Source organism: Suricata suricatta, chromosome 2 (assembly GCF_006229205.1).
Source record: "Suricata suricatta isolate VVHF042 chromosome 2, meerkat_22Aug2017_6uvM2_HiC, whole genome shotgun sequence".
In the NCBI taxonomy this organism is placed as follows: domain Eukaryota; kingdom Metazoa; phylum Chordata; class Mammalia; order Carnivora; family Herpestidae; genus Suricata; species Suricata suricatta.
The window spans coordinates 52746796-52818884 of record NC_043701.1 but is presented as its reverse complement, the minus strand read 5'-3'; the positions used below and the strand labels follow the sequence as shown (position 1 = coordinate 52818884).

The 72089-nt window shown below is 36.4% G+C and overlaps 2 long non-coding RNA genes and 1 other non-coding gene across 6 annotated transcripts in view; 2 read left to right on the top strand and 1 right to left on the bottom strand.

Annotated features, from left to right (window-relative positions):
- Window positions 1–28181: 28181 nt before the first annotated feature.
- On the bottom strand, window positions 28182–28326 carry LOC115286072. Its single transcript, XR_003905836.1, has one exon. It is a non-coding gene; the product is annotated as a U4 spliceosomal RNA (small nuclear RNA).
- Window positions 28327–29271: 945 nt separating this feature from the next.
- On the top strand, window positions 29272–56800 carry LOC115306181. Of its 4 annotated transcripts, XR_003915225.1 has the most exons (6): window positions 29272–29426; window positions 42693–42839; window positions 47676–47718; window positions 48994–49081; window positions 50956–51178; window positions 56584–56800. It is a non-coding gene; the product is annotated as an uncharacterized LOC115306181 (long non-coding RNA). The 4 variants fall into 4 exon arrangements; XR_003915223.1 differs by lacking the exon at window positions 47676–47718 and having other exon boundaries at window positions 29272–29422; XR_003915222.1 differs by lacking the exon at window positions 47676–47718.
- A 7839-nt stretch (window positions 56801–64639) lies between these two features.
- Window positions 64640–72089, top strand: part of LOC115306174 — a 50933-nt gene continuing 43483 nt past the window's right edge. The window contains exons 1-2 of the long non-coding RNA XR_003915221.1: window positions 64640–64748; window positions 70964–71044. This is a non-coding gene — a long non-coding RNA (uncharacterized LOC115306174). The remainder of the gene's footprint in view (window positions 64749–70963; window positions 71045–72089) is intronic.

Sequence of the window (72089 nt, the reverse complement as noted above, 5' to 3'; positions counted from 1 at the left end):
TTGTAATTCATTTCTGGTTTTATATCATTGTGGTTGAAAAAGATACGTGAAATGATTTCAGTCTCTTTCAATTTTTTGAGACCTGTTTTCTGACCTATCATGTGATCTATCCTGGATAATGTTCCATGCACATTTGAGAAAAAATATGTATTCTGCTACTTTCTGCTACTTTAATATTCTGTATATATCTATTAAGTACATTTGGTCTAATGTGTCCATTAAGGCCAATATTCAGTTATTTGTTTTTATAAATTTTATTTAAATTTCAGTTAACATACAGAGTAACATTTGTTTCAGGTATACAATATTGTGATTCAACACTTCCATACAATACCCGGTGCTCATCACAAGTGCACTCCTTTATCCCCAACACCTATTCAACCCATCCACCCACCCACCTTCTTTCTGGTACTCATCAGTTTTTCTATATAGTTAAGAGTCTGTTTATTGGTTTCTCTCTCTCTCTCTCTCTCAATGTCAATCTGGATGTTTTAGCCATTGATACAAATGGTGTGTTAAAGTGCCTTAAAATTATTGTATTGCTGTCAATTTACCCTGTTAGGTCTGTCAATATTTTGCTTTATATATTTTGGTGGTCCTTTATACATACTGGTGGTCAAATATGTATATTGGGTGCATATGTATTTATAAATGCTACATTTTCTTGCTGGACTGACCTCTATATCATTATGTAATGCCATTTCATATCTTTTATTATAGTCTTTGTTTTAAAGTCTATTTTATCTGATGTGAGAATAGCTACAGCAGCTTTCTTTTTGTTTTTATTTACATGAATGTCTTTTCCATCCTTTCACTTACGTCTGTGTGTATCCTTACTTCTGAAGTCTCTTTTATTCATAATCTGGATGAGTCTTATATATATATTTTTTATCCATTCAGACACTGTATGTATTTGATTGGGAAATTTAGGCCATTTGCATTTAAAGTAATTATTGATGGGTATGTTTTTGTTGATGTATTTTAATTCTTTTCCAGATGATTTGTACTTCTTCTCTGTTCCTTTCTTCTTCTGTTTTTAAAGACATAACTTTCTTTAGATGTTTTTAATTTTTTTAGTGTATATTCAGATTCCTTTCTAATTTTTCTTTGTATAATTACTATAAGTTTTTGCTTTGTGGTTACTATGAGGTTCACATATGCCATTCTATGCCAATATGGTGCTCCTTAGTGCTGGCATTTACAAAGCAGAATGAAATTGGAAAAACGGTGCTTCCAGAACTTGAATCTACAGAGAGAGTCCCAACAGAGAGTCCCAACTGCCTTCATCTCCAGCAGTTGATTTAAGATCAGGAAGTGAATCTCCTTCACATGTAGTCTAGGTGCTGCTGTTTCAATGGGTCCTCGAAAAGTGAGTCTGTGTGGGAGCCTTTAAAAGAACGTTCTTTGCTCCTTGTTGCTCTTTGGTTCTCTTAAACCTAATACTCATAGGTTTTACATTTTGGGGATTCAACTCTGTGCAAACCTAAGGATTGGGGTGGCTGATGTAAGACACAACCCCCTCTCTCCTCAGGAAAAAGTCCTGCTTTTTTGAGATTCTACCTGACTGCAAATTGCTTCACCAGGTTGAGATTTCTGGAAAGAGTGTGTCTCTGCATTCCCCACCTATCTCAATGCAGTCCTTTCATGCTTTGCCGTGCAGGTGCTATCCATATCGTTTGTAGGACTTTTCTCAGAGGAAATTATTCCATACGTAGCTGTAAATTCCCTGTGTTCACAGGAGGACGTGTGTTCAGCATCTTCCTATGCCACCATCTGAGCCTTAGATTCTCCATTTCCCTATTACAGACATTAATTAATTTCATAGCACACTCTGCTTAAAGATTTGTGGCAACCCTGTATCAAGAAAGCCTACCAGCAACATTTTCCCAACATTTGCATTTGCTCACTTTATGTCTCTGAGTGACATTTTGGTAATTTTTACAATAATTCAAACTTTTTCATAACTCTTGTCATGTTGATATGCAATCAATGATTATGACTTTCTGGAAACTCAGATGATGGTTCACAATAAAGCTAACTTTAGCAATAAAAGTTAGTACTGGCAAATAAAGTATTTTTTATTTAAAGTAGGCATTATTTTACACATAATGCTACCACATATTTAAAAGATCACAGGATAATGAAAAATAACTTTTATATGCATTAGAAAACAAAAAAAAATAACTCACTTTATTGCAATATTTGCTTTATTGCAGCACTTTGAAACTCTATCTGCAATACCAGTAAGGAAAACCTGTGTGTTCTTCAGAGCAAAGAAAACCTCGGATTATGCATTGCTCTAATGTGGAACAGGCGTGGGCATTTTTGAAAAATATTGGCTATTAATTATGGGCTCTCTCCATTAAGTGTGTGTGATATTTTCTCATGATTAATCCCAGGGTATCTATTATTGGCAGAATTTTTTTTCCTATGCATCTTATTGGCAGTTACACAAAGTATAGTTGTCCAGTTACTGGTAATGTGAACTTTAATCATTTTGTTAAGGTAATGTCTTTCCAGTTTCTCAGTTGTAAACATACCATTGTTTTTCCCTTGTAAGTCCTAATTCGCTTTTGGAGCGAATACTTTGAAACTATAAATAGTCTTTTATTCACTGATTTTTTTTTATCCATTGATAACTCTTGACTAATTGTTATTTATATATTTTACTGCTTAAGACAATATAAAATTGCAAAAGTACATTTATTAGGAGAGTCGTGTTTTGGTGCAAGGATAGGTGAATAAACCGATTAAACTGAATCCAGAATCCTGAAATAGGTCCACGTATATGGAGTTACCGAATTCATGACAAGGATCATACTGTGTTTCAGTGGAAAAAGCATGACCTTTATTAAATACCTTTGGATCAATGGGATATTCACATAAGAGCAAATAAGTATTTCTTATTTCATGCTATATACAAATACCGATAGCTCTAAATGTGAAAATAAAACAAGAAAGCATTAATAAGAAAAGATTAGTGTATTTTCCTTGCATTAAGATTGTAACAATTTCTTTCAAAAAAACTAAAATAAGGAAAAATAGGCAAATCAGATTTTGTGAATTAAATCTTCCTGTTCACTGTTATTAAAACAAAGCTAAATATTTAAGTACACATTCAAAGAAAGGACTATTCAAGTTTATATGAAAAATACAAATTGAAGAATGAAAGACAATCCAACAAACCAAAGGTAAAAGCAATCTGAGCACTTCCTTGACAAAAGAGGGTAAGCAAATAACCAAAAACATTGGAAAGGTGATCAGCTCATTAAACATCACAGGGTTACTAATTAAGAGCACATAGGGATACCACTGCCCCCACTGGAACGGCTAAATGGAGGACACTGGCCACACCATGAATTGGCTGGTGAGGCAGCTAGAAGTCTTATAATACCGCTGACAGTGTAAAGTGGTACAAATCCTTTGGAAAAATATGTGACAGTTTCTACTAAAGCTGAGAATATGTATCTTAGGTACATACCTAACAGAACCACTACAAAAATGTACAAAAGTATTTGCAGCTGCTCTATTCATATTGGCTGAAAACTGGGGGAAAATTCAAATGTGCAACACATAGAATGTATAATGTGTGGAACATGCATAGAGCAGACATTTTGTATCAATAAGAATATCCAAATCTACTGCTAGAGGAGACAAAATAAATGAGTCTCACAAACATCATGGTGAGCAAAATATTTTAGTCACACATCTAGATTCCTTTACATCATGTTTTTACATATGTGTAAAGTTCAAAAATAGGTGATCTGATTCATGAAAACAAAAATGAGAAAGGCTGGGGCAGCTCGTGACTGAAAACAGGTACAAGGATATGTTCTTGGGTGCTGCTAATTTCTATCCCAGTATCTGGTTACATGTGAATATTCACCTTTGAAAAATTCATAGAGAAAAACACATCATTTGTATTCTGTTTGGCATTTATTTTGTACTTTGACAGAATAATATTTTAACATTTTAAACAATTGCTCAAGATTTTTTCATAGCTCTCCAAGAAGAATAGTGCAGGCTTCTAGCGTGATTATACACTTTAAAGAGTATTTATCAAAGTCACAGACTGGTATTTTGTTTTTAAAGAATCTCCTTACTTTTCTCAGTCTCTCCTCTCAAATATTTTCTTGTACTCTAGATAGTGTTTTGGGAACGGATTATTGTCTTTCCCTTTTATGCCACCTACCTGAATCCCATCTCTTCCACACTCAGATCAGGAACTGTATACTAATTTTTCTAACCTTTTCTAAAATGAGAATTTGTTGTTAACAATTCTGTTTTCCTTTCCTTCCTTCCAAACCCGGCACCATTTTGCTCCTATCTCTCTTTAATAATAATCTTTGTGTATTGTTTTGTCCAGTTTTACAAAAGTCCCCACTCCAAAGTAAGCTATATTGACCCTGCTTATTTGCCGGCATATTAATGACCAGAATTGCAATCGATAGTCCCTACTCTGGTCCTGATGAACGTGGCTGCCGTATTTGAACTACGCAGCTTCAGGGGACATATTGAGAGAAAAGATCCTCATTAAAGAAAATGAATTATTTTAAATTATTTTTAATTATTTTGACATAGTAGACTTTCTGGAATTCACTTTAAAATTACTAAAAGCCTTATTCAGGGAGATAGCATAGTGAAATCCTAGCCATTAGAGCACTATTGTATTGATTTTTCTAGAGGTCTTAGAGGTTGCTAAGGTTCATGATATGTGGAATTTAGAACATTTATCTCCTCTCATAATTATGATTTTAGACTTCTTTCCTCATATTCATACTTTTTGGCCTTTTATCTATCTAGCCATCAGAAGGGAGAAAAAAGCTTTGAAAGGAATAAAGAAAATGAATAATACAGATTTATCTGGCTCACACAGCAATTTTCTTTCTTAGCCAGTTTTTAAGCTAGCTCCTTGGCAAGCCATTTATGATTTTTCTTCACACTAACACTCCTCTGCCAATTTGTGTGGGGATGTTTGAATACATTGCATCATTCCTATGATCTTCTAAAGTTTATTCTGCATACCCATTAGAGATTTGATTGTTGTTGAGAACCTCAGTGTTACTGAGAACTTGAGCAAAAGGAGTAAAGCATAAAATGCTTTATAATGTGAAGAAAATAGGTCAATTGTATAAAATTTCAAAACTACAGATATGAATAAAGGAAAAAAGAAAATATATATTTCTGTCACTCCTGATAACCTATTTCAACATAATATTTTCATATTTTTATACAAAGGATGTATGCATATTTTATAAAAATCAGATTTCAGAATGGTGTTTTTATTAGCATTGAAATGTTAAAATTTCTGTCTATTAATACATTATTATCAAATAAATTAAATGTTCAGGTCACTATTTTCCAGAGTATTTGGGGACACAAGAAGAAAAGTAAATAATCATATACCAAGCCTTTGTCCAGAATTGAGTATTTATGCTACTTAGCCATGAACCAACTTTCATCTCTAAAATGTATCTTTGATTCTGATGCTTTTACTGGGCACAGGGTTGACTGAACCAAAAGTTTTTGGCTCTATGCCCTTTGATGCTTAGAGCATTTATTGACTTTTTTAAATAGTGTTTTTGTTTTTCATTTTGAATGCTTTTCTTATACAAAGAATACTGAATTCATAAAAATAACCAGGTTGCTGATGAGGAGTTAAGTAATCTAGGTTTATCCTTTTACCACTCTATGGCAGTCATTCTATATATTTTGTAAATTCAAATCCAAAATATTGTCTTAGATTACAGTAGAAAGTATCTTTGAACACTACACAAAATTAGGGTGCCAAATTGAAAAGAAAAGAACTAAGAACAATTCCAAACTTTGGCCCTAACTCTGACAATAAAGACCCAGATTTTTATGAGACTGATGTGCTACCTACTGTGCTAACGAGGCACCTAAGACCCAGATTTTTAAAATTAAAGTTTATTTATTTATTTTTGAAAGAAAGAGAAGGATAGAGCACACTAACAGAAGAGGGGCAGAGAAAGAGGGAGAGAGAAAGAGAGAAAGAGAGAGAGAGAGAGAGAGAGAGAGAGAATCCCAAACAGGCTCTGCTCTGTCAACACAGAGCTCAACACAGGGCTTTGATCCCATGAATCGTGAGATCATGAAATCATGAAACCGTGAGCTGAAATCAAGAGATGGCTACTCAACTTACTGAGCCACCTGGGTGCCAAAAACCCAGATTTAACGTTAAGGGGAAAAGGTGATATCTTGTTAAGATTTTGATTTGCCTTTTTCTGGGGTTAGTGATGTTGAATATCTTTTCATGTGTCTATTGGCCATCTGTATGTCTTCTTTGGAAAAATGCCTACTTAGGTCCTCTGTCTATTGTTTAATAAAATGGATTCTTTGATTTTTGTTATTGCTTGTTTTGCTTTGTTTTGTTTTTGGTATTGAGTTGTATAAGTTCTTTATATATTTTGGATAGTAATTCCTTAATGGGTATATCATTTGCAATATCTTCTCCCACTTTGTAGGCTGCCTTTTCATTTTATTGACGGTTTCCTTTGCTGCACGTACAGATGGGCAACAGACACATGAAATGATGTTCAGCCTCACTAATCATAATAGAAATGCAAATCAAAGTACAAAGAGATATCACCTGGTATCAGAATGGCTACAATTAAAAAGATAAGAAATAAATGATAATGTGGATGTGGAGAAAAAGGAACCTTTGTGCACTGTTGGTGGGAAGTAAGTTAATACAACTGGGGATGAGAATTTGGAGTTTCCTCAAAAACTAAAAAATGGAAATAACATATGATCCAATAATTCCATGACTGAGTATTCACTCACAGAAAACAAACCAACAAAAAACTAATTTGAAAGGATACATGCATCTCTGTTTATTGTGGCATTATTTACAACAGCCAAGATATGGAAACGACCCCAGTATGCTTTGATAGACAGGTGGGTTAAGCTGTGGTATATATACAAAATGGAATATTAGTCAGCCATAAAAAGAATGAGATGTTGCCATTTTTGACATCATGGATGGACTTGCAGTGTACTAATGCTAAGTGAAATAAGTCAGAAAAAAGACAAATATTATATGATTTTTCTTATATGTGGAATCTAACAGCAAATAAACAATCAAACAAACAAAAAGCTGAAACAGATCCACAAATACAGAGAATATACTGATGATTGCCAGAGGTGAAGGCTGTGGGAAGATGGGCAAAATAGATAAAGGGGAGTAGGAGATACAGACTTCAGGTTATAGAATGAATTGATCACAGGGATGAAAGAAAGATACAACACAAGGAATATAGTTTATGGTATTATGATAGCATTGTATGGTGACAGATAGTAGCTACATATCTGGTGGCCACATCATAACATATAAACATGTTGAAACTAATGTAACATTATATGTATTAACCATACATCAATAAAAATAATCCTAAATAAAATAAAATATTAAAATGTAAAAGAAAAAATATTACTTAAAGGAAATAAAACATTTCATATATTACATTGGCTTGTTTTCCAGGAATCTAATATTGGAAGCTCAGCATTGTGAAAGTATTTTTTGGGCTTTATCTCTCATTTTCAAATCTCAAATATGAGGTAAGCTTTTTTGTTCCTTGCAAATACAATGCTTCTATTATTTTTATATATACTCCCAAGCCTTGCCTATAAATCATTATAATCTAATCATCAAAATCTGAGACTCACAGGAATTTTCTTTGTTTTAATTCCAGTTTTTATTTCCCTGGATTTCTCATTGTGTGTGGAAGATTAGAAGAATGGGGATATAAATGATCAACCCTTAAGTCATTGTATCCTACTCAATTAGTTGTTGTCTTAGCTTAATTACCATAGAAAATAGTGCTCAAGGGAAAGAGTAAAAGCTATTGCTTTATCTAGAAGGTACAGCCCCCAGAGTATGGGATTCAGGGAAAAGAAATGCAAGGTGTTATATTAACAATATGGCCATCACTTTGCAATGAGAAACGGCCTGCTGCTCATCTAGCACATTCCCTCAACTAGGCAGACTTCTCTCGATGGACTATGCAGAGAGATCACGCCCAAGAAAAGACTTGTTTGAAGGATGGAGGAGAAGAGACGAATCTTCTTGGCAGCCTCACTCTCAATTTTTTTTTTTTTTACTGGCCAATATGTGTCCTGTTGGGGTTATTTTTTTCTGCTTTTGCAGAGTGACACATTTGCACTACCTGAGAGCTTCTCAAAAAACCAGAGTCTCTCTCAACTCCCCACGTAGTCACTGAAATATTGAAGTGACACATGGAAGTCAGACCCTGAGCACATACAGCTGGTCCCTTGCTGAGGCATGGCTGCACCGGGGCTTCTCAGGCCAGGAGGCTGGTCCAAGCCCTGTGGGCGTCTGAGCCAAGCTGGTGGGCTGGGACAGTGGCAGGGAAGACAGAGCTGAATTTTGAGAGATGGAAGCACCAGGAGAATCTAAGGACTCACAATTGATGTTTCAACTGAAGCAGGAATAACTGAAGTGTTTACTGAATGTAAATTTAGTATTTCATGGGCTTTACATATTTCTAGTATCACTGTATAATATTTCCAGTCATTGTGAAATTAGTAGAGTTGAACGGGGTGGTAAGCTGGACCATTTCTATTAGTTTTACTACTTGGCGATTACTCTTTTGATTGAAAAACATGTTTTACTTTTGCAAATACAAGTTAATAAAATCTCATCAATAAATACTGTTTAGATGCAAATGTTTCTCTTATGCAGTAGATTTCTAAGCCATACAAACTTCTCAAGACTGAAATGATACTGTCAATATCTTCCTTTGTAAATTAATTTATTACATTAGATTAGAGGCTGTCAAAATGGCTAACTCACATGACTTTTCAACTCAGTATTTCTTTAACTTTGTCTTAAATTAAATTTCTTTTAATATTATCTGTCAAGCGTAATCAACTAGGAAATTATCTTGTCAGAAAGCCTCATGCCTCACATCTTCTCTGGGAATTATAGGTTTCTGCATTTTTTTGTTACTGTTGTTGTTATTTAGTACCAATTAAATAACATTTAGTTGATAAATTAAACTTAGTAATGTACTTTCAAAGGTAATTCTATATGAGAAAGATATCCTTTCACTTCAGAAAAGAAAATGAAAACAACAGTGTTTACAAATAATACATCAAAATACATTTACCAAAGTCAAAGTACAAAATGTATCCACCAAAAAGTCAAAATCCAACAGCAACAATGACAAAATATTTCTGAGGAAATTTTATTCCTACCAACTTGATCTGATTGGAAAGTATGTGAGGGTCTCCTATGGAGTCCATAAGATATTTTTAAAAAATAACCAAACATAAAATGTCATTATATTCTAGAGCAGAAATTACTACTCATCACATATGATAAAAAATGGATATAAAAAATGGATATTAAAAATGGTCCAGGCAAGCATGCCATTATATAGAATGTTTATTGATCATTTTAAAACAATCTTTGAGTAAAGAGGAACCACAAAAATCTTTCTTTTTCTTATGCAGAGGTACTAAATAATATATTACAGTACATAAGGCACAAGTATTCAGTTCTCAGAGGAAGAGTCTAAATTAATAAGCAAGAAAGAGAAAGAGAATAAATCAATTTAATGGCCCAATTCAAAGAGATAGAACAACAAAATATACCCAAGAGAAGTAAAAATAAGCAATAAAGAAAATGAACCGAAATAAATAAGAAAACAGATGAAAACGATATAACTAATAACAATTCAAGAGCAATTTCATTGAGGGAAATAACTAAAGAGTTATTCTGTCAGCTAACTTAATCAAGAAAAAGAGGAAAGGGAATAGTAAACATACAAAATAACAAATTAAATGTGGAAACAGCCAAAAGTCCAAAGGGAGGCAATAGGAATATTATAGACTACTTTGTTTATTTCTAGGTTAATAATTTGAAACATAAAATGAATCATTTCCTAGCTTATAAATTATCAAGTCTGGCCTTTGACTAAAAATCTAAATGATTCAATTGTCATATTATACATAAAATAATTTATTTAAAATTATCCATAAATAGCAATTTGCTCAGATAATTTCAAAAAATATTGAAAAAACAGGTTATTCTAACATTTTAAAAATTTAGAATGTAGGAAAAGTTTCCAAAATGTTTCTCTACTACTATAAACTGGACACCAGCTCAAAGATATTGCTAAAAAATACACAAAAACTACAAAAACTATACTTTATGTGCAAATCCTCAATAAAATATTAGTAAATAAAATGATGTGGCATATTAAAATAATAATACTTCATATTATCTTGTTTTATTTTTAATCAAGTTTTTTTTGGAGGTTTCATGTTTCTATTCAAGTTTCTTTACTTATTATGTGAATAGGAGAGAGAATTCCAGGTAAGCTCTGTGCTGTCACCCCCAATGAGGGGCTCGATCTCACGAACCTCGTGATCTGAGATCATGACCGAGATTAAGAATCAGAAGCTTAACTAATTGAGACACCCAAGCGCCCCTGGGTGTTTTTATTCATCTATGGATATATTTACATAATGTCCTCTAGATATATTAATATATTATCATTAATGTATTTGTGTAGAAATTTTCACTGATAGAAAAAAACACACTTTGCATAGTGATAAAAACATAAACACAGGTACCAGTGAAACCAGGTTTAAATCCTATTCCTGATACTTCTTAGCTGGCCAATTCCAGATAAGCAGAAGTTTCCTCCCTGAGTAATAGTGGGATAAATGATACAATGTTTAGGAGCCAATGGCACCTCTAACATGGCAACTACAGTTATTGTCATCATATCGTGAAGGAATCTAGTAATAGAAATTCACTTCATTATAATTTCACATTGCATATATTTTACATTACTTTGTTATTTGGGAACATTGAAGAACTTATAAAATTTGAAAGATAACTAGTTTCTAGGGAATAGTGTAACAAGTAGGAGAATGGGCTACCATGACCATTGCTATACGCTGCATGTTTGGATAAACTCAAGCAGACACTCAAAACTTGTTTGTAGACCTGAACTACTTCATGTGGGTTATAACAATATGACCTCAAAGTTCCCTTTTAGTCCTAAGAGCCCCACATTGTAAGGGAAATATGCAGAATAGCAAAAATGGAAGTTTATGGGGCTCCTGGGTGTCTCAGTCAGTTAAGCATCCGACTTTGGCTCAGGTCATGATCTCACCCTTCCTGAGTTCAAGCCCCACATCAGGCTCTCTGCTGTCAGTGCAGAGCCTGCTTCAATCCGCTGTCTCCCTCTCTCTATGCCGCTCTTGCAACCCCTCTCAAAAATATATAAACATTGAAAAAATTAAGTCTTTTTTTAATGGAAGTTTACTTTAGTATTGACTTAACAGTTAAAACTTTTGTCTCTACTTTCCATTTACATGTTGATTTAAAAATAACCATGCATTCATCAAGTGATTTTTCCCTAATTTGTAGCATGAAGAAATTCAACTGAATAAATACTTAATGATTTTTTTATCTTGTATGAAGCACTGTAAAGTTTTCTCTTTATGTTTTTATTTATTTCTGAGAGACAGAGAGAGACAGTGCGAGCTCAGAAGGGTCAGAGAGAGAGGGAGATACAGCATCTGAAGCAGTCTCCAAGCTCTGAGCTAGCTGTCAGCACAGAGCCCAATGCGGGGCTCTAACCCAGGAACTGTGAGATCATGACCTGAGCTAAGCCGGACACTTAAACGACTGAGCCACCCAGGTGCCCCTAAAGTTTTCTCTTAAAGGAACTAATATGCAGACTGCTTTGCAGGTTAAAAATTCTACTGCAGAATTATATATGCAAAGTTATTGCCATATTTTATATAATGATTTATTTTTATTGAACTATTCCCCAACTGGCACTCACTTTTCCCCTCTGTGAATTTTAACCTTAATGACTAAATGAGAAATAATGTAACCTTGCCATTCACTGATTTGAAGTTTCTTCATGACCAAACCAGCTCTAAAATACGGTCTATGGTAAAAGAAAAAATTAATAGAAATAAAAAGATAATTCCATTCTTTCTTCAGGATTTGAAGTGAATATTAGAGAGCAGAATCACACACAGAGAAAACCTAAAAGCTATTTAAAGGAGCACAGCATCCCAATGGCATTTCTGCCACTTGAACTTTAGGCAGAAAACAATATGTAGCATTCTTCTGAATGAGACTGGCTTCACCCCTCAGTTCTCAATAAAGCCTGTGCCCTGTGGCAATGATGACAGTCAGTGCTTATCACCATGCTTTGTCTGGGTTCACTGTTGACTTGCATCATGCATAATGCAATGGTGAGCCAGAATTTGGAACCAATAAGGCAAACCAGCTCACCAAAGCTCAAGATGCTAAACTAGCCACATACTGCATAATTCTCCTGGTTACCTAATAAAAGCATCTTTGTGAATTTGTTTAAAAAGATGTAAAGAACAGAATATTGAGACATTGAGATGCAAATTAGGGTAACTCTGGCATAGAATCAAATGTGAAACATATTAAAATGTTTTTAAAGTTGGAAATCCTTCAGTGTATTCTGAATTAAGCACGTTTGAAATTGTAGAAACATAACCACAGATTGTGTTGTTGAAATTTAGAAAAAAAATGAGGGCTTTTGGATGGGCCATTTCTGAGGTTGCCTTTGATTAATAGTTAAATTATAGACAGTGTAAAATATGTTGTTTTATGCTTCACAGGTGCAGCGCCTATCAGCGTGCCCAATTCACAAATGTTCCATTGAAACTATTGATTTGAATTTCCACCTACATACTTGGTTTAGAAGGGCCATGTGTATAATTAAGGGTCTTTATCTTTCAGGTTTGCAAAAATGTTTTCCAGGTTAAAGATCTGGTGACTTATGAATTAGAATTATATTTGGCTTCAAAGGACACAAAGCCCAAAATAACAGTGGTCTAAGTAAGATGCTAGTTTACTTTTCATGTATATAACACAAATCCTCTCTCAGCCAGAGGTCAGAGCAGGGAAGTATAACTGTTCGAAAGCAGGAAAGGGTTTTATTCAGGGGATTTGGTTCATGTCTTTAGAAGGGCAGAAGGCAGGGACAACGGTGTGTCCCTTTCTTGATTTCGGCTCAGGTCATGATCTCACAGTTCATGAGATGGAGCTCCGTGTTGGGCTCGATCTCACAGTTCATGAGATGGAGCCCGTGTTGGGCTCTCCACTGACAGTGCAGAGCCTGCTTGGGATTGTCTCTCCCCCTCTCTCTGCCCCTGCCCCCACTCATGCTCTCTCGCTCTCTCTCTTAACAATAAATAAATAAAATGAGGGCAGAAGGCACTGTTAACAAGACGGGAAGAATTGAGACATGGCCCATAAAGAGATCTCCCACTTCTGATGTCCCCTGATGGCCACACTGAATCCCCTGCAGTCTCAGAACACACTGGACCTGGGGTACAGTCACCCAAAGCTATGGTCCAGGGGTTGAGAAGTCAGAGTAAGAAACTGGCCTCACTTGCAGTTGCTTCTGGCTCTAGATGAACAATGGAACCGGTTGCAGGAATACAGGGCCCTGCTATCCTGTTGTGTCAGGTGGGAGCCACTGCAGAAAGACCTGGGCCTCACTTCCAAACTCCAAGGGAGTTGCCTTTGAGTTTCGGAACTGAATTCACACCCAGACTCTCTGTAAGGGGTTCTGCAAAATAGAGTATTTAGCTTTACAAACTTTCTAAACAGAAGGCAGGGGTGAGATGGAGGTTGAGAAAGCCAATCTAGGAAAAGTCTGCCAAGTCGGAAACTGGGGAATCAAACTGACGTGGGGTTCCTCAAATTCATCAGGGGCTCACACTCCCCTCCAGCTTTCTGCTCTGTGATCCCAGCGACCATGCCCTGGTTCTTCTGGACAGTCTTAGGGACTAGGGTTGGAGCCATTACATGTACCTGCTTGGCGGCAGGTGAAGGAAGGTGCACCGGGCGTAAGCCAGCTGTACTTTTCACTGGCTGTACCTTAGCAGACAACCACACCTAGCGGAGTGGGAAGTAGAACATGTAGAAAATGGAGTCTATATTACAGGCTGCTATAGGCGCCCACAATGAGCATTGGGTTTCCATTTCAAACAAAAAATGGATCAATCATGTTGCACGTAGTAATGACTTTGAGAAGGGACCTAACATTTTATCCATCCTCTGCCAAATGCTGGGTTCTTGACACTGCATTTGCTGTGTGATTTAATTCTCACAATTATATCAGGTTGGTATTTTAACACCTCTTTGTGAATGGTGAAATTTTCGTAGGGCAGATTAAAGTTTCACGTTGGTTCAAAAAAATCTACCTCAGTATTGAGGCATGTACAAATTTTTAAATGAAAAAGCAGTCCGATTTGGATATAGAACAGAAAATCACAAGGATATGGTCTTTGATAGAAGACAAAAACCAAAGATTTACTGTTCTTTGTCTTTATCTTGCCCTGCTGGACTTGCAATATCATTCCAGGTAGATCTGGATTTACTAACATCATGTATAGTTAATGGAGCCAATAGGTTGTGAGGACAAGCTTCAGTTTGTAGAAGCTTTCTTTAGAAACCTTCCACCAGCATCCCCTTTCTTTAAAATGGAAAATTGATTATTTTCACGTTTATGTGAATTGTTTTAAAATTACAGCTTCAAGACAAATACTTCAGTTCTGTCTTTGAGGTTGATTGCTAAATAAATCTTATTTAGAAATTGTGAAGCTATGACTTATTCCCACCCATTTAAACATAGTGTTATTGAATCTAGTTGAGAGTGTTTATGGAATAATACTAGTATGTGCTTTTTTTTGGCAGCTGGTTTCTTTTTTCCAAGTTTATATTTGTGAGTTTTGTACATGTTGTTGAGCATAGAAAATATTTTTTTCATTGCTATAGAATAATAATATTCCATTGTTAAATCTGTCACACTTTATTCATTTTAATATTAATATACACTAGGTACTTTCAAATTTAGAGCTATTATAAAAGTGATATTATGGCTATTTATATGGCTTTAAAAAATAAATATATACTTTCTGTTGGCTCATACAGTATACTTATATCACTGTTAGAAATATTATTAATAACTTCCACTCCAGCTATTTAATTTTGTGCTCTCATCAGCAGTGTTTGGGGATTCTAATTTCTTCTCATGCTCACAAATATTGGTATTTAAAATTTTTCTTTTGATCTATGTTTTGTATTCACCATTATTTTCAATATATAGTTTTTGCCAAAGCAAATGATTTCCATTTTACATACACACACATACACACACGCACACACACAGAAAGATTGGCCAGTCAAAAGTATAACAATGAGAGAAACAAAGGAGCTAATTAAACTAATCAGAATAAAAGTCCTGACACAATGACAGACGTGTAATTTTAGACCCCAACGTAACAAAAAAGGTTTAGTTAAGGTCATTAAGATTTCAGGCATCAAAGATTTCAAGCAGGGTTACTTTGAACCAAAAGAAACTTCAAGTGATCTGTGATAACCATACTATTTTTTAACTACCTAATATATTTTATTTTTTCAAGTTAGAGCTGGTTGTTTTGAATATCGTGGTAATGTTTTAAGAATGTTATAAATGTTGGGGCACCTGGATGGCTCAGTTGGTTGAATGTCCAGCTCTTTATTTTGGCTTAGGTCATGATCCCAAGGTCGTGGGATAGAGCCCTGCATCAGGTTCTGCACTGGGTATGGAGCTTGCTTAAAATTCTTTCTCTCTCCCTCTGCCTTTTTCTCCTACTTGTGCTCTCTCTCTCTCTCTCAAAAAAATGTTATAACTATTCAGGGATATCCACTGCTCCTTTTCTGCTCAATAGTCCTTATTCTGTGAATATCCATAAATGTTGTGAATGCTGTGGGTAAAAAAAATTCATAGATTTTACCTATCCCATGGACTGTTCTCTTGGTTGAACATAGCCAATCTTGTCGAAAAGGCATCTTCCTGGTGAAACGGTGTTTCTCCTGAGTAACTAAATTACCTACAACCCTGACAGTTAACAAATATGAAATATAAAGCCAGAAGTCCACTATGGCTAACATAAGAAGTCACACAATACCTAGTCTTTGAAAAAGATAATTTTAGGCTGATGAGTTTCTGATTCTTTTACTCACTAACAAGTATTTATCTTATTTTAAACATTTCCAAGTTTTCATTCTTCACTATGTTTTTTTCCCCACTCTTCTATGTTTGAGCCAATTGTTAAATCTAATTTTGTTGTTAGGTTTAACCTGAGGTCTTCTCTCGTAACCCATTTTTAAGTGTACAGTGCATTTTTATTGATTATAGGTACTTTGTTGTACAGTACTTTTTAGAGCTTACTCATTATGCTTGGCTGGTTTTATGCTCAATGAATAGTAACCCCCTATTGTCCCCCCTCCCAGCTCCTGGAAACCACCATTGCAATCTTTGATTTCATGAACTTGACTCCTTTAGATACTTCATACGAGTGGAATTAGGCAGTATTTGTCAGTCTAGGACTGGCTTTGTTTACATAGCATCATGTGCTCAAGGATCATATTACATATTGCACAGTGTCTTTTTTTATGTCTGAAAATATTTCGTTGTATGTGTATGCCATTTTTTTCTTTACCATTTCTTCTGTCAACAGACATCTGGTTATTTCTACAGTTTGGCTATTATGAATAGTGCTTCCATGAACATGAGAGTGCCAATAATTTATATTGCTGCTAGGGAAAACAATACAGGGGTTTCATTAATCTTTTCCACTCTGCGAATACCTTTAAGTTGCTGCCAAATACGATGGTGTCTGGCTCCCATGCTATATAAAACTCGAAATGAGTAACCTCTCTTTACTCTTATATGAGGTCTTCCTTTTTTCCACAGATTGTAGTCATACTTAATAAAGAGCATCATGAAATAATACCTTAATTCCTGCAAAGTAGGAATAGAATTCCCTCTGATATCATTGTTCCTTCCCACTCCCCGCCCTGCCATTGATGCAGCAACCGATTAAGAATGCCCTTATGGTGTTTACAGATGCCTCAGGAAAAACTCACAAGGCTTCTTGCTTTTGGAAAGCTGGAAGAAACTGGGAACACATTTTATATACTGGACCGGGCTCTATCCAATATTTAGAACTGCAAGCCATATTATTCAGTATAGAAACCTTTTCCCAATCCTTAAACCTTGTCTACAACTCTCAGTATGTGTAAGATTAATGGGAAATTTTCCTTTACATATTCTTCGCCTTCCACCAGACCCTGCCTTCTCTATTCTTCTTCAGAGCATCCAATCTCTCGTACTTCTCCACTCTCCTTTCATGTTTGATCTCATACTTCACTTCCGGGACCTATTATTGAAGATAATGCTCTAGTGATCAAATCATTTCTCGAGAATATTATTCTCTTTGAAACCAGAGCTTCCCATCATCTTTACCATCAAAACTGGCGAGCTTTAGGCAAACAGTTTAACCTTACTACAGATGAGGCCAAATTACCGCTGTTGCTCAGACTGTCAATTGTTGCCCCATTTCCTTCCCAGAAGGAACAAACCCCTGGGGTCTCAAACCTAATAAAATTTGGCAAACTGATGTTTACTTTGCATTTGGTAAACTCAAGTATATACATGTAGCTGTAGATACCCAATCAGGTGTTATCTTCACCTCAGCTCATACAAAAGAAAACACTAAAGCAGCTATTCAAAGATAGCTTTCAAAGTCTTTGGTAACCAAAAAGGTTAAAGTTTGGCTTGCATGATAATGTGGGATTGAATTAATTGAATACATAGTGAGATAAGAAGCTAAAGCATTAATTATTAGATGTAGGTTTATGCTTTTGACTTACTGGGAAAAGGGACTATTTGGGTCTTACAAGCATCCTTCATACTTTATTGAGATTTTACTATGGGATATCAAAGATGTCACAGGCATTCCTTATAATCCTCAGGGCCAAGCAATTCTAGAACGAGCACATAATACGCTCAAAAACCGGTTAAAAAAACAAAAATGGTGGAATTATCCCTGGTTATCTACATCACAATAGCAACTGTGTAAGGACAAAGTCTGACCTAACAGACTCCATGACAGAGGTCCCCCTCTAAGCTAGAAGGTCTAAAGTTCAGTTTCTCCAGAACTATTAGGCAGTTACACGTTGCCTAGAGCAGGAGACCACCTTGCAGTATCCAATCAGGAAAGGCCAGCTACCTCTCACCACATTCCTAAGGGTGAGGCCTACAGATAGGAACTTTAGATAGGACCCTGTTACCTAATGTTAAAGTTAACCCGATAGTCACCAAACAAGACCCTAAACTCGCTCTGTAATTGGTTAATTTCAAAGATACCCTAAATGTTGTGATTGGGACCCGCCAAAAGTAACAAACGCTCTAAACAAAATGTATGGTTAAATGTGCTGCCAATATTGTTATTTGGTAATGATTGGGTCACTGTACCTATGTCACAATTTCTTGTAACTCCTCCTTCCCAAACTCCGTAAAAACCCTACTCAGCCCTTGTTCGGGGCTCTCAGTACAGATCCACTGTGCTGGCAAAGTCTGTGAGCCCGAACTTAGGCTCGGCCAGCCTAAGCCATAATAATAAATGCCCTTTGCTTTAACATGCGTGACTCGGTCTCCCTGGTGGTTTCTGGTTTGGGGGATGATATTGAAATCTTGGGCATTACAACTGCTTCTCGATCACACTATGATCACTCTTAATTTTTTCTTGACTCTCAAGGACTAACTGCAGCTGAGTACATTCTTCAAAATCAGATAAACCCATTCATCCTATAGTGCTATACAAAACCCCAGAAGGTGGACCCACATGGATTGGACCCACTAAACTCTTCACCTGGGGTAGAGGATATGCTTGTGTTCTTTCAGATTCCAGATCTCTGTGGGTTTTCTTTCAGTTGGTGAAGCCGTATTATGACATGATGGACATATCTACCAATCAATCAGGACTTCCAGAGAATGACTCTGAATGGGTGACCACTACCTCCCTTTCTCCAGACGGAAGATTCCTCATTCTGATGCCACTCCACAAATGCCAAGTCCTTACCCCTGATATAACACAGGGAAACCTCAAACACCTATCTAACCAGGCCAGCGTCCTCTTACAGCCCAATGGTATTGCATATACCCTCAATTTGCATCTGACGGCTGTGAGCTCCGTCACTGGTATTCATTAACCAGGCAAAGGCGATTCATAGCCCTGGTAATCCTGAGGACCCCAGCCACAGTAAGCGTGATAGCCTCTGCTGCCGTTGCTGGAATTAGCCTTCACTACGTTATCAACCTGCACACATACTTAACCAGTTACTGCCAACACTACAAAGAGCTAATAAGCCAAACTTCTATAGGCAAATATTGGCACACCTCAAAGCTCTTGAGGCTGCAGAGGAATTTATTGGAAAAAGACAGGTTGCTTTGATTCTCCACTCTAAACTTCCCTGCACACCTAACTACCAACATTTTTGCATGACTGGCATTTCTTATAATGACTCCCAATCTTGAGATGCTGTCATCCAGGCACACCTTCATAGTATTTTTCTTCCAACCTCTCTAATGATATAGAAAATTTAGATGTAACATTGATTGCAACAACAACTACAATATGCAGTGGACCAACACAGAAATGAATAGGCTGATTCCTGGGCAATATGGCATGATGTGATTCCTTATTCCCAAAGAGCCATCACCTGTCTTAAGTTTTGGAAAGTGGAGTACTTTTATATATCTCTGGCTATGCCTTTGCAGAATCACTCTCCAAACCACTCAACAGCAAAGATGGATTAGGAGCTCATCATGATAGTTCTCCCATGTAAACTTAAGAAGACTAAAAAAATAAAAGGGGGAACTGTGGGGAAATAGGTTTAAGAATTCCTTATGCTCGGGCGCCTGGGTAACTCAGTCGGTTGAGAGTCCTACTTCAGCTAAGGTTGTGATCTCACAGTTTGTGAGTTTGAGCCCTGTGTTGGGCTATGTGCTAAAAGCTTGCTGAGAAACTGGAGCCTACTTCAAAATCTGTGTTTCCTCTCTCTGCCCTTCCCCTGCTTGCTCTCTGTCTCTGTCTCTCAAAAATAAGTAAATGTAAAAAAAAATTCTTTATACTTACATAAATGGGTTAGAAAAAAGCTTAGTGTGGAAAGCCACTGCCATTGGGTGAAAGTGCCTAAAGTTAGCTAGTGAGATGTTATAATAAGATCCAAAGTGACTTGTTATATCACTTGCAAGAAATTACTTTTAATCTGGCAGTAATATACTATCATACCTTGATCAAAAACTCCACTTGCCCCCCCAGATCCTTTGCTTCTTACACACCCAAGTTAATGATTGCTATCTGATTGTTTTCTTCATGTTCATGACATGTGTAAGCTTTAAAAATTTTTTTTAATGTTTATTTATTTTTAAGAGAGAAAGTGAGAGAGAGAGAGAGAATGAACAGGGGAGGGGCAGAGAGGGAGAGAGAGAAGTAGACACAGAATCTGAAGCAAGAAAGCTCCAGGCTCTGAACTGTCAGCACAGAGTCCGATGCGGGGCTCAAACCCACTAACCATGAGATCATGACCTGAGCTAAACACAGATACTTAACCAAATGAGTCACCCAGGTATCCCACCATGTGTTTACAATCTTGAGTGTTCAATAAATAAGGAGAGGAAACCCCTGCCCAGGGCTCTTTTCTCTTCTCAGACATTAGCCTCTCTCATATTTAATTCTGTGTCCACTCTCTTGCTAGAAAAGAGAGAACTCCAGACTCATAGTCTGAGACAGTACACATTAAATAAATACAATTTTAAGTTGTCAATGATACCACAATAATTTTGGAAAACTATTTAAACATACACAATGTGGAAAAGTGATGGGAGAAAAAGATCAAAGAGAAAAATGGAAATAAAATAAAAACTTATATCATATGTGGAATTAGAGTACAAAAAGAGAGGAAAGACAGATTATTTTTAAAAATAAGCTAAATTTGGGGTGCAACAAGTCTGTAAGGCCTAAGCTAAATCCAAGATTGAAGATGGGATTAACATCATTGAAGGTGTTGATTAATATTAGATAAAGATACTGCCTCATAAAATATAGGATCAACTACCAAAATAAAATATGTCTTTACCAGTGAGGGAAAACTGCCCACAGTAGAAAATCATAAGTCTCTGTTGTCCAGGTATAAATATGCATAAACTCTAGAGAGAAAGAAAATAAAATTCCTAACAGGTTCTATTGACCTTAAAAAAACTCAATAATTTAAAGATTAATTTCCCCACTGATTTATAGTCCTATTATAATACCAATAATATTATTTTGCGGAAATCAACAAACGGATATTACTGATATTAAAATTATACGAACATGCAAATAACAAGAAATAACAGGTAATCACGAAAAAGAATAATGTTAGTACAAATATTGAGAAATTAGAAAAATGGAACAGTTGGATGTGGTCATAAGACTGAGTTCAAGCCAATGAAATAGGGGCAGAGGTAATTGTTGCCATTTGCAGGCCTGGCCTCTAAATTCATTCAGAAGAGGCTGCACATAATTTCTCCTCTCTGATTGGCTGCCTAGATTCAGAAGAGCAGGATAATTTAAGGCCAAGAGGATGGTTGAATCACTAGGTACGGAGGGTCAGGGTCTGCAGACAATCATGTGAACAGACAACACTTGCAAGCATCAATTTTCATATCATTGTGACATAAGAATTGAAATGTTTTCAGGCACCGTGATTTTGGAATTATTTCTTACAGTAGCGAATGCAGCTTAAACAATACTCAGATTTGTTCACAGGCTAGGCAGCTGCTGCATAGCCTTGTGTTTCAGGCAGAGAATCTCTGCCCACAGCTCCATTCATTAGAAGCTGTAATTTCTTTTTCTCTTTTTTAATGTTTATTTACTTATTTTAAGAGAGAGAGAGAGAGAGAGAGAGAGAGAGAGAGAGAGAGATCTGTAGATCTGTTTAGGGGCAGAGAGAGGGAAAGACAGAGAGAGAATCCCAAACAGACTTCACACACACTGTCAGTTCAGAGCCCTAGGTGGGGCTCGAACTCATGAACATGCACACATCATGACCTAAGCTGAGATCAAAAGTCTGATGCTTAACTGGCTGAGCCACCTAGGTGCCGCTAATTTCTTGTTCTTCAATTTTCCAATCCAATTACATCTCTGGAACCCTGGCTTCAAATATTAATTGGTATTATGTTGCTTTGTTATATATAAGATTTACATACCAGTTTATCTCATTTTTGAATCTGTCATGTTTTTTGAAGTAAAAATTTATTTAAATGTACGCATCACTGATATACATTGGCCACTTCTGCATAATCTCACCATTATCCCAAAGTGTTTAATATTTTTAGTTTTCTAAGTCAACTCACAAGTTCTTTTGTAACATGGCACCAAGTATAAGTTTATTCTAATTTAGAATATGTTCTTAGTTACTAATAATAGGATGGGTTCAGGTGAGTTTAAACAGACAAGGTATCTGGTAATGGATGTGAGATAAATTATAGAATTATAAAGTAAGTTAAAAGGCTTGAGTTTAAGTTTTCACAGGTAATGCCCCAACCCAGGTCATCACATGTTGACGTTACCACCATCTGCTGTGGCTGGACATAAAATGCCAGAAAATTGTCTCTGTTGCAATTGTTCCCATACTATATATGTCACCAATTCTCCATTAGGAAACTTACCTTGGATCACCACCACCAAAGGCCAGTTCTACATAGAGCCTTTTTCTCCATGTTGTTCATATTCAAATGAGAAGTGTACCTGATGTTAACAGATTGATGTAACGTATCTACACACTTGCTATGAAGTGCGCTAGGAAATGTAATTGAACAACTGATTCTCCAAGGGAAAAAAGACTAGGTGTCTAAATCATTGTCCTCTCCTTTAATTTATCTAACACATTTTTATTTGTTTGCTTGCTTTTTGCATTTAGTTTGAAAAACTTAACTGAACTTCACAAAGCCTTCTTTTACTTATCGCGTGTGCACTACTCTGTTGTCCTCAAACACTATCCTGCCCATTATTCATGCAGGTGTCCATATTTCTTTGAGCAGAAAGAAACTGGGTTTGTTTTCTGATTATTGAAATGAATTTTCTTCATTATGGTTTCTGAAGAGCCTCAGATAGCCAATTACCATTTTGGTATTATTATTACTGTTATTTGGCTTCTCTGAGTTCATAACTGAATGCTGAAGTAACATTAATGATGTGAATCTCACTGTCAGCAAAGATAAAATCATGTCTGTGCCTCATAGACTTGTCCTCTCCCACTATAAAGGACAGGGTGACTCAGCCTTCATGTTTACTTCTTTTCTGAGAGGAGAATGGGCAACTCAAGTGAGATCAATCTTGACCTTGGCTCAGATTCAACAGATCCTAGAGATTGACAACCTCCTTCTGGGAGCAGGGTCAGGTCCTCACCTTAATCCTCTTATCCTGTTGTGCTGATTCCTCTTGGGGATCCCATTGGGAAGCAGATATTTACCAATTGCATCAGCAGGGGCATCAACACAACCACTGTCCCAGACTCCCAAATCTTGGAGTTTTGTGAGCTGATTTAGACAAGGTCTCCTGGAGATGGTGGATGAAGGTGTTGGTCCCTCTTGTATAAATCGCTTGTAGTCCTATTGTTGGTTGCCTTGAAGGGCTTTCTATATTTTTATGAGTTAAACATAGTATATAAAGAATACTTTTACCAAAAATCACTTCCAAAGTTGTATCTTAAGAATATTATAGTACTATGTAAAATTTGTGTAAATATATTTACTGAGGTTTTCTTAATTAAAGGTATTGAAAAAAATCTGTACATAAAGAATGGCACATATTTAAAGAAAGTCTGATATAACCCTGTTGGCTCAATTTAAAATTATGTTCAAGAAAAATATGTTGAGTTTCTGGAGAAATGATATGCTATAACCTCAACCATAAAATCAGAATGATAAATGATATGCACACTATCTTTGAAGAGATGCACCATATGTTTTCCAGACTTGAAATGCTTTTTCCTTGTTTTCTTTGACACCCTGTCTCATGATTTGCCTTCCAAATTCAGGCCTCCTATTTCCCTCTTCTCCTTCTTACCTCATATTCAAGTGTAGGTTGTCCGTGGAGCTCATCATTTCTCTCACTACACTTGCACCCAATGGAAAAAAAACTTAATATCACACACTCTCCTGAGAAGAGGAATTTCCACAAGTCTCCCTTTAAACAGTCTTTAATTAAATGAAAACAACGAACTGAATCTCCTGGACCTTGTGACAGTAAGGGTAACCTTGGGGAAGCCGACCATCATGAGTGACACAGAGTAAAAGTTTTGTCATAGCATTTTCCATTACACAGTAATAGAATCAGTGCACACATGTGGGTGTCTACAGGTGCTGTCTCTGCTTGTGGTAATGGGCTTGAAGTTGAGGTAGGACTCAGAGCCAATAGTCAGGAAGATAACGTAAGTAGAGAGACTGGAAAGTGAGCACAAGTTGGAAACTAGAGAGAGAAACAGAGTCTATTTGCCTTTATCTATAATTTCCAATATCAGTCATGTGTTTAGGGTCACAGAAAAGCTAAAATAGGGGACCCCAGGCAGGTGCAGTTTCTGCAAGGAGAACCATCAGATTGGTCTGGTGCTCTACAGTGATTTTTTAGAGCACACACAAAATGACTGTCCCTTTTTTTTTTTTTTCTCCCTGCAAGCCTCATCCACATTTCTATACAGGCCAAAACCCTAACCTGGACTCCTACAGGCAAGGAGTTCTGGGAAATGTAGTCCCAGCCTAGCTCAGTTCACAGTACAGAACCACCACAGTCTTCCGACATCATATGATACTGGGATATAAATTGTATTCTATATAGAAAGGAAAGTATAAAGAACTAGAATGTTTTCAAACCAGAAAGCTAAACAGTGAATTCATTTACTGACTGACCAGGGAAAGATAAAATAAGATTAAATATGACTAGGCTCTGTTTTTTGTCATCAGTGACAGTTTCTTCTGTTGTGCTCCTTGATACTGTGCACAAAGAGATAAGGAGGATTGGCTTGTCAAACTGTGGTACTCAGAGCCTGCCTCTCTTCTAAAATGAAACCCAGAATCTTTGTTTGTAAGAAAGTCAAAGTTGAAAACTGTGGTTTAGATAATTGGAGCAAGTCTTAAATCACAGCTCCTGTGGGTATAGGGATCATTCATAAACTGTACATATTGGCATCACTTTGTTCTTACTGGACTCCCAAGAAACACGCTATTCTGTTTTTTCTTCCTGTCCTTATTGCATGGTGTTTAGGAATTTAGACTCCTGTGTCAGACTATCTGTGCTAGCATCCTGGCTTTGCTGTATAAATGTGTGGCAGATGACCATGACCTTGAGCAATTTTCTATGACCTAATTTCCTAATAAGTGAAATCATTTCACTTATTTGTGCTGTTGGGTTGCTGTGAGAATGGAATGAGTTAAAGAGGTAAATCAGCAGAAGAAAGAGACGCTGGTATACAGAACGTCCTCACTGAGTGTTAGCTTTTATTTTCACTCTCGAACTTGAACTGAACCCTCTCTGCCACTCACTGTTTGAGCTTGGAAGATCATCCAGGGCCTGGCAGAGCTGTTAAACTTATTGTCTCTGCCTTCCAGTACATTTTTAGCAACACTGAATTAAGTAAAAGTGCTTCGGACAGCTCTGGACCAATTTGTAGTTGTGTGTATCTTTGACATTAGGCAACCCTGTCCAATCTTAGGGTTTAATTACTATAAACATTCTGAAAATTCCCTAATGTGCTTTTCCATTTTGAAATCTGGACTTAAAATGCTCCCCAAATGTTTTCATCTGGAAGGTCTCAGCAGTGCCTCAAAATGCAGTATTTTGAAAATAAAAGTCACAAATGGGACCACCACCATATGATATGTTTTTCATTATACATATATATATATATATATATATATATATATATATATATATATATGTCACTTATTTTGAGATACAGATAAAGAGAGAGTGTGACCAGAGAGGGGGCAGAGAGAAAGGGGACAGAGAGAGAGACAGAATCTCCACACTGTCAGTGCAGAGCGCCATGTGGGCCTTGAACTAGCAAATTGTGAGATCATGACCTAAGTCAAAGTCAGACGCTTAACCAACTGAGCCCCCCAAGTGCTCTAATATCTTTTTCTAGTTCAGTAAATAATATGATCCAGTTGCTTATTCGAGACACCTGGATGCATGGAATTACTTTGCTTTTGCTACCGCCGTCTTGTCCTTGTTTCTCTGTTTATTTTCAGGAGCCCTATGTTCTTCTGGATTTTCAATAGTCCATCTTTATTGGTTCCTTAAAATCATCAGTAAAATATTTGAGTTGTGGAAATTGCTTTCTACATCCTGTTTCTTGTTCCTCACTTAGTTTCATGATTAATCAAAAATTGAATTTGTTTCTTGTTTCCTTGCCACAACTAAAATAGTTCATTCTGGGGTCAACAACAAACTACCAGTATTTGATTTCAAGGGACAGTTTTTCAGCCCCTTCTAAACTGTTGTCTTACCAGGAGGTGAGATTCCTGACTGTACCCTCCTTTTTGAAAAGTGCCCTGTCTTTGTTTTCTGACTCGGCACTCTACTAGTTTTTCCTCTCCTCTTTCTTCCTTCCTTCCTTTCTTTCTTCCTTCCTTCCTTCCTTCCTTCCTTCCTTCCTTCCTTCCTTCCTTCCTTCCTTCCTTTCTTTCTTTCTTTCTTTCTTTCTTTCTTTCTTTCTTTCTTTCTTTCTTTCTTCTTTCTTTCTTTTCCAGCCTCCATTTCAGGATTTTCTTTATTCTACTTAAAAGTGAGTATTTCTCAAAGGTCTCTCCTGGGTCCTAGTCTCAGTTTGAAAAAATCCACTGTCTATCTCATTTATTCATGTGTATTCTGTATTTATATATATGCTGACAAATTATAAGTCTATATCTAAGACATAGTTTTCTGAGTTTAAACCCACAGTTAAGTTGCATCCTGCATGTCTCTATTGGGATACCTCATTCATGCTTCAAATTCAACAGGTCCCAAATGGAGCTTGCCATCCCTTTTTGCCTCCAGTATTTGCTCATTGACCAGTGTTTCCCATTACAAAGGAAGGTCCCATCACTTTCCTCCCTCTCTCCCCTCTCCCATAGTCCAAATATCAGTAAGTTCTGCCATTATACAAATTGAGTATTCTCAAACCTGTTTTTGTTTTCTTTTTATATCTGTATCTACAACTCAAGGTAATTCTATCATCATCTCCCTTTTATTCACTACAAAATCTTTACCTTTGGAGTTTTACCTCTGGTCTTTCTCATACCCACTGATACTCTATACAGTAGTCAAAGCGATTTCTTCTTAACTGAAAATTTTTAAATTGCAACTGCTTTCATAAATCTTTCAGCTCCTTTTCACTTATATTCAGGTTAAAAAAAAAGTCATGTTCACTGAATTGATTTGCATTTTTAAAAAAATTTTAAACTGAAGGGGCACCTGGGTGGTTCAATCAGTTAAGAGTTTGACTCTTGATTTTGGCTCAGGTCCTGATCTCATGGTTCATAAGATCAAGTCTTGAGTCAGGCTCTTTGCTGATAGTGTGAAGCCTGCTTGGGATTCTCACTCTCTGTCTCTCTCTGCCCCTGCCTCACTCACATTCTCTGTCTCTCTCAAAATAAATAAATAAACATTAAAAAATAAAGGAGGAGGCCCCTACTCATTTACTACAACCTCATATTGTACTATCCCCAGCTAATATTATTCTGTTCTATCCTGAAATGCTTTCACTTGTATAAGCTCACTGATCCTGAGAAAGCTCATCCCACATGTTTTTGTCTGGCTAATGGTTGGTGGTCTTTCCACCTACCAGTTGCAGTGGAAGGTTTTCCACGGATCTCTAGAAATGTCTGTCTTTGTATTGATTCTTACACTGAATCTTGAACTTCCCCTTACATAACACAAAGCAAACTTTAATGTTAGTTTTGTTTAACTACTGGTCTTTACCAAATGATTCTAAGAATGAGGAAGAGACAAATCACATATCTGTTTTTCATTCTATAAATCTCCACTGCCAAGCCCAGAACTGGTATTTAGTAGTGACTTAAGTATTGATAGTTAAATTAATAAATGACTACTTTATTTCCTACTGTCTCATTGTCATCCACTTTTTCTTTTAACTTGGTCACTTTACTGGCTAAACAATCTACTAAGAATATTGTAAAGTAGTTAGAGATTCATTAAAAATGTCTCTGGTCCTTCATTTTAATGGAATAATTGTGGAATCCCTCGATAAAACATGATTTTAATTATATTTAGGAGTTATACAATACTTATTAAGCTACTGAACTTTGTTTACTTTTAGTGTACTAACAGGTTTTCAATTAGCAATAATCGCGCCTCGGATAAACCTCATTGGCTATGATACTGCCACTGCACACAGCTACTAACAGGTTTTAAAAACCATGAATCAATTTTGAATTTTATCAAATAGTTTCTCTAAAGTAATAAAGCATAATGGCAAAAACCTTCTGCATATTTACTAGTTGTATAAGTTTGGGCAAGTTTCTTAATTGCCTTGTGAATAAATTTCCTTATCTGTAAAACGGACATCATTATAACAATTAAAGTGGATAATACATGAAATATGTTGATATTTAATATTTTATTGAAGAGGTAGTCCCAGTAAAAGCAAGGTGTAGAGCATGGTCATGACAATGAGTGGATAATGTTCAGTAGCATCGATAGGAATTAAAGCTGAGTTGATCTAAGAAAATAACACACATCATTGGTAAAGGTGATGAGAATCTGGGACATTTTCCTTGTTTGGGGGAGAGTAACTTGTCTCAATGTTTTTATAGATAGTTTGACATTATCTGTGAAAAATAAAATGGGCCTAGCCTTAGTCCAAGATTTCTAGAAATTCACTCCTTAGAAGTAACTATTTTCATACATTTCAAAGATATAACTTAAAGCTTACCATTAGTCAGATTATTTAAACTTTTGGAAAAAAAAGGTAAAAATATGGGTTTGTAAAAGCATGTTATGTTGATGTAATGAATACTGGGCCTCTTTGCAAAGTGCAGAGCAATATGCTCTTGTAAAAAAAGGAAGCCACACTATTTTATTAAATACAAAAGCAATTTTGAGTACATTATATTTTGCTATGATACTGATTTGCAAATACATCATGTATTATAATGAAACTTGTCACCATGTCTTTCATCCATGCTTTTACCAGTCGATGCTCAAAGTATAAAAATATCTGATCCTGTCACCCACTTATTTATAGTGCTGCATGACTTCTCCTTTTTAGGATAATGAAGATAATACTTGTCACAATTTGTGCTTCACTGTGTGATCTGGCTCCTATCCAGTGCTCCAGACTCATTGCACAACATAATGCCTCTTTCTGTGGACACTGCAACAACTCCAACTTTATGTTCTTTGTCTAAACCACATGTCTACTGCCTCCTGAGAGATCCAGGATCCACCTAGTCAACCTTCAGATCTCAGGCAAGTTTCCTTCTTCAAAAAATAAGTAAGTAAGTAATCATCTGTTTCTCACATTATGTCTAATTCTCACATTAGACACTTTCACAAATCACTGTTCTCCTTGTTATACTCTTATCAATGCTGTCCCTTAATACAGCATGTGATCACCTGATACATGTCTGTCTGCTCCACTGGATTATATACAACTTGAGTGGAAAATCTCCTCTCCGTTAGCCTTCATCATTTTATCATCATTCCCTAACACAGGATGAGGCACATGCCTTGTAGGGACAAAATTCACATGTGGCTGATGGTTGAGAGGTGTATTTATCTGATGATATATTTACCAGTTATGGAGATTCTTACTTTTTTCCTGTTATAGTATTGCACATTGTGACTGTATTTACAAAGAACATGAATTTGCTCTTACCATTAGAAAATAAAAAATATCACAAAGATTATTTTTTTGGAGGAAAGCCTGCCAAGCTGTAAACTCCATGAATGTGAGGACTATTTCTGACTTTCTTAGGAATAAAGTGTCTGTCACTCTATTTGTAGCTGGAATGAATGAACATGACACATTATGACTTCCCTGTATATCCTGAAATATAGTATTTCAGCTAGACAATGAGTAGCTTTCTACACATGTTCCATCAGCAAATATAGCAGAAAGTGTAGCAGCTTCACTGCCAATATCTATAATTACAGCAGTCCTTGTGCTAAAATTAAAATTAGAAGATCATAATATCAGCGCAATTAGTTCATCTCTTGACTTAATTTTTCTCTATTGAATCCATTGATTCACTGTTGTTCTTTTCATGTCTGTAAATGATACTATTTTTTTCTGATTCTCACAGAGAATAACTAAAATGCATTTAAAATTTCTGAATATGCTTTCTAAAGTTATATCTCAGAAGGATATAGTAAATATTGAGAATTATGGCTTAGAGCAATTTAAAGTTATTGGCATGCTATTGATTTGTAGATCAGGCCTTGTAAGTATTCATCCCGCATCTCGGTGGCTTGATGTAGTTCTCCTTAAATTGGCTATTTGCAACAGATAAACATTGGAAATGGAAAGAAAGGAGCACTGTGTCTTGTAGATATACCCCTGGGAAGCCTGCAGCCTCATAGTAATGATTGAACAAAAGAAGGAAGATGTCAGAATTCAGAGTTTACAATTACTAAAGCACTAAAGCTAATTTTAAGGCATTTATGGCGGCAAGGAGGTTATCTTTGCAGTCATTTTAAAACATCTACCCTTGAATAAGTTTAAATTACTAAAATCTCATTTACCACTAAGGAAAAGTAAAAAAGGTGGTTAAGGCCTTGCTCAAATTATCCTTCAATTGCTTAAATATTCCTGACTCCTACCAATCCCTGATTTGTACTGATATAATGTTAAAGTCTGTGTGTGTGTGTGTGTGTGTGTCTGTAAAATGACTGATGTACAATTCACATACTGAATTGTTGTACAAGGTCATTAGGATCTAAAAAACATTACTAAAAATACCTCAAGTGGAAGAGAGTGGGGCTCATTCAAGGGAAAATGCATGGGTTTAACATTTAAGGAGGAAATTAGATCATACCTAACAAGGAAGACAGAGTAAAGGGAGACGTTTTCGAGTGCTTTAGACATGCACAAACAGGAAGTGGACAGAGTGCTGTTATGGCCTGTAGATAGAGCACCAGACAAAGCATTTCAGTAGACACAGTAGAAAGGCTCAGGGAAAGAATCAAAGGGCTCTGAACACATGGTTTTCTGAATCCGAAGAAAACATAAAACAAGAGGCAGCGAGATAAAGAGGAAGATTACAAATTACAAATGAGGATAGGCTGCCCACAGGGTGGAACAATCATACTACCTGACTCCTGTGTCTCACTGGAAGAAGAGGTGACTCTCTGGACAGCCAGTTTAATGTTGGTTAAATTATCATTTAGTTACTTACAAGGGCAAGTAACTATATTTTTAAAAGTTCCTGATGTAAATGAAAGAGTACATGTATATTATACTTACACTATGGATGGGAATGCAAACTGTTGCAGCTACTCTGAAAAACAGTGTGGAGGATCCTCAAAAAATTAAGAATAAAATTGCCCAGGACCCAGCAATTTCATACTAGGGATTTATCCAAAGTGTACAGTAGTGCTGATTCTAAGGGGCATATGCACCCTAATGATTATAGCAACACTATCAACAATAGCCAAATTATGGAAAGAAACAAAATGTCCATCAAATTATTTATGGATTAAGAAGATATGCTATATACATATATATACACACACGTATATGTATATACATATATATGTATATGTACACATACATATGTATGTGTGCGTGTGTATATATACACACATATATACACACACAATAGAATACTACTTGGTGATGAAAAAGAATGAAATCTTGCTATTTGCAAAAACATGAATGGAGCTGGAGGGTGTTAGGCCAAGCAATATAATTCAGAGAAACACAAATATCATATGATTTCACTTATATGTGCAATTTGAGAAACTTAACAGATGACCATAAGGGAAGGGTAGGAAAAATAAGATAAAAACAGAGAGACAAACCATAAGAGGCTCTTAAATACAGAGCACAAACTGAGGGTTGATGGGGGTGGGCATAAAGGAAGGCACTTGTTGGAATGAGCACTGGGCATTATACGTAAGTGATGAACCACAGGAATCTACTCCTGTAGCCCAGACTACACTGTATGTTAGCTAACATGAGAGTAAATAAACTCCAGAGAGGAGTGTCTTTCTTACCCTCAAGATCTTATTTTTTTGGAGAAAGAAGTGCAATTTTGTTTTTAAAGATTGTCCATTTCAATGTTCTGTCAATCCAGCGGTAGTTTTCAGGCCTGGAACATAGTAGTTGGAAACTATTGGAAGAACCATCTGCCACTGCCACTTATCAACTTATTCCAATATATGTTCTGCCATAATGGGCAAGAATCTGTTAAGCATTTCTTCTTTACACGAGCACAGCATTGAGCTTTATCAGTAAGAGATACAGAAGAGACACTGAAGGGGGAAAGGACTGCTCTTCTTCTCCCCTTGAGCCCTTGGCCTTCCCTAGCTGGAAACCAGTGCCCTGAAGGTTTCACACTTAGTGTTCACACTGAGCAGCCGCTGCCTTTGCAGCCCCACAAGGTCTCCATGCCCACATCATCAGTTGCTGGCCGCCTGACAGCAGGTCCTGAACTCTGGAGGGCTGCTTCTGCATTGCTCAGTGGCATGCAGCCTAGCTCCAGCCTGGGCAAATCTCCAGATTTCCCGAGTCCCTTGGGTTCAACACGCCTTCCTTAATAAGCCGTGGGCATCTTTTCCAAGTTTGTCCAATCTACGTAGTCCCTCAGCCCTCGAGTGCCATGGAGTTTCTTCAAATCCTGTAACTATTTTTCATCACTGGCCTTTAATAATTCTTTACATTAACCTTGTGTTATGAACACTGTGCGATTTCTCTCAACTGGACCAAGATTGACGCAAAGACTCTGAGTAGAATTTTTTAAGGAAAACAACAGTTGCTGATTACAGCTTCCGGCAGGGCAAGGCCACAAGGACTTTTGCTCTTGGTGATTTGCAGTAACCTATATCAGGCCCCTGACTCATTGTTACCCTTTTGCTGTTGGGTTTTAGCCATCGCAGCTCAGCAGGACTTTGAAATTTTAGGGCACATGTGATTTTGGCCTTGGCAGGTCACTGCACTTTAGAGCAGCTTTGTCCAAATGTGAATGGCTATTTTTACACAGGTGGGGGTGTGGGGCTCTGGGTCCCTTAGCCAAATAACAGTGACCCTAAAGCACAGACTGCTGTAGTTTGACCTTCAAGCACACAAAGGCAGTCTGCTTTCACATTGCATATAAAATTGAGGCAGAATATTGCCTAGAGCTTTTTAGACCTCGATGAGTACAGCAACTTTCTATCTTTAAAAATGCAGTGCCTCGGGCTTTGCATTCACTACAGATCATTCTTAGGTTGTATCCTTAACTTGTTTTAACCTAGACCCAGGTAAGTATTTAAACTAGCTACATACAGAGTTAAGGAACAAATGAAGAGGGGCTTACCCTGAACTCATGCTCTTTAGATATGACAATGGTCTATGGCAGACCATGGAGAGTGTTCAGGGAACAGAACCTGTCCTTGGATCCCTGCTTTAGGAAATGGAGATTGACATATTCTCTCACTGTCTAGTGTGGGGCCAATGTTGTGGTAATTTTTAACTCTAGGATCTAAGATGTGAATCTCATTAAGACATGTGATGTTAAATATAGTTCCTAAGGTAATTTTTCCTTTTTTAGTGGGGTTTATTTTATTTCCAAATTTGAACTTTGAGGTTTTCTTTTTTAAAATGCTTATTTATTTTTGAGAGACAAAGAGTGTGAGCAGGGTGGGGCAGAGAGAAAGGAGGACAGAGGATCCAAAGCAGGCTCCACTCTGACAGCTGTGAACCAGATGCAGGGCTCGAACTCATGAACCGTGAAGCCATGACCTGAGCAGAAGGTGGATGTTTAACTGACTGAGCCACACATGTGCCACCATAATGATGATTTTCTATTCTTCCTATTCCTCTATATTACTTGGAATATTTCTGTAAGAATATTATACCCTGTCTTCCATTTATTCATTTATTTAATCATTTACTTAAATTAACATGGACTCAAGGATGTTTATTTTATTCAACACAACACTGTCATTATTTCTTTCATTGTACAAATGGTCCACCTTTCATCACTGGGAGTTCTTCAGATTGGCTCCTTTTGACAAGACCTATCTTCTATTTATTATTATTAAAGCATTTCATTATTATCTGGCACAATAAGATGATCTGCCCCATCTCGAGTTTTTCCTGACATAACGGGGAATCATCTGATCCCCCAGAATCAGTCATTTATGAAAGAAGACACAATTTATTTTGTGGGATATCAGTATTTTGAGGATAAATATAGACCCTGGTCGGGCTCACTGCACTGGAGTGTTACTGTTTCTAGACCCAGAGTTAGCAGTATTTGTATTCATATACTTAGTGTAGCATGTACTAAGTCATGTGTATACACATGACTCTAATATTCTTACCCATCTGTCTATCTATCTGTGTATCACCATTTGTCAACATCTATGTATCTATATCTACCTGCCTACCTTCAAAATCTATTTTTCTATACATGTACCATCTCTTCATTTCTATTAAAATAAATGTGCATTTATACTAACACCTTCTACTCTAATCTAGCACCACAGGGCTTATTCTAACTTTGCCTCTTGCTTATTTTTAATATTTTTCTTTGACAGTGAGAGACCTGGTTCCCATTAACTGCAATGTGTTTACTTATTTGTTCAACACTAGTATGCATATAAAGTAGTTTCAGAATTGCTAACTTTGGAGAGAAACAAACTTATCAACTAGAGTAAGGTGTTTATACACAGCTCTTTCCATCTTTAGGGCTAACATATTTAGCAAAAACACCGTTTCCCGAAGTTACAAAAGATCAGCTCCTTTTCTCCCCATTATAGCCAGCGAAATTATGCTGAACACTTGTAATGCGGTTAGGCTCATCTGACCTAGTCTGCATTCCATTCTGGGATTCCCACCTTCTGGTTGATGTTTGACGTTGCCTACAGTAAAGTTCATTCTTTGTGGCATATAGTTCTAAGGATTTTGACAAATGCATGAGATCATGTATAGACCAACCTAGTAGCATACTGAACAACTCCTTCAAAGTAAACAGTCCCAAGTGATCTATTTTGGAGAAACTACGTGCCGAACCTAGTGAGAAACAGCCCACGCCAGGGCTGCAGAAGGAACCCTTCCTCCATCCAAGCAATAAAGATTGTGTTAGCTGAGAATGGGATTAAGGAATTGAGGAGGACTTAATAACATCTTTATGGCCCGTACAGATGGGTTATTTGGTATTGAATTAATTCTCTTGTCATTTTATATATTTGAACTGAAACCTAACTTAAAGGACATTTCGTTTTTAATTTTTATGTTTTCTTTCAAAATTGACCAAAAAAAGGTTTGTATTTAAATCTGGGCTACTTCTATGTTGCTAGCATTTTCATTGGGTTTCCTTTATATTATCATGCAATCTCAATCCTGAATTGCTAACATCAGACAATATGTCTAAACATGATTCCGGATTGGAAATAGAAACAAGTGAATATTCGGGCTTGAATACAACAGACTTTGAGGTTCATTTAGGTACTACACTGCTCATGAGCCTTGTAAAATAGACCTGAACAGAGCAGTATCTGGATTTCATGTTTGAAGATTCATCAGCGTTACATGTTTTACTCTCTTTTCTCCCTTGTGCTGGTTAATTTTATGTGTCAACTTGAGTAGCCTTGAAGTGCCCAGGCTAAACATTATTTCTGGGTATGGCTGAGAGAGTGCTTTTGGATACAATTATATTTGAATTGGTCGATAGCCCCCCCTGGCATGGGTGGATGTCATCCAATCTAAAGGCCTGACACAAAAAGCAGAGGAAGGTAGAAGTTACCCCTTTTATTTCTGTCTCACACTGTTGGAGCTGAAGCATCTCACCCCATCTTTTCTGTCCTCAGTTTGGGATTTACATAATCAGCATTCCTGCACCTCAGGTCTGAAGAGTCAGACTAAATGATATTACCAGGTTTCCTGGGCTTGCTGACAGCACTCTGCAGGACTTCTTAGCCTCCATAATCACATGAATGGAACCAATTACTCATGAAGTCTCCCTCCTCTCTTTTAGGTATATTTATACAGACAACCCTGACTATTACTTCCCACTCATTCCCTCATTTTTTTCCACCACCACCGGAGGCATAAAGTGCTTGTTGAGGAAGAAATGGGAAGACATACCCTTGTCCCTCTCTTTCTCCCACATTAGTTGACATTTAGATTCACCAAACTTGCGCTCCTAGATGAACAGCCTTCCATTTTCAACACTGTGTATAATAAGGTGGGTAAGTGGGCCTAATTCTAGGTTTCCATTTTGAAAACCATCTGTGGCTACAGATCTAATCCAGGTGTACAGCACCTCTAACAGTAAAGGAGCTCACATTTTAGTCTCCATCTTCTTGACTCATCTGTGTGTGTGTGTGAGTGTGTGAGTGTGTGTTTATTTTCATTTGGTTTTAAACTCTGGCAGGGAAACAAGGGTATCCAACACACAGTGTGGGTAAAGTTGTAGATAAGGATGAGGGACTTAGTGTTCATTAAAATCCTATTCGGAATCAAGCTCTGTGCTGCATATTTTATATAAGCTCTCTCTACTGGGTCCTCATAAACAATATGTTTATGAGCACCAGAAGGTGCTTAATTTGATTAGTTCTGACCCCCACCCCCACCCCCTTCCCAGTGCAGTCCCTGGGAAAAGAGTTACCTGTAGAAATTGATATAAGAGGTGATCCCAGAGAGCACTCAGGAAATAGAGGAGAAAGACAAGGGTGGTTGGAAAACGGGTCAATCATGTAACACAGAGAGGTACCTCTGTGGACCCCTGGGTTTGAATCCCACAGGGGCCTTCTGAGAGGCCAGGCAAAGAGCTTCAACCATAAGTGGAGTTATTCACTTACCAATAACTTTCTCTCGTTGTTTGAGATCTACTTTTGCCACATTCACTTTTAGGGCATTTGCAGCCTGCCCTGCACCGAAGGCTGAGCAGCTCTGCAGCCAGAGAATGTTCGTTGAGAAACACAGAGGAATGGAGATCAAAACTAATCAAGCACCTTCTGTTGTTCATAAATATATTGTTTATGAGGACCCAGTATCAACTTCTGAGATGACTCTTAGGGCCATTCAAGGGAATATGGACAGGGCGTTAACTGCGTCTGCTATACTGCTATTTGCATTTCATTGATAAGGAAACTGAGCCCTACATGTTTCAATAACTTGTCTGAAACCACAGGGTTTATTAGGCCTTAGTTAAACCTAGGTCTGATTAAGATATCCACTTCCCAAACTCCACCCCCACCTATAGTTTCTGGCTGGGCGTGAAGACTTCCCTTAGCTCCCTCTTATGTCTTGCTGCCAGGCCTGGTAGAGAAAAGGTGTGGCTGTATCTTGTGGTGAGGAGAACAGTCAAATATTATACAGCAAGACAGAAATCAAAAAGCGATGGGAAACTGAATGCAACTTTTTCTGGAGAGTGCTACCATACCAAAAAAAAAAAAAAATCAGCCCAGCCTGCACCAGGTAAATACCTAGAAAATCTTAACTGAGCTCTGATGATTTCTCCTCACTCAGCTAACATGGAGGGGTGTTAGTGGAACTGTGAAGTCAATGGTCTGATAGATCTACCTGGTTTTTGTGCAAATCTGAGCAGACTCCTTTGTCTTCATTCAGCCACCAGTGGGGAACTGGACGAAGCCCGAAACAGACCCGAGCCACAGCCACTCGAGAAAGCCAGAGCAGTGAGAAAATGTACATTTTAGCTGGACTGAGTGCTTCACTTGGAATGTGAGACGTTCTAGTGAAAAGAGCCCTTAACTTAAGGGACTAAGCCTTAGGCACTGTTGTGCTTTTCACTGATAGATTTTCAAGGGTTGCATGAAGTTACAGTGAAACAAAAAAATACCACCTTACATATATTTCTTGTGACATATCTCCTAAAACATCATTCTTCTCAAGATCCATGGGTATGTAATAAGTGTCTTTCGTTTGCTAAAGCCATCTGCAACCTGCAGAATGGAATCGGGGTTGCGTAGACATCTGGGCAGGTGAATGTACTAAGACTGAACAGGACTCATTATTAGCAAAGGTCATAGGGAGATTCTAGTCTGAACAAGTCAGTGAACCTCAGGGGGAACTGTTGCCGTATTTGAGCCTAGAATATTTGACAAAAATATATTTTTTAACAAACAGTTGTATATATAAGTAATACATATATAAATCATATATATAGCTATAATCTTCACATATATGTAATGCATACACATAAAATCTTTCACATTGGAAAATAATGTATATATTTTTTATAATTCCAGCACCAAAATGTTCATAAATCCATTATTTTTCACTCAATTATATATCAGTGTTTTCTTTATTTTATATTAGACACCTTTATATGCTCTACTTCATTTGTGGAAAGAAATTGAGACTATACTTTTTAGTAGAAGTTTTGTTTTTGATAATAGCAAAATTTATATATTCTGGTATCCATATGGGGCTTCTAAATCCTTCTGTATTTCATTTCATTAGTTTCTCATTTCTTTTGTTTTCTTCCCTTCCTTCCTTCCTTCCTTCCTTCCTCCTTCCTTCCTCCTTCTTTCCTTCCTTCCTTCCTTCCTTCCTTCCTTCCTTCCTTTCTTTCTTTCTTTCTTTCTTTCCTTCTTTCCTTCTTCCTGGATAGTTGGATACAGAACATGCCTTAATTATCCCCTGAAGATCAGACTCACATACACCTCTCATGAGTGAACATTTATCTATTTGGTTATTTTAGAATTAATAAGATCATAGGCACAGAGGTATTAATTTAGAGGACAGCTAGGAAACACATGGTTCAAACGTGGCACTAAGTACCAGAGGTGCATACCATGATTAAGAAAGCTTCTGCTGGGGTTCCTGGGTGGCTCAGTTGGCTAAGCATCTAACTGCCTCAGGTCATGATCTCGTGATTCATGAGTTCCAGTCCCATGTCGGGCTCTGAGTAGACAGCTGGGAACCTGGAGCCTGCTTTGGATTTTGTGTGTCTCTCTCTGTCTGCCCCTCCCCTGCTCATGCTCGCTCTCGCTCTCTCTCTCTCTCTCTCTTTCTCTCCAAGATTAATAAACATTTAAAAAGAAAACTTCTGCTGACTTTCTCAGTCACCTTATTTATGACATCCTAAATGCAAATATTGCAGATCTAAGATCTTTACTTCTTATTACTTTTCATCACATTCTTGCGTGGTCCAAGTATATAGAATGACTTTTTAAATGGCAGACTAATCTACACACAGCATGTACGTATATGTAAGTGTAGCCCATAGATGACAGCCTGAGGAAAATAAGGTGCAGACAAATGCAGACATTTGGATGTCTTCTGTATTTATGCTACAGGCTTGTCAGACATCTAGACATAAACTTCCACTTGTCTCTCATTCTCTTTTCTGATGCTTTGAGTCCATTATGTTGTGGCTTTATTGTACTTGCTCTTTATATCATACGTCCAACTTTTTCTAGTTACTAATGTGTAGAAGAAAACAGTGGCTGTGAAATTCACATGTATCAAATAAAATTTTAATTTGCTTTTGCTTTCTCCTTTCCTTCTTACATGATGTTCACATAAAAAGTATATATTAAAAGTATGATTTAATTTTAAATCTACATTTTAATAATACTGCTAAATATTATTTTATTAATGGTAGGTTCTTTTTGACCTTGACACTGTTATAAAGTATGTTAAATATTTGCTTGGATTTAACAACATTCTGTTACCTGATATATATCCTGACTGGTTACATCTCTACTTGTGAGTTCTAATTGGTTCATCAGTCAGCTAGTTCAAATGCATAAATATGTGGGTATGTGAGAATAATTTTTTTCTAAGACCATTAGATATATTGTTTTTTCTCTTATTTTTCCTAGTCCTAGACTACATAGAAAAAATTAGTAATAACATACTCTCCACAAAGCTCTGCATATATTTCATTATATTTAATCATCAGTGTTTTCAAATAAAAATCTGAAACTCTTCTGATTTTAAAATGTATTTGTTGAGGGGTGCCTAGGTGTCTCAGTTGGTTAAGTGTCTGACTTTAGCTCAGGTCATGATCTTGCGGTCGGTGGGTTCCAGCCTTGCGTCAGGCTCTATGCTGACAGCTCAGAGCCTGGGGTCTTCTTCAGATTGTGTCTCTCTCTCTCTCTCTCTCTCTCTCTCTCTCTCTGACTTTCCCCCAGTCATGCTCTGTCTCTTTCCATCTCACAAAAACGAATAAATGTTAAAAAAAATTAAAAGCTACTTGTTGATTTATGCCTGAGTACTTCTGGAGCTTCTCTTTGGAATAAGTTTGAAATTTCATAGGTTTGGGTTTTATTCACTACCTGTGGAGTTAATTTGAAAATCTAGAAACTTCAGAGAAGAATACCTATTTCTCTTATTTATCTTGCTACTTCTACTCTTTCTAATAATCTATTTTTTACTCAATTTCTTTCTTATATGAGGAAGAGTTTCAATACTTATCTTAAAAAACTTATGTCCTTTCTTCCACAGTTTCAATTTTATTTATTAGAGAGAAGCTACTTTTTATGTCACAGATTTCCTTTTCATTGAAGTTTATATGCTTTTTTTTTGCGTTATTTCTATGTTTTACATTGGACATGGTATTTTTGATACCATGGATGGTATTTTAGTCTCAGAATATTCCATTTTTATGAATTAAAAGGTGTCTTTTTGTATGTTTATTGTTTCTGCTTGTTTATGTCTAGGCAGAATACAGAATTTCGCCTTGATTTTATTCTTATAGTATGTTTACCTTTATTGTTGACAAGCTCTGCTTTTGTTCTTGTTTTCATTTCTGTTTTAAGCCATGACCATCTGTGCTATCAAACTCTCTGTTCTCTGAAGGAAGAGGATCCGTCTCTCATTGTCACTCTGTATCCCCGGGCTCTATAACAATAGTCGGCAATCATATCATTCTTAATAGATATTAGTTTATGAAAAGCACAAAAACTGTGCCTCCATGAGATCATTGACTGATATGATCTACAGCACACTGGTGGGTATGGACTAAATGTTCACACCAAGTGGCCCACATAAGGCAATAGTTCAGGTTTAGAATGCTTATGTAGGATGTTTGACATATCAAGCAAAGGGTCTTGAACAGTAAGAAACACTGAGACTGATTTCTGAACAACAACAAAGTCATCAACTCTACTATTCACCATTTTCTTCTCTAGGATTTGGTGCCTTTCTACAGAAACATCTATAATTTTAATTTTCAATGCTTAAAAAGCATAAGTGAATTTCAGGAAATACTAAGTCCTAATATTTTAAATGGATTTTCAGAGGGATGTTAGATACTAATGAAGCCATCTAGAAACATAAAATTTTACTACTCAAAACTATTGATTAAAAAAAAACAAACATTAAGGATGAATGAGACTATACAATTTTCATTCAAAATCACATAGCTATCTATAAATGATATGGCAAAAACTAAGGGTGTATTTCCAGGTTCTTATGAGATTTATAAATCAGATTTATGAAAATGTTATTACTTCAGCATATCTTTAATCTTAATGTATTTTTCTCCCTGAATAGTCTGATAAAACTGCAAAAGTAATATGTTCCTGAAAGAGCAAGTATTTGAGGGAATTATTAATATTAAATAAAACACATTTCCCAAGTGCGTCATCAAGACATGTAATCTAGAGAATAACATTAGATTTAATATTCTCCATCCCAGGCTCTGCAGGCATTATTGATCATATCTACAGCTCTATGTGGGATTTTATATTAGTGAACTTGAATGCATGATGGACTGTGTTTTTCATGTTGCATCTGATATCATTAGATGTGATTTTATTAGAACTTGGTGAAATATATTCCATAGTAAATTCAGTTGATTAATGCATTTTTCTTGTGAAGTTACATGAGTTTGGATTCAATTTCTTTGGAACAATTCTCCATTTTATTGTCTACAGTGGCCTGCTAATCCAAATTAATCCATCAGATATATGCAATGGCAATTGTGGAAATTTTGAAACAGAATGATTTATGTGAGGTACCAGGAGTAATACTATCTGGCTATATGTCTTGTGTTCTTCTAAAATATAGTAAGTGAATTCATTGCATTCTAGTAAATTCATGATTTATGATGCTGAAAATCCATTAAATAATATAAACTGTCAATTGATGAGTTTTTCAATTAAAAGTTGAAAAGATTGGCAGGTAACCATCTTTATAGTGAGCTGGCCAATATATTCTCTCCTTTGAAATACAATACACAGAGAGACAATCAGTCCTGAGTTTGTTAAAACGACTATTTTACATGATTTAAAGATTTATAACATTATATTAACAAAATCTGTTATAACTGTATATTTAACATGGATATTGAAATAAAGGGAATATTGGTGTCTGATTTCCAAGAACAACATCTTCCCAAGAGGGTGCTTCTTTTGAGTTGTATCTATTTCGATTGTTCTGTGTTTTCCAAGCTGACAATATTTTTGCTTCTCACTGGCATATTATTCCTCTATATTGTCAGATGATATGCTAGTTTTGCTCTGGCCTCTAAACTACTCTGTCTTCAGAAGCTAAATGCAAATATTTATGATTCAATTATTGGCATATTCTGTCACTAATTATCAGAAGGACATCTTATTTTTTCTTGTTTCCACGTTTTCAGGGATATATGTGCTTATGAGTGCATGTGAACAGCAGTCAGAGGATATAATGCATCTCCAGGATACTTTCATCAATACACCTGCAGAGGCTAACATTTGGTAACATCAGATTTGTTCAGGAGAATTATCATCACATATAGTGCACCCATGTGAGTTTCCTCATGTTTACAGCATGGATAGGTTTTATTCACTTATTCAATTTTCATGCACATGTTGTACCTTGGAGTTTGTATGAGATAAAAGTAATTGAAAAGTAATAATGAACCAATGCATGTTAAATATCTTCCTTTAAAAATGTTTGGTTTTGGTTATGTATTTGAATTTCAACTTTTATAATTTTATTCTCTGAAAATACCAGTAAAGGCTGTGTGAAAACAAAAAGACAAGAGGAAGTCTAAGTCTTGACCATCTTATAATTTCTTTTTCCCTGTGGTTTTCCACAACAAATTCTGTTTGAACATTTTCCTATGTTCTCCTAATTTATGGACTGATGTCAAAGATAATTGGCAATACTCAATTATTATTGGGCAAACCTTATAAAGATTTACTTTGTATAAGCAACCAGTTCTCTAAATTAATACAATTGTTTATTGGATTTACATCAAAGTTCTTATATTTTGGTAGTCTACACTTGTTAAAACTTACTTATTTATTCTACCATATTTATGGAATATTCTAAATTCTGTTTCCCCAGTGAAACTTTGTGTTTCAAAAACTGTCCCATTCACACTGGGTAAATAATTATGGGATCCTCTAATCTTCAGTATAAATGTTTCCAACATGGTGTCATAGGTCCTTAACATTCCTAAAATCTTCTTTACCTAACTGTGTGTCTTATAAGTTTCCCTAATATCATGATTCAACACATGCTCTTCCACATCCTTTTAAGTTTCCCTGTGGGTGTCCATGCTGTTCACTCCCACATTGCATGACCAGCTACTCTGGTGAGTGGAAGAGATGTTCTATTTTCTCTTCTTTCTCAACCCAAAATTATTTTTTCTCTACTACTTGGAGCTACCTGACATTTACAATATGGTAAATCTATAAATATAGGAAAACTAGATCAAAAGTAGCAACATAGCAATAATGTTTCTATCAACCTCTCATCTAATACCTATCATTTATCTATCTTCATTTGTGTGTGTGTAGATAGTGAGAGATGGGAGTTTTAGTGCTTCTCAAATGTTAATTAAATTGAGTGGATCTTAACAATTTGTCAGCAAGTATGTTTTCCATTAGTAAATAAAGTTTCAAAAAACACTTGAAAATGGATTTAAACTTGATGAATGTATGGGAGCCAGGGCGGCTCAGTTTGTTGAACATCAGACATTGGCTCAGTAATGATTTGGCAGCTAGTAGGTTCCAGCCTCTCATTAGACTCTATGCTGACAGCTCAGAACCTGGAACCTGCTTTGGATTCTGCGTCTCCCTCTATCTCTGCTCCTCCCCCACTTATGCTCTGTCTCTTTCACTCTCAAGAATAAATAAGCATTAAAAAATAAATAAAAAATAAACTTGCTGAGTGCAAAGATTGGACCTCAAATCACTGCAGCTTCAGTAATTGCATCTTTATTAATTCAGATGCTAGCACCACATGCATCGTGCATAGCCTACTTTCATTAAAATAAAAAGTTGAACACATAAAGAATCTAACTCTACTTTTTTTTCCCTCACTTTGATTGAGTTGGGAATTGATAAAAGCCACACAATTTTTGGGGAAAGAAGCTGCTGTCCACAGCTTAAACAGGCTCCTAACCTTTATACTACAAGGTCTTTAGCGTGCTTATCTCTTCTCAGCAATCCAACAGTGCTGAGAAGGCCCTTTGAGCCCAAGATGAGCTCTGGACCTGAGGGTCAGGAGAGGGTGCTGCCTCCCAAGCCCCGGCCCAAATTTCCTCCACCAGTGTCTACCCACATCCACAGAGTGAGAGTTCCCAGGAAGAGCCATCCCCTGGGACCAGAGCCATGTGGCTGATAAGCAGGGTCTGTGGGATCTGAGAAACTTGGGGACTTGACTCCTGCTTTCAGCTCTTTCCCAGCTGGCACCTGAGACTGGTCCTCATCTGTGGACAAACCCAGACCCAAGGTCCTAGTCCCCAAGAGAAGCCAGTTCAGTGGTCCTGTAAGGGAGCAGGCCCGAATTATTAAAAGCAAGTGGTTTATAATGTGGACCCAAATATTTATAAACAGTATAGCTCACTTTGGGGCCCAGATAGAGACCCAGCTAAATTCCCCTGGAAAACATGGGAAATGGAAAAATGGAACTAGAAACTCTATGGTAGGTGTTAAGATGGCTGTTGGCAAGCAATTACCCCTCTGGAACCCCAGACCCTATGAGGGACTCAATGACTAGGGAAGTGAAAAAAATGATCACGTGTTAGGCAATTCTCTTGGAGCCACTCTTACTTTTTGAGCTCAGGGAACCAACAGGCCAGACCAGTGACAAATTGGAGGGCCAAGATGTTAGAGAGGAAAGAGGGCACTGTTTGGGGCGGGGGGCAGGGTTTGCGGAACTTGTTGGATCCTCCATGCTGAGATTCCCAGTGGGATCTGCACTGGGTGTCCTGGAGTCCTTCTGCTGTCCACAGCTTAAACAGGCTCCTAACCTTTATACATAAATATAGGTATAAAAATAAGCATATTTTTTCAGGATAGTTATACATTCAGGCTACTCTGAAATTTCAGACAGTGGAACGAAGCATGGAAGCAAGCATATAAGGTCCAGCAATACATGGAAACTGGAACAAGTAAATAGATTATACAGTCAAATGGCTGAGTCATCTAACAACTGCATATCCTTTGGGAAGTGGTTCTAGTTCAGTAGGAAAATTAGTGAAGGCAATAGAGGACTCTAGAATGGGAAGAATTGATGTTATGGGCTTGTATCAAGCAGGGATCCAGCTTCCGATATATGAAAGTCCGATCATTGAAGTGCAATGTGATGCTTTGCCCTAAAAACCAAGAGAAGAATGGACAGCAAGACTAGTGAAGGTAAAGCAGCAAGATGTGGAGGAATGTGGAGCTCTTTAACCTGAGCAAGCCAGTGCTCAGCCATTAGCCCTTGGTCAATGGAGCAGGTGGGAACAAGGTATTATAGTCTTCCCCCAACTTGCTACATGACTTTCAGAAAATTAACCAACTTATCATGTCATAATGTGAGTTCTTCACTTTTAGTATGTTTTTATTAAAAGACTTCTTGCAGCAGTGTTAATTTTAGAGAAAAATTGAGCAGAAAGGTCCCATCTGACCTTTCTCACCCCCACAAAATTCCCTTATTCTTAATATCTCACACTAGTGTGGTTAATTTATAATAATTGCTGAATTGATATTTCTACATTATTCTTTTTTCTTGTAATTGGTTCATTTTTTATTATTCTTAACTTCCAGTATAATTAATATACAGTGTTATATTAGTTTCAGGTGTACAATATAGTGATTCAACAATTCTTTACATTACTCAGTGCTCATCATGATAAGTGTACTCTTAATATCCCTCATATATTTCTACACATTAAAAATTATTTTTAATGTTTATTTTATTTTTGAGAGAGACATAGAGAGAGAGAGAGAGAGAGAGAGAGAGAGAGAGAGAGAGAGAGAGAATGAGTGGGGGAGGGGCAGAGAAAGAGGAAGACACAGAATCCAAAGCAGGCTCCAGGCTCTGAGCTGTCAGCACAGAGCCCAACACGGGGCTCAAACCCACACTGTGAGACTGTGACCTGAGTCAACGTCGGACACAACAGACTGAGTCACCCAGGCATCCCTCTATACATTATTTTTAAACTAAAGTTCATTTATATTAAGTTTCATTTTTTGTGTTACACTGTGGGTTTCTAGAAATGCATAATGTCATGTATCCACCATTACAGTATCTTATAAAATAGTTTCCCTACCCCAAAAGTCCCTAAGACTTCATCTATCCATCTTTCCTACTGTCCTGCATGTCAATAGCCTTTTACTGTCTTCATGGTTAGTCTTTCTAGAATGCCATTTAATTAAAATAATACCATATGCAACACTTTCATGCTAGTTGCTTTCCTGTAACAATATATTTTTAAGGTTCCTCCATGTCTTTCCATGGCATCAGATCTCCTTTCTTTTTATCACTGAATAATATTCCATTGTGTGAAAACAACCCAGTTTGTTTATTCATGTACCCATCGAAGGGAATTTTGGCTGTTTCCATTTTTTGGCAACAGTGAATAAAGCAGCTATAAATATTAATATGCGTGTTTTATATATAATATAAAAACATATAAAATATATAAATATATATTTTTAATTCATTTTGCTAAATACCTAAGAATAATGTGTGGGGTCATATGATAAGACTAAGTTTAGAATTGTAAGAAACTGCCAAAGTGTTTTCTAAAATGTCTGTATCGTTTCCTATTTCTGTCAGCAATGATTCAGAGTTCCTGCCATTCCACATCCTTGCTGGAATTTGGTGTTGTCAGTGTGTTGGCTTCTAGCCACTCTAATAGACATGTAGTGATATTTTAGTTTAGTTTGCAATTCCCTAATGACATATGATGTTGAACATTTTTTCATATGTTTATTTTCCATCCACATATATTTGGTAAGGAAAATGTTAAACCCTTTTTTAAAATTTTTTAACATTTTATTTTAGTTTTTGAGAGACAGAGAGAAACAGAGTATGAGCAGAGGAGGGGCAGCGAGAAAGAGAGACACAGAATCTGAATGAAGCTGGCTTCAGGCTCCAAGCTATCAGCATGGTGTTTGAACCCATGAACATAAGATCATGACCTGAATTGAAGTTGGTCACTTGACCAACTGAGCCACACAGGAGCCCCTGGAACTTGTTAGTATCTTTTGCCCACTTTTTCATGTTTGCTTGTTTTCCTGTTGTTGAGTTGTAAATGTTTTTTGACTGTTTTGGATACAAATCCTTTTGAGGAGTATCTTGCACATGGTTTTTCCCCATCCATGGGTTCTTTTAATTCTCTTAACAATTTCTTTCACAGAGCAGTTCTCAAACTTATAAGAAAAGCATGTCGTTTCTCAGCAGTAAGTATGATGTTAGATGTAGTTTTTGTATAGATATTCTTTATCAAATTGAAGAAGTTCCCCTCCAGTCCTAGTTTACTGAGAGTTTTCATTATCAATGGCTGTTGAAGCCTATCGAATATTTTTTTCTCCATCTATTGCTATGGTCATATGAATTTTCTCCAGTCTGTTGATATGATAAATTACATTACTTGATTTTCAAATATTGAACCAGATTTGAACATCGGGAAATATCCAGCTTGGTTGTGCTGTATAATTCTTTTTACATGTCGTTAGTTTCAATTTGCTAATATTTTAAAGAAATTTTAAAGCTATGTTCATAAGTATTATTTATCTATAGTTTTCTCATAATATCTTTGCATGGCATTTATACTTAGGTACTGTTTCCCTTATAGAATAAGTTAAGACTTATTTTGATTTCTATTTTCAGGAAAATGTTGTAGAGAATTGGCTTTCCTGAGTTCCTCACTTTTTTCATTGAGAATATTTATATATAACCCATACAGTAGTTATGAACAGGGTAGTAGATGATGGACTTACAGTTTATGACATTCTGTTTATTATATTACAGTCAATAAGCCACAGCCTTTGTAATAAAAATAATTATAGCACTGGCTTCTGATATGGTTTACACTGGCAAGTAATTTCTTCACTTACCATGTTCTTCATTTTGGTATAAGAATTTAGAGTGTTTACTTTGGAAGCAGATACTCAAATGTTCTTTTGAGTTTTGCAGTTACTAGTTACCAGTTGTACGATACGGCCAGATCAATGTACTTAATTTCTCTAAACTTTAGTTTCATAAATAATGGAAGTGACAGTAGTAGCAGTCTCTAATGGCTGCTGTGGGAGTGAAAGTGTTACACAAGATGGCCTGGGTAATGGGTTCAGCACACCAGAGCTTCATAGGAAGTACTCATGACACATAAGTGATAATCATTTTCTGGACTCTAGGATTAGCAACCATGGAGGAGACCTTTTCTGAGGTTATCTCAGTATTGAGATTTTGGTCATTTCTCCATTAACTTAGGATAGGTCTCACAATTTAGAACTTTGATCCCTTTTTGGCTTTGAGTATAGAAGACCCTGGAATAGGTAGAGGAGGGAGCAGTATGAAGACTTCATTACAGACTGTGTGAAAGGCAGCTATATGATACTGAATGCTTTTGCTTCTGTTTTATGTAATCCAGAAAAGACATGCCTAAGGGTATTGGTCATGTGTTTTTAATGCTCTCTAATTTCACACTTCTATACAATCATACCTTCTTTAAACAGAGTGCACCCTATAGACTCCCCACAAATGTAAAAGGATTATGATGATGATAATGATGATGACTGAGATTAGCACACTCTTGTTTCAAGGGTAAGAGAAAATGAGTTTGTGTTTATTAAGAATACAAAGTAGGACTGTTTTCCTTTGAGAAAAATGGTAAAATTACTGCTATATATTTGCATATTGTTAAAACAGACAGCTGAAATACTGAACGGCCCTAAATGCTAATGTCCTTGTTTTCCTTTCCATCAGTCTTTGCACATTCTTTTTAATCACTCTCTCATATTTTAATTCTTCTAGTTATATTGATGCATTGTTATATTTTATAGAGCATCTTTGCTGTAAACAACATTGTATAATATGAATTTTTGAAAATATTTTTGGAATTGTATCTAACATGCATAAAATGCAAACTCTTGCATATCTAATTTTTTTACAATTTTAGATTGTCATAATCAAAACATCTAGACAAATTAAATCTTTTCTTTTTAGGTGTGGTTAGAGAAGGAAATCAGGAGCATAGCATGGAGGTGGTTTTAGCCCACAATGCACTGTATCATTGAATTATTATTTTATATAATGTTCCTCACTTTTCACATTATCAATTATTTTTCAATGTTTCCTAACATTGACCTCATTTCATTGCCACTTATTGTTTTGCGTGTTTATTGTGTGTAATTCCAGTCCATCTTCGAAACGTTTGTTTTCATGTATGTTTATCCGTTTAGAACATCTATCAGGGTTTTGTATGTCTTAAATTTACATTAATTGTCCTATATTATGAATACAGCTCTCATATTTTCACTCAATATTATGTCTTAAGATTATCTATTTATCTGTATGTGGTCTCAATTAATACTACATTGTAAGTGTACGCACATTTCAGAGTTCTCTTGTTCATTCACTTACATAAAGCCACTTAGCTTATGAAAACATTTTTTCCTACAAACACTGTGACAAACATTCTTCTCCATGAGTCTTTGTATATCTGTGGACAAATGTTTATGTAGAGTTTACAGTTTACACCCAGAACTGTGTGTGTGTGTGTGTGTGTGTGTGTGTGTGTGTCTGTGTGTATTTATGTAAAGGTAATAGGCATCTAGATTTTTTTTTCATACGGAAGGATACACTAAATCCAGGATACATTAGGTTATATTGAAAGATGGAAGGGTATTTAACTGAGTGGGTTAACAAAGATTACAATTTGTCTAAAAATGCTTTTAACTTTAATAAAAATATTTGAGGTACAATTACACAATAAGAGCAATAATAAATTCTCAAAAGTGTATATCTAAACTTTTGGTGCTAGGTATCTCTATGTATTTTCAAAGGTGAAGAAAAGATACTCCTGCTCTTAAGAAATCCACATTTTTAAGATATAGAGCAAAAATCTACAACATCACAAAACATACTGATATGTCTAATAGTAGGAATACACTTAACCTATATTGTTTATGTGTATGTGAAATATGGAGGAGGGTATCTTAAAACATACATGAGTGAAAATATGCCTCCAAGTATATTACAACTTTCTGAATTCTGGATGATTGAGCACTCACTTGCTAGGCATATAGAAAAAAGTCAAAGATAACAAGTTGTAAAAAGTAGAGAGTTTTGGAAATTTAATAAACTGCTGGCAAATATTTTGTATGTTTAGAAGAAGATTTTATGGCATGATAGAGGTAAGTTCAGCAGGGCAAAATCCTGCCAGGTCATGTCAGCTAATAGTGAAGCTTGAAGACATGTTTTTACTCTGTGGGCCAATTAAAACAGTGTGATGTTCAGAGAAGTGAACTTTTGAAAGATAATTCTTTCCCATCAGGAGACTCTTAGAAATTCCTGCCACTTCGATCAAGATGCTTGGCAGTAACATTTTAACAAAGTTTACTTCAACTGGAAAACTTCTTGTTCCATTCCCATTAATCCTGATATAATATATCCACATGTGTGCTGGTTCCTTACAGTCCCCAAGGAGCAGTGACAGGAAGAGAAGTAAGGATTCTTCTGCTACGTGAGATATGTTGGTCTCTGCCCTGAGAAATTATGTCTTCTTGATACTTCCACCTATGAGAATAGAGAAGCCTGATATGACACCTTGCCGCAGAGGAAGATTCTGTAGGTGGTGGTGTCCTGCTCGTCCACCATGGCTAGGCAGGAGAAACAACCATCAGGTCATACACTTGGAAGGTAAATGTGACTGAAGGCCTCTCTTAGTGCCCTTCTTAAAATGACCCTTCATTGTTGAGAACTTTGAGTTCATTCTGAGAAAGGAAGTTCTCAACTTTCAATGTTTGTGGTCCTGTTCTGGGCTTTTGGGGAAGCTATACTGTATCATTTACCAAGGTCAAGATGACTCCACAAAACTTCAAAGCACGGGCCCTATTTCTGCCCCAAGCACGCATTGTACATCTAATTCATTTAAGGAAATTACACAAAAGATAATAAAAAGGAAGAAACATCCCTGGTTCCCATTAGATTAAAATCATACAACCCTGCATATACTGGAAACTTAAGGTCTGCAACTTTCTGAAATATCTTTGTCTAATAATTTGCAACTTGTTAGGTAAAAAGTATATTTAACCCAATAGCAAAAGTTCCTTTGCTGGAGTACTGTTTGCTGTGAAGATTATGTATCCTGGTTAGCTGTTCTGAATTGGGCTCAAATAAAACTCTTACTTTGTAAAAAAATTTCTAAAAGTTTCATTTTGCATGGAGAGTATGGAAAGAAAGGTCCATCCACAAAGATGAGAGGACACTGGATGCAATATCTTCTAATTGTTTATAACTTGAGTAACACATAAGAAATTTTCTTAGAATAAAATAAATATTGACAATATTTGTATTTTATATTTGACTTATTTGTTTAAAGTTATAGACATTAAATAATTAACATCTATAAGAAAGAATCTACCCAATGTTTGCCAAAGCATCTCCCAAAATAGCAGTATAGCAGTATCAATATAGTAAGCTACATATTCCTTTCTTAGAGGGCCACAGATTATATATACATACATATATATGTAATTTTTTTGTAAAGTAAACTATCACCCAAATGCAGTTAGAGATACTTGAAGAGAGTAGATCCATCTCAAAACTAAGTCTGACACTAGCAATATTTCACATCTGTTGTAGTAGAATCCTGGACAGGAGAATTAATGAAAAGATTTGTTGAGATTCCTTAGTAGGAGAAGGCAGGTCATTCAAAAATTGAGTAACTTTCCTTTTACCCCTGTTTCTGTTATCCATGCCTGCATAGTAAACTGCCCAAAACCAAAGCAACATTGTTATTATATTTAGTGGATTAAGATTCTAGTCAAAGCATGGCTGGGCAACCCCATTTTAAATGGCTTTGACTGGAGTTATTTGACGTAACTTCTTGGGCTTGACTGTAGAACCAAGATAGCTTTGACACCTAGAGGGTTGGGCTCAGGTGTACTCCTCTTTCTTTATATAGTCTCTCAACACCAGAGTACTTGCATTTCTTCTATCGCAGCTCAAGTGTCCAAGTAACCAAGGCCAAAACAACCAGTCCACCTAACAGTCCAGATTTCAAACCAATACATAGCCACTATATACTCCTGGCCCAAGCACTTCAGTCTTGTCTCAAGAAGAGTTGAATCAGATCCCAAGCCCAAGCCACCATGGGAAGGATATCAAATAATGTGTGGCCTTCTTGATTTGTCCCAAGCCTGTTAATAAGAAACAAAGATGAATTTTCCTCAGTCTGCCAGGCAGATTTGTCCTGGAGATACAGAACAGGTAGCGAGCAATGCTTGGAAGGGAAAGGAAGTAAATGAGTATAGAAGACTAACTTTCTATGCACTCGAATCACAGTCAGGCTTATTCTATCCCAAACCACAATGATGAAATTGGACAGCAAAGACCCTGGAGCTACTTTTGCTTTTTTTTTTTTCCTTCAAAATTTGAAAGAATGCAAGTTCAGGGGGAATGAAGAATTTGAGGAGAGTTTAAACTACAGATGTGTTCACATTTAAGATTATCTACACCACAAAGGATATGCAACAATTCAACAAATACAGTATCTTACCCTTTATTGACATTTAAAAATATAACAACCAGGAAATAAGATTTCAGAATTGTCAGCCAACCCTAAGTCCTATGGAGGGCCATGTCATCCATATACCAGCAATAAGACATTATGATCAAGAATATGGATTAGGAGAAAGAAATGAAAATACAAGGAATAAAACAATAAAGAAAAATTATTATGTAAAAATAATTAAGTCAGTTAAGCATCTGATTCTTGGTTTTGGCTCATGTCTTCATCTCACAGTTTATGAGCTCCAGCCCCACGTTGTACTTTGCAGTGGCAATGGAGAGCCTGTTTGGGATTCTCTATCCCTCACTCTCTCAGCCCCTACCTTGCTTGCTCTCTATCTCTCACTCTCAAAAATAAATAGATAAATAAACATTAAAAAAAACAGTAGATTTTTCTGAATAGAAGACTGGTCAAGACTTTCCAATTAACATCAGACACCAAACCAGACATCAAGGAAATTCAGCAAACCTCAAGTAGAAGAAATTCCAGAAATCTATTCTTTACATACATACATTTCAAAATTTAAAAAAATACACAAAGAGAAGTTCTTGAAAGAAGCCAGAGAAAATAAACACTCATGAAAGAACAAGGATAAAAAGTACAGAGAAACTGTCACCAAAAACAAAAGGGAAGTATTTCAGTGTTGAAAGAAAAACAAAAACCAAAACCAAAATCAAAAACAAAAAAACACTACCAACCTAGAAGTCTATAGCCATTGAAACTCTCCTTCAAATATGAAGAAGAACTAGAGTTCCTCATTTAAGCAAAACTGATGCAATTCATCAATAACAAAACTGCCCACAAGACATGTTAAAAGTTTTTAAGAGAGAAAGAAAATTTACATGTTAGAAACTTGAATCTACATAAAAGAAGGCAGAATATTGGAGAAAGAATACACAAATTGTGTATCAATTCTTAATTGATTTAATATGTAACTGTAATTTCAAAATACGAATAGTAACACTACATCAGGTGATTATAGGCATGGATAAATGAATGACCATATAAGAGATGGGAACATGAAATTGGGAAAAATCTTTTATGATGTGCCTGCAACACCCATGAAGTGGTTTAATGTTATTTAGAAGTGGACTTACTTGCAAACATATATGGCTAATTCTAGGGTTTCAACTAATTAAAAAAATTTTTTATGTTCTTTTTTCTTTTTTATTTGTTTTTATTTATTTTTAAATGTTTTCTATTTACTTTTAAGAGACAGAGGGAGACAGTACAAGCAGGGGAGGGTCAGAGAGAGAGAGGGAGACACAGAATCCAAAGACAGGCTCCAGGCTCTGAGCTAGCTGTCAGCACAGAGCCTGAGGCGGGACTCGAACCCACAAATGTGAGATTATGACCTGAGCTGAAGCCAGACGCTTAACCAACTGAGCCACCCAGGTGCCCCTATTTTTTATTTGTGAGAGACAGAGAGAGACAGCGCGAGCAGGGGAGGGTCACTGAGAGAGAGAGGTACAGAATCTAAAGCAGGCTCCAGGCTCTGAGCTAGCTGTCAGCCACAGCCTGACATGGGTCTCGAACCCATGAACTGTGAGATCATGACCTGAGCTAAAGCATGATGCTTAACTGACTAAGCCACCCAGACACCCCTCCACTAATTTTTTTAAAGACATGTAATTCGTATACTAAGAGAAGAGAGAACATCAAATCATATAATAGGCTCAATTAAAATTTGAGAAGGAAGAAAATAGGGACATAAAGTGAGAAAAAGGGGCAAAAGGCATAAAGAACAAGTACAAGACAAGTAAAAGATCAGTGATTTGCAGCGACTCAGGAGGAAGGTATGAGGAATGAATAGAGGATTTTTTAGAGCAATAAAATGTTCTATATAATATTGTAATGGTGACTGTATTATATTAAATGCTTTTCAAAACATAAAGATTCATGGAACAAAAGTAACCTCACTTTTGCAAAAAATATTTATAATTTTTTGTTTAATGTTTATTTATTTTTGAGAGACAGAGAGACACAGAGTGTGAGCAAGGGAGAGGCAAAGAGAGGAAGGGAGACACACAATCTGAAGCAGGCCTCAGGCTCTGAGCTGTCAGCACAGAGCCCAATGTGGGGCTTGAACTCACAAGTCGTGAGATCATGTCCTAAGCCAAAGTCAGACACCTAAGCAACTGAGACAACCAGGTGGCCCTGCAAAAATATTTTTGAAACTTAAAAAAATAAATCAGTAGGTCAAAGATCTCAGCAATGAATTCAAACTGTTACAAGAAAATCTAACCTTAGTTTAAGTATATCCAACAACATAACCAAAAGGCTGGAGGAATAATATGCCAAACCACGCAAATGAATACAGTGTGTAAGAGTAAAAGTAGAAGAAATGTCACATAAGTGCTTCCTCCAGTGGGTAAAGGGATTTCCCACAGGTGTATAGATTAACAATCATGATACTACTATGCATGTATATTGGAACTGATCTATTTAATAACTTATGACAGAGGACAGGAGCCTGGTTTCTCAGTTAGAGTGGAAATTTGCAGATATAGATTTGAGTTGTAGACCTCAGAACTCCTATTTACCACAATATAGATACAGATGACTACATGTAGAAATATTTACAGATATGTGTACTTACACAGGTTAGGAAAAATACATATAGTTTTTTGCTCTGTCAGCTTAGGATACCTAGAATAAATAACATACTAGCAAGCAAGGAGCATCTAAATCTTACTTTTGGACACCATTCTCAGAAAAAACAAGCAAAACTCCTTGGAGAAATGACTTGTTCTAAGACAGGAAATACACAAGATAAGTCTGGGTTATCTTTCAGTGTCAGGATGTAAGGGAGTGCTCAAATGCATGCACACACACACACACACACACACACACACACATTTCAATGAAGGCATATCAAAATAGGTATAGAAGCCAATCAGAAGATCTCAACAGCCAGATCAGGACAAATTTGAGCAATGAAATACTTGAAGTTGTCCTGGATTGTAACGTACAGACTAAAGTAAATATTCATGAGTCCATGCTGATATAAACAAATAATGCAATAAATTGATAAACAAGAGAAAGAGACAAATCTCTCATGCAAAATAACTACAGATACCTCATGTAGAGACTTGATCCTAAGAGAAGGTGAGCATAACTTTCCTGTTCTTGTACACTGATTGCACATTGATTACTTCGTTGCTCAGAGTACATCATGGAAAGGGGGCAAATGGGAGCAACAACGGTGGAGAAACCTGACAGCCTACCTCCGCCAAGGATCAATGTTCATACCAGCAGTCAGAAATCTGGTTAATCGTATGTAAACTTGGGGCACCAGGGTGACTCAGTCAGTTAAGTATTTGATTTCAGCTCAGGTTCTTGAGTTTGAGCCCCGCATCAGGCTCTGTGCTGACAGCTCAGAACCTGGAGCCTGTGTCAGATTCTGTGTCTCCGTCTCTTTCCGCCCCTCCCCTGCCCTCCCTCTCTCTCAATAATAAATAAACATTAAAAAATTGTATTTAAACTAAGAATGCTATAATAAAAATGACACTTTATCTCTGCATTCTTCCAGAAACCTGAAACCTACTCTAGGCATGAGAAAAACATTCAACAAATCCAGTGGGAGGCATCCTACCAAAAACACGGGTCCTTAAAACGTCAAGGTCATCAAAAACAAAGAAAGACTAAGAAAATGTCACAGCCCATCTGAACCTAAGGAGGCTTGACAACCAAACAAAATGTGGCATTCTGGAAGAGATGCAATAACAGAAAATAAAATATGAGTTAAAACAAAATAATCCGAGTAAACTATAGACTTTATTTTATATGTCACTATAGACTCATTAATTGTGACAAATGCACCTTACTTATCCTTATTTATGTAACAGGGGAAAGTGTGTGTGTGTGTATGGGGGGGTATATTAGAACTCTCACTACTGTCTGCTACATTTTTTTTATGTAGATCTAATACTGTTTTAATTAATTAATTAATTAAGCTATTTAGTTTATTCATTTTGAGAGAGAGAGAGACAGAGTGCAAGTCAGAGAGGGGCAGAAAGAGAGAATTGCAGGCCAGTAAAGAGTTTCATGCGGGACTTGAACTCATGAACAAGGAGATCATGACCTGAGCCAAAGTCAGATGCTCAAGCAGCTGAGCCACCCAGGTGTCCCTCTAAAACTGTTTTTCTAAAAAGTTAAGTCTATTATTTTTTTAACAGGTAGTGGTATAAAACCCCACAGGGTTTAGAGTGTGAGAATTATAAATAACTAGGAGGTATTCAAAATTGTGCCAGCAGGTGATCACGAGTAATGTTTGCAGGGATGTTTTAGTTGAAGTGCGTGTGTGGAAGTCAAGAGAAATGGGCCAGGGTGTGGAGCCAGGGCTGTCAGACCACAGAACCACTTTTGAGGATGGTGGAAGATCTTACTTGCTGTTTCCTGCTTCCAAGTTTACTCACTCAGGCAAACTGTAAATTTCCCAAAACCAAATGTTAATTGTAATTCTTTGCGGAATCATCCAGCAGAGTGATTTATCCATTTGTCCATGTCAGACATACTATATATATATGTGTGTGTGTGTGTGTGTGTGTGTGTGTGTGTATAACATTTATTTCTTTTGAGAGAGAGAAAGAGAGAGAAAACAGGTGAGTGGCAGAGAGAGAGGGAGAGAAAGAATCCTAAGCAGGCTCCGTGCTGTCAGTGCAGAGCCTGATGCAGGGCTGGATCCCATGAATCGGGAGATCATGACCTGAGCTGAAATCAAGAGTCAGACATTTAACCAACTGAGCCACTCAGGTGCCCCACATAATTTTAACATGACAAAAAGAAGTAATTATTAGTTGCCAGGAAATTAAAGGGAGCAATGATTATACATATACCGTATACCCATTTTATATTTTAGATATTGATAGGTCTGTCAATGCGATCTTTTTTTTCACTATTGCTGAAAATGTCACTTTGCTTATTTTTTTTCAGTCAGAAGTATTCAGAACAAGTGTGTAGATTCATGTCTTTATCTGCATAAGTTTCATTATGTTTTGTTTAAAAAATAACTGTCTTCTAAATAAATTTGAACATGTAAAAACAAAATGAAACAAACAAAAATCCTTTAAGGAAAGTCCTTCATGGGGCATGTATTCACAGCCAGCAAAGAACTCAAATATTTCAAATCAGTGCTTTACTGATAGTTTATAACACATACATCTGTAATGTACCCTGTAGGACATTATACGCACAGATGTGCATGGGTACCATGTGGGTGTGCACAAATGTGCATTCCTCTCAGGAGATCACACAAAATGATCATCATTGGCACTGTTACCAGCACTATGGGCAGTAAACAGGCTCATGAAAATGGTTATGACTGAAGGTGGGACAGGAGAGTGCACAGATTCAAGGGGATCTGAGTCATAAATCAATATATGAGGCATGGTATGACATTTCCTTGCTATGTGAACTCCTGTGCAAATTTAATTTATGCGGGCTTCATGGCCATGTTTGTCAGGTGGGGACAATAATTTTACCCACTTAGATGCCATATGTGAGTATAAAGTGGACTGAGCCTTAAGGGCTGGACACATTATGTAACAAGACTTTATAAGATTTTTTTTATCATACTGTGTGCCTTTTTTGTTTCTCGAGCATACTCAGAATACAGAAATGAGGTTGATAAGATAATTCTAGAAGGAATAGGCTGGAAGCCTAATGCTCCTAAAAAGTCAGCATAAAAAGTAACTCTTCAGAGATAATTGAGATATAGTATGTACTTCCTCTCTTTCCCCAAGTAGTAGAAATGGAGAAAACAACCCCCAAATACATGAAACCGTGGTGTTTAACGTCAGTTCTTAGCTCTCTGGGCTACGTGTTAGGGGAGGAGCAGCCACAAAATAGATTAAGAAAAGTCTCTGACACCATATTCTGCCCTAATCGGGAGAGGCATTTATGATTGTGAGGCATTGAGCCTGTGATCCTTGTTAGTTCTTTGTCAAAAAACTAATTAAAAGCATTCAAATTGGAAAGCGTAAGAGTATCATAACTTCAGTTATTTGATTTTCTTCTCTTCTATTTGTAGCATTTTAAATCTAAATTTAAAAATGGTGCAAGTCAGCTGACACTAATTATGCTTTTGAAATCATGAACAATTTTTGAAGTTACTTCAGCGTCAGTCAGAATCCCAGCTTGAGGTGTAGTTTATATTATATTCATAACGATTACCCCCATAGACAGACATTTTACTTGGCATGCGTATCTATGTCATATAAGATATTATAATGGAAAAGTGGGGCAGATATTTTTAGTAGAATTTTTACACTCCTAAGTAAAATCGGTCCTGAGTAGTTGTTTGACAAGGACATATTACCTATGCTGATTACCCAGTGGTCCTAGAGCACTTTCATATTCTGGTGAGATCAATAAATATGAAAAGACATTGACATACCTTATCCAGGATTTCAAAATGCATATGAATCTCACATTTTCAAAAATTATTTCTGAATTGTAATCAAATTTAAATGGAAATATCCCAACATGGAGTGGCTGCTATTGAAATCTCTTCACTTAAAACATTTTAAAGTAACTTGTCTAAAGTTGATGATCTTTAATATTTTATGTAATAAGTTATCTGATTTTATAATCATTAAAAACATATTTAGAGAAATAATTTGAGTAGAGATACTGGAGAAGGATAACAAGGGGTACCTTTTCAGTACAGAGAAAATTTAAACCTAGATTTTGTGGGGACCAAAAGAAGCATAATTTAGAATCCCAGGAATGGGGTCCCTGGGTGGGTCAGTCAGTTAAGCATCCAATTCTTGACTTCAGCTCAGATCATGATCTTATGGTCATGGAATTTGAGCTCTTTGTCAAGTTCTGTGCTAACAGAGCAGAGCCTGCTTGGGATTCTCTCTCTCTCTCTCTCTCTGCTCCTCCCTTGCTCTCACACACACACTCTCTCTCAATATAAATAAATAAACTTCGAAGAACCAAAAAAAAAAAAAAAAGAATCTTCGAAAGGCTGAGAGCTGAAAGGTACCAGGTACTTTGGAAGTAGGGCTGTGAAATAAATGCTGAGAAACAGATGTCAAACACTCCACAGAGAGCATGGAAATATGGAAATTCCACACCGCACCCGTACTTTCCACACCTTATCAGCTGCCACTCTTTTTCTAGCATACAACTGGAGATTTGCATTCTGAAGAGATGTTGCTTTTAACTTTCAATGCCTTAATCATTTTGAAATAAAAATTAATACAAGGCTAGAGATAACAATCCAATTTGATCTTTCCAGATTTTCTCAAAAATATTTACTAATATACCTGTCCCCTAATGAATTATAAAACTTCAAAATAGATTATTTTCATGTACACTTGGACTTGTATCTGAGTTATGTCTTATACTGATATATCTTTCCAATATATCTACTCTGTTTCCTGTATATCTTTTTTCAATGTTAATGTTTTTTTGGTAATAGTATTGCTTTCAATGTTTTTTAAACCTGATAAATTATGCCCCCTCCTTCTCACCAATCTCATACAGGTCAGATAGCTATCTGTGGACCTACTGGATGCATATAAAGATTACTGAGATATTTAAAACCTTTAACCATGGGGTGCCTGGGTGGCTCAGTCAGTTAAGAGCCTAACTCTTGGTTTCAGCTCAGGTCATGATTCCACAGTTGGTGGATTCCAGCCCCATGTTGGGCTCCATGCTGGCAACAGAGCCTGTTTGGTATTCTCTCTCTGTCTCTCTCTCTCTCTGCTCCTCCCCCGTTTGCATTCTCTCTCTTTCTCTCAAAATAAACAAACTGAAAAAAAGTACAAATAGAGCCTCCAACCATATACTTAACTGAAATTGTATTTATAGATTAGTTTTATAAGAATTTATGTTTCAAAATAATTAATGAAATACTTATTCATCTATTCTTTCAAATGCCATTTCCATGTGGTTGCAAAGTCTTCTCTGTGGATTCCATGCATCCTCTTGGTTCATAACTTCCTAGGTCCTTTATAATTCTATTGCTCCACTAAATAGTGTCTTATGTTTCCTGAATTAAAATTGCCAGTATACAACATTTTATAATTAAAGTAATGGAAACATTTCTGGTTTAATTAGTTTGAGGAGGTTGTTAGTTGTTTCGGTTGGTTTTTACAATTCAAAAAATGATCATATTGTCTTGAACTGCGGGTGGTTCAATCTCTTTTCCTTCAGAATATAGAGGCCTTTTTTGGTTTTCTTTTAATATTGGCCAGGAATTTCAGCACCCTGCTAACTAGTCCAGGAGACAGGCAACATCCTACTATTCCAGTTTTTGAAGGGAATGTCTCTAATGGGTTCCTAGTAAGCATAAAATTGCAGCTTAGTTTTGCTTATCATTTATCTATCTATCTATATTCTATCATTATAAAATCTATGCAAAGCTAAAGAAGTTCATATTTCCATTTTAGTTTGTAGTGTAATTTAAAAAAATGTTTATTTTTGAGACAGAGAGAGACACAGTGCGAGTGGCAGAGGGGCAGACACACACACACACACACACACACACACACACACACACACAGAATCCCAAGCAGGCTCCAGGCTCCATGTCGTCAGCACAGATGCTGGTGTGGGGCTGGAACCGATAAGACATGAGATCAAGACCTGAACTGAAGTTAGATGCTCAACCACCTGAACCATGCAAGTGCCCCTTTAGTGTAGTTTTTAAAAAGGTATGAAACATTATCAGATAATTAGATTTTGAGGGGGTTAGTATGTTTTTGCTTTGATATAAATACTTATAATTTCTTTTAGATTGATCACAATTAATAAATTAATGCAGTGAGTTACATTTCTAATTTAAGCCCTCTTGGAATTCCTGGGATAAACCCTAGTTAGTTATAATCCACTCTATTTCATTTGTTATTGTATTTTGTTAAATGATATTTTACTCCATGATTTTTCTATCTATATTTGCAATTGAAAATATAATTGTATTCTATTGTCATTCTAGGTCATCTATGTCATTCTAGGTCACACTAGATTAAAAAATATAATGGGCAGCTGTAGTTCTTTTTTACTTTCTATCTTGCATAATATAAAAATTAATTTTTTGAATAGTACTATTTGCCCATTGAATTATGAGGGTCTGGGATTTTAGGGATGGAGAGATCATTTCAATTTCTTTAATTGGTTTATTAAATGTCTCTATATAGTTTTGTGCCAGTGGTTGACATTATATATGTTTCTAAAGCCTACCCATCAAAAATTAATGTTTATTTATTTTTGAGAGAGAGAGTGTGTATATGCAGGGGATAGGCAGAGAGAGAGAGGGAGAGAGAGAATCCCAAGCAGGCTCCATGCTTTCAGGACAAAACCCGACGTGGGGCTCAAACCCACGAACCGTGAGATTATGACCTGAGCTATAATTAAGAGTCAGATGCTCAACCGAACTGAGCTACCCAGGTGCCCTGTGGAGCTGACCCGTTTTGTCTAAGATTTCAAATTTGTTAGCATTCAATTGTTGATAATATGGTTTCTTTTTGTTGATGCTCTTCTGTGTCTGTAATGATTCCTTTTCTTAAGAATGATTCTCCTTTTCTTCATTTAGTGTTTCATTTGTGTGCATCTCCTTCCCTTTCTTCGTTTTCTTTCTTTCGTTCTTTCTTCCTTTCTTTCTTTTTCTTTCTTTCTTCTTTCTCTCCTCCCTTCTTTCTTTCCCTTTTTTTCTGTCTTTCTTCTTTCTTTCTCTCTCTTTCCTTCTTCCTTTCTTCTTTCCCTTTCTTTCTTCTTTCTTTCTTTCATTCTTTCCTTCTTCCTTCTTTCTTTCCTTCCTTCTTTCTTTCTCTTTCCTTCTTTCTTTCTTTCCTACTCTTTCTTTCATTCCTACTCTTTTTCTTTCTTTCTTTCTTTCTTTCTTTCTTTCTTTCTTTCTTTCTTTCTTTCTTTCTTTCTTTCTTTCTTTCTTTTATTCTTTCTTCCCATGATCACTCTTGCTAGTGCCAAGAATTACCTACCAGTAAAGCAACAACATGGATAAATTTCAAAATCTATTTTGAGTAATGGAATCCAGACACACAAAAAAGTATATCTTTTTTAATGAGTCCATTTATATAGAATTCTAGAGAATGCCAACAAATGTATAATTACAAAGCAGATCAAGGTGTTATGTTCTAAAGACCTTGTATCAGGCTGTTTGCTGCATTTCTTTCATGGTAGTTCTTTGTTCAGATGCCAAAGTTTTGCCCCTGTGAATGCATGTTCCCTGCAGGCCTGTCCAGAAACCCTGGCTGACCTCTAGGCAAGAGTGCCATGTGGCACAAGTCACTGTAGATCACTCTCATTTGCTGCAAACCCATGCTGAAATTTCTGTTATGGTTTGACTTGCAATTTCCCATGAAAATAAGTATTTGTATTTATCCACTGGGGCTATGGAAAGCTTGAGTAGAGGCACAAAGGATGAGAGGCTTGTCCTCCTGAACCAGCCAACGTTCCTTCTTCTCTCGGTAAGTTTCTGTGTCCTTTTTCTGCACCAGCCCTCAGTACAGGGCAGGTCATCCAGAGGCAGTGCAGTCCAGATTCTAGCACAGAATGTAAAATTCTTTCTACAAATTATCAACTGATACTTACAGCAGTCAGTAGTTATTTGCTTTACTTATTTATTTCAGTGCCGCATGGATCATTGAATGTTTGCCACGTGGGTAGGGATGTGTCTGATTTACTCAGCACTGAAATCCCAATCCTAACACTAGTAGGCACCAAATCATTATGTGTTTAATGAATTATTGAAAGTAATGTAAACTTGCTCTCTTTATTCTTCTGTGTGTGTGTTTCTTCTGACATTATTACAATTCCAGGAGGTAAGACACAATGATTCACTGCTTATTCTCACAAAAAATGGGCACACTTATTTTTTTGGCCAAGCAAAAATAGGTTGGAGTTGTGGTGCAGCACAATTATAAAAATCATATAACCTAAATTGACATTTTCAGAAACCATGGAACATGAGGGAAAATTACAATCTATATAATATGTGGAGAGATGACATCTAGTCATTTTTCTCTGTATACAAGCAGGAATAAATATATCACCTTCAGCTATAATGTAGAATATGCTAGAATCATCTATGTAATTGTGTCAAACATCTATTAAAAGTATGCCAATGATAAAGGTATTGTTTATGGTCTATGCCACGGAACAGTAAGATAGCAAGTTTCAAATAGAGACTCTTCTCTATTTTATATATCCTATCGTCTCTTTCTATTATGCCCAAACATTCAGAGCAAGTCAGTTCATGTATCAGCCTGTTAGTAATACCTCTGTGAATGAAGGAGACAAGAACTGATCTGCCCTTGGGGCCAACTGCAAAGAGACTCATTCCCTCCGACAGCAATGGGACTCATTCCAGGTTGCCAAAGATACCTGCATTTCAAAATGCTCTGAAATCAGTGAGGAACCTGGCTTTCTTGACTTTGTGTGGTTTAAAGTACTTGTTTTGTTGTTATTGTTGATTTTTTTAAAGTTTATATATTTATGTTGAAAGAGAGAAAGCACACAAGCAGGAAAGAAACAGAGTGAGAGAGAGAGAATCCCAAACAGTCTCCATACTGTCAGCACATAGCCTGAAGCGGGACTCGAACGCAAAGATCATGACGTGAGCCAAAATCAGGAGTTGGATGCTTAATCGACTGAACCACCCAGGTGTTCGAAGATTATTTGTGAAAACTATTAAGAGAAATCACAAAAATGGAAAGCAAGAAAAAGGTGAGTTGAAATACTTATTATCTCTGCAAAATTATAACTTTTTTGTTTACTTGCTTATTTTGAGAGAGACAGAGACAAAGCGAGTTGGAGAGGGGCACAGAGAGAAGAGACAGAGAATTCCAAACAGGCCACCGGCACACAGCCCAACAAAGTACAGGGTTGGGGGTGGTTTGAATTTATGAAACCGTGAGATCATTACCTGAACTGAAACCAAGAGTCTGACACTTACCCTACTGAACCATTCAGGTGCACCTGCAATATTATGGCTTTTAAAAGTAACAACAAACACGAACACACAAGTATATATATTAATACTTATATAGGGGTGCATGGCACCTGCTTGGAATTCTCTCTGTCCCTCTCTATCTACCCCTTCTTCACTCACGCACACACATGAGTGCACTCTCTCTCTCTCTCTCAAAATAAGTAAACTTTAAACAATTTTTAAAAAATACAAACATTTATAGAACAACATAATTTTATCCTTTTTAAATGCACTTTGGTGCATTTATATAGTCATTTAAGTAGCCTGTCACTTTTTCCATAAGAAATAAACTTTTTTCCTTGAATATATCTTCTTTATTTTAAAATAAGTTCCTATGAGTGGCATTATGGGTTAAGTCATTTTATAATATATAAGACATGCTGCACAGTTCCAGATTCCTCTCTAGATTATGTGTGTCAGTTTACATTTCCAAATATCTTGGACTATACACAGCAGTCTCATTAGTGCTAATGTTAGTAGTGGAAAGTTGTGATAAATATATTGAGCACTTTCAGATTAATTTAAATCAGATAGAACTCTATAGAATTTAAGTTCCCTTTTAACCTCTTATGATTTAACTCAGTACTCACCTGAAAATTATTATTTCCCAATCGTTAAAATACTGACCGTTTCTAACAAAAAACAAAGTGGGTCTATTGATTTAAGATGCCCATAAAGGTGCACAGTATTTACGGAGTGTGCTACCAGGAAGTTTATATTTTGTTTGTATTTATCAGGTTGCCAATTATTCCATTATATTTTTAGTGCTTATTTTTAAGAGAGATGGGGGGGCGGTGCAGAGAAAGGCGTAGACACAGACTAGGAAGCAGGCTCCAGGCTCCAAGCTGTCAGCACAGAGCCGGATGAGGACCTTGACCTCACAAACGGTGGATCATGACTTGAGCTGAAGCCAGACACTAAACAGACGGAGCCACCCAGGTGCCCCTATTTCATTACATTTTAAAGTTGTGCTTTTTTTCTTTGTGTTTGGACATTAGCATCCATGCTGCCTTCCGAAAAGTGGCAGGAGGGTCTCCCCTCTGGCCCCTTTCATGGCTGTAAGTCCATCACTCCCTGAACTGGACCCCAGCAAGCCTCCTGGTTCCTTCCCAGATGTGCTCCTACTCTTCAGAACTCAGAATTTCCTGCAAACTGGCCCACAGCGCTTCTAGCGCCAGGGTACTTCTGACCCCATAAAGGCAGATTTCAGGGCCGTGCAGCACACCCTGAGCCTGAGGGACCCCTAGCGCACAGACTTAGGCAGGGAACTGGGCATTCTCAGTTGTGTGCAGGAGGCTGGCTGCTCAGGGTCGTGGAAGAACCCGGAGCGTAGGTAGAACAATTCGACTGTGCTTCCTCTTAATGTTATTGAATTTGTTCTACATAAACAACAACCTGAAAGTCAAAGACCAGTAATATTGACACCTCTTTTAAGTATTTATACTATTTTTCCCCCACAGCTGAGAAGGTTACCTATAAAAATGTTAGGAGAACATACTGAGAAAATATGTGATAGTTCTTTTTATTATTTTTTTAAGTTAGACCTAGAAATATACATGCTATGATATAAAAATGCATCTTTAAATTTAAAAGGGAGGATGGCCTGGAGTCATATGGGTGGCTCAGTTGGTTAAGCATCCGACTTCCATTCAGGTCATCATCTCCTGGTTTGTGAGTTTGAGCCCGGCATGGGGCTCTGTGCTGACAGCTCAGAGCCTGGAGCCTGCTTCAGATTCTGTGTCTCCTTCTCTCACTCTGCCCCTCCCCTACTTGTGCTCTGTCTCTCTCTCTCAAAAATGAATAAACTAAAAACTTTTTAAAGAGGGATGGACTAAAATTTGTTTGAACATGAAAGAGAGATAAAGCGAAGGTGTCTATATTAACATCCAACAGAAAAAGATTCAAGGCAAAAGAAAATCAGATTGGATGAGATAAAGTCCACACTGAAAATTTTATTATCTTCAAGTGAAATATTAAAACATGTTATACAACACCTCTTTTCACTGCCTAAAAATATTGACTGAAATTCCAATAATAATGTCAGATGTTAACATTATGATGCTACCAATGGGTAGTAAAAGCAAAATACTACCTAATTAATTCTGTTGGTTTATTAGCCATTTATCAAAAAATATGCACTCTAAACAGAGACACTAAATTTTATTTGAATGCTCAAAACGGTTACAAAATTGATCACTTCTCAAGAATAACAATAAATTTCAAACAATCCAAACAGAAATTGTGCGGTTCAATATATCCAACCAAGATGGATGGATATTCTTACTATATGGATAAGAAAATTTATCTAAAAATTAAAAAAAATTTAAGGTAAAAAGATACATTATCCTAAATAACACTTTAATTAATTAAAAAAAATTAACGTTTATTTATTTTTGAGAGAGACAGACAAGAGTGCGAGCAGGGGAGGGGCAGAGAGAGGGAGACAGAATCTGAAGCAGGCTCTAGGCTCTGAGCTGTCCGCACAGATCCTGATGCTGGGCTACAACCCAGGAACTGTGAACCTGACTGTGACTTGGTCAGAAATCAGATGCTCAACCAACTGAGCCACCCAGATGCCCCAACAACACCTTGATTAATTTAGAGAGGGAAGATTTGGGACTAAGCGACAAGCATTAAGCATGTGAAGACAAGATTACTAATATATAAATAAGTGGATTGTGTTCAAATAAACTATGTTAAATGTAAGCCTGGGTCTGACATAAAGAGCTAAGACACAGACATGAGGAAAGCTGTTGGAATCTTCTCTAGAATGCATAGACATTTTTTTCTCTCCTTTTGACATCTTTTTTCTCCTCATTTAAAAAAATTGTGAATAAGTTGACACACAATGTCGCATTAGTTTCAGGTGTATGAAAGGCCACACTGTAGTGTCATTTGTAAGATCCTGAGGAAGTTTATATGCTATGCTGTGCTCATCATCTCTCACCATACAAGCCTGTTACAGCAACATGGGCTCTATCCCCTATGCCATGCCTTTTGCTCCGGTGACCTGTTCCTTCCGTATCTGGAAGCTTGATTTTTATGCTCCTCAGGATCTTACAAATGACACTACAGTGTGGCCTTTCTTGGGACATCACTCCACAACTTGGCTCTCACATAATGAAGGTTAGGAAGGGCCACTTGGTTATACGAAAACATTTTGATCTTAATTATTTTCACAGAATCCAAAGATTTGGACAGGTGCTTACTAGTTACATGAAACAAGAGAGAAAAATTCTAACCAAAGATCACATTTCACCGTATCTGCCATCTTCCTGCATTTCCAGTCTTCTTACTTTCTCCCCTTCCTCCCTGTCTTTATTCTTTCTTTTCCATTATTGTTTCTCCTTGATAAAATTCAATGTGTGTTTTTTAAATACTTGACATCTGGTTTCATTTGCATCCTTGAGCCTAACAGGAGTAATTTACAGTCCTTTGACTTATATAACTAATTACATAACTTATTCCAACCCACATAGCAAAAGAATATAATTTTCTATCTGTTACTTTTTGAAGCTTATATAAAGAAAAAAATAAAAGTTTTACCCAAATAAGTTCAACTTTGTTACTTACTAAAGAAATCTTCTCTTCTCTTGTGGTTCTTCTTCATTTTAAGTTCTGTAAGTCGGTAAAATATCTCTTTAACAAAATTTCCCCCCAAATATTTATAATTTATTCTAGAAAAATGGTTTTAAAAATTCTTATTGAAGTTTTCTTAGATATGAATGGAACACATGGTAAATAAATGATATGTCTTTATAATCTTTATTAAATTCTAGTCTTGGCATCATAATCCATTCTTTCCTGCTCTAGAACTTAAAAAATCTAAAAATATAATAATAATAATCATCATATTCTAACGTATCATATATGGAAGGAAATATTTTAATAATGAATTGGCTGGTCATACATATTACACAGTATAAGTTATAAAATATCACTATATTTTGATACATATGTGTATTTATGCATAACAAAGGCTAGGCATTTGTAAACCAATTCAATAATAAAGATGAGGCATTTATTCATAGGTTGTTGCCTTCTTTGTGCTTATCTGTCTTTTTATCCCCAAATGGTCATTCCTGATAATGCAATTTATCTACAATAATTGTTATTTTAAAATACAAATGTGGTGATGCACTCAGCACTTCGATATTCAGAAGAAATTAATATAGTAAAGAAAATAATTTCTGATATGTAAAAATTTGTACACATTTTGAATCCAAATAGCCAGATTATTTTTTGTTCAGAATTAGCATTGGGACAGACGCACTGCAGATTGATTAATAAACATTCCCCTGTAGGCTTAGCTGTTGTCAGAAGAGGAGTTAAGAGGGGCACCTTGGTGGCTCAGTCGGTTAAGCGTCTGACTTCGACTCAGGTCATGATCTACACAGTTTGTGGGTTCAAGCCCTGCGTCAGGCTCTGTGCTGACAGGTAGCTCAGAGCCTGGAGCCTCTCTTCAGGTTCTATGTCTCCCTCTCTCTCTGACCCTCCCCTGCTCATGCTATCTCTCTCTCTCTCTCTCTCTCTCTCTCTCAACAATAAATAAAACATTTTAAAAAGGTGTCCATGGACTACATCCCATGATATAGAGAGTGGTCAAGGCATATGACTCAATAAAATGCCCAGAAATAATAATATAAAATAAAACAAAACAAAATTTAGAGGTGGTTAAACATCTGCCTTTTTATCTCAACTAAGGTCATGATCTCATGGTTTGTGATATTGAGCCCCACATCCAGTTCTGTGCTGACAGAACAGAGCCTGCTTTGGATTCTGTCTTTCTTTCTCTCTGCCTCTCTCCTGAACATGTGTGTGCACCTCTCTCTCTCTCAAAATAAATAAATAAACTTAAAAAATAACAACAACAGAGTTAAAGCTTTGTTCAGTTATAAATTGTTAATGCAAACTTTATATCTTTATAAACATAAAATAACTTTATAGGTTTTCATAGACATAAAATTCTATTTTTAATCTTAGAGTATACTTGCTATTAATTTTATGAATAAAGGACTAATTAATACTTCAGAAATATTTATCTAAATCCCAAAGCTTTTAGAAGCATTTTCAATTCAACCTTGAAAATTTGAATTAGAGAATAGAAAAATCAAATCGAGAGCTAGTAAATGTTTGAAACAAGATTGTTTCATTAAATGAGAAAATTAAAGGTAAAATTAAAAATTAAATTTAAAATTACTTAAAATTTAAGAAAGTATTTATTGTGGCACAGAGGGGCTTTCTTTGCAAAATATAAAGCCTGTTAGCTAGTATACTTAATGGAGAATTTCTAGAAATTTTAAAAAGACACCAAAGAGAAGAAACAATAGTGAGGGAAAGCTGAGAATCGGTAAAGGGTCGTTTGCCCAACAGTAGAACATGGCATCTCATTGGCTCTCTTTTGCCCCCTCAGGTTAAGGCCCCACCTGTGTATTGGGCACTTCAAACTGTAGGAATGATCCACATGGAATTACAGCCAGTCCTGTGGGTTTTGTTTTCAATTATTCTTAATGCATGTCGTTTTTGAACTTCACCAACAATTTCTGCCTTATTTGGAAGACACAATCCATAAATTTAATCCATTTCTTGACATTGATTCCCTTTTTTATTCTCTAAGTCAGAGTTGTTGTCTTGACTTCTTGCCACACATCCCCCTCCTCATCTCCTATTGTTATTGGCAGGACATTTTTTCTTCCCTTCTGTTTAGTGTCTAAGGTCCCGTGGACTGGGCAATGCTATTCCCGGTAACTAGTGCCTGACCTTCTGGTTAGATTGCTGAATGCTACTGATTCTTGCGTTTAGAGCCACAGATATTGAAATACTGTTTTGAATCTTTGAGAATAATCACTTTCCTGCTTCTCAGATATGCTTTTTTTTTATTTTTTAAGGTAGCATTCTGAGCTGACAGCAGCATGTGTGCATTGTATTTCTCTACATTTCCCTATTACAGAGTGAAAGACCCTCCCTGCTCTGGTGTTCTACTCAACCTGGATCATTATCAGCCCTTTTCCATTTCATGACATATATCACAGTAAGTGACATTTCTAAAAATGCACTGAAAAGAAACTCTGACTTTTCTTGTATTTGGCTAATGTATCTGTTGGATAAAGGTGTATGATGAAGTCAAGTAGCAAGAAAAAACACAATACAAAGAATGTGTTGGATAAAGAAGGAAAAATAATTTAAAAATATTATTATTAAAGGTAAATTTTATTGGTTCTAAGTAAAAGTAATTTCTTGTTTTCTTTATTCTGTTGGGAGTTTTTTCTGCACTTCCTTTTACCAGGTAAGAATCCGAAACTGGTTCATTATTTTTAGGCTTGACATTCATTATGCAGCATCAATAATTAAATTATATTTTAAGTCACCAATTTGATCTATCATAAATATATTATGAAACTTTAAAATACTACTATAGAGAACAAAACCTGGATTTGTGCAAAAGTATAGAAGCAAGTGACAGAGGACACTGAATGCAGAGAGGTATCAAAACTCACAAATTTCTCTGAAATAATGAAGTATAAAGCAATCATATTCTTAATGATCGCAATTTAGTAATTCAGCAATATTTAGATATCTGGACTCTCAGATTGAAAACAGTGAAGCTTAGCTATTCAGATCATACAGTTTGGGATGATGTTTCTTTGGTTTAGTTATCAGAAAAGGATTAAGTTTTCAAACTGACATTAAAATTCGTTTTAAAAATATGGTGCCAATTATAACTTCTGGAAGAATAAGAAATATGTCCCTTGAAGTTTTTGGTGGCAAGTAAAGAAAAATAAAACATTTCTATTCTTTCACTATATTTTCACATACCCAGTCCTTAGTTGTTTGATTCAGGAAATTTGATGACAGATATACAAATCAACTGGTTGGGTGAAAATTAACCATTTAAGCCACCAACATCCTTGGTCTAGTATCTTCGTATTTACATGTTTGTATTAAATAGAATTCCACCAAATAAACACTCTTAATCAAGAATAGCTTAAATAACCCTGGGCAAACAGGTGAATACAGACATTCATGGAGAGGAGTTTGGGCAGGGTAAGCGGTGAATGATAATGATAATGATAATG